The sequence below is a fragment of the Chenopodium album genome, chromosome 23 (genome assembly GCF_948465745.1).
Source record: "Chenopodium album chromosome 23, dcCheAlbu1.1, whole genome shotgun sequence".
Taxonomy (NCBI): domain Eukaryota; kingdom Viridiplantae; phylum Streptophyta; class Magnoliopsida; order Caryophyllales; family Amaranthaceae; genus Chenopodium; species Chenopodium album.
Window position 1 is genome coordinate 15,860,685 of NC_137856.1, and position 72,089 is coordinate 15,932,773.

Below are 72,089 nucleotides of genomic sequence, written 5' to 3' on the forward strand. Positions count from 1 at the left end.
CTTGCATCACACATAATCTCGAATGGAAGATTCCAATCGGGAGCACATATGATGGGTGCCGATATCAAAGCCTGCTTAATCCTGTCAAAAGCCTCAAGACACTCGTCAGTAAAAACAAAAGGGGCATCCTTAAGCAAAAGCTGAGTTAGTGGTTTAGCAATTTTTGAAAAATCTTTGATAAAACGGCGATAAAACCCCGCATGACCCAAGAAACTCCTAACTCCCTCAACATTAACTGGGGGAGGTAATTGCTCAATCACTGAAATCTTAGCTTTGTCCACCTGTATGCCCTTATCAGATACAATATGACCCAGGACTACCCCCTCCGTCACCATAAAATGACATTTCTCCCAATTTAAAACCAAATTGCATTCTTCACATCTTTTCAGGATTTTAGCAAGGTTAATTAGACATGCATCAAATGAAGAACCATAAACACTAAAATCATCCATAAAGACTTCCATGATAGACTCTATGAACTCAGAAAAGATACTCATCATGCAACGTTGAAATGTAGCAGGTGCATTACATAAACCAAAAGGCATTCTACGATATGCAAAAGTGCCATAAGGGCATGTAAATGTAGTCTTTTCCTGGTCGTCAGGGTGGATCGGGATTTGGAAAAATCCCGAATACCCATCCAAATAGCAAAAGAACTTATGATTTGCTAACCTCTCAAGAATTTGATCAATAAAGGGGAGAGGGAAGTGGTCCTTTTTAGTGGCGATATTTAATCTACGATAGTCAATGCACATACGCCACCCTGTAACAGTTCTAGTGGGAATTAATTCATTTTTATCATTTTTAACAACAGTCATCCCACCCTTCTTAGGAACCACCTGTACAGGACTTACCCATTTAGAGTCAGAAATAGGATAGATGATACCTGCATCAAGTAACTTCATAACCTCCTTCTTGACTACCTCTTGCATATTGGGATTCAACCTCCTCTGGGGTTGAACGCAGGGCTTGTAATTGTCCTCTAAGTGTATCCTGTGCATACAAAAATCAGGGCTTATACCCTTGAGATCATCAATACTGTACCCTATTGCCCTTTTGTGGGTTCGGAGAACCTCTAGAAGTTGGGAAGTTTGTGGGTCATCCAGTGCAGTACTAATGATCACAGGGTACAATTCCTGCTCATCAAGGAAAACATATTTTAAATGGGAAGGGAGAGGTTTTAGTTCAGGTTTCTTCACCTCCGCAGGTTTTGATTCCTGAACCAAATTTACTACCTTCACACAATCATTAGGATCGAATTCCTCGGTGGCAAGAGCTCTTTCTATATCATCCACCTCCTTGCTCCATACGCTCATGTCACCTGCAGACAAATTTCCACAAAGAATTTCCTCTAAGGGGTCCCTTGCAAGAACCTGTGGTAAGCTTTCCTCACAAATACCATCCATTACATCAAGCACATCAATTAGATAACAATTTTCTTCAAGCATTGGACCTTTCAAAACTGTCCCTAAATTAAACGTGATATTATCGTCGCCTACAGAAAGGGTTAGTTTACCATTTTTGACATCAATAATGGCTCCTGCAGTATGGAGAAAAGGTCTACCTAATATAATGGGAATTTATGTGTCCTCAGCCATGTCTAGAACAACAAAATCAACGGGGATAAAAAATTTACCGACTCTAACAGGTACATCCTCTAAAATACCTAAGGGGTATTTAACAGAACGGTCTGCCATTTGCAATGTTATATTAGTAACTTTTAAATCACCCATATTTAATTTAGCACAAACAGACGATGGCATTACACTAACAGAAGCACCTAGATCACATAATGCTTTATCAATGAAGACATTTCCATTATGACAGGGGATAGAAAAACTACCGGGATCCTTTAATTTAGGAGGGGATTTATTCTGTAAAAGTGCACTACATTCCTCAGTGAATGCTACAGTTTCTACCTCATTAAAGGCCCTTTTTCTAGTTAGTATGTCTTTCATAAATTTAGCATAAGCAGGAACCTGAGTAATAAGTTCTGTGAAAGGAACTGTTACCTGCAAATTTTTGACAACCTCCAAAAACTTACCAAACTGTTTATCCAACTTAGTCTTCAAGTGACGGTTGGGAAAAGGTAGCTTGATAACTGGTGGTACTTCCCTACTCTTCTCCTGGGGTGCATCCTTCCCTGGGGTTGTACCCTGCAATGAATCATCAAAAATATTAGCATCAGGAATTTTACCCTGCAGCCCTGCAGGGGAAATTGGTACAACGGAATCAGGATTAGCAATGTCAGATAATTCAGGTTCATCCTCTTTGGGCATTTGGGGCCCATCGTAGTGTGAACCACTCCTTAGGGTGATTGCATTTGCATGATCCGTAGGTTGCATTCCCTGCGCTGGTAAAGCTCCCTGCTGACGAGATTGAAGGGTAGAGGATAATTGGGCAATTTGGGTGTCCATGACTTTATTATGGGCTATAATAGAGTCAATCTGTTGGTCTCTACTCTCCATATGTTTTTGCATATTAGTCAGCATTGCCCTAATTTCTGATAAAGCAGGGTCAGAAGACGTAGTAGGGGGCTGTGATGGGGGTTTCTGATTAGCATGAGGATGGTAATATTTCTGTTGTGGAGGGGGTGCTTGTTGTGGTTGTTGTGGAGGTGGCGGATTTTGAACATTAGTGCTACGGTAAGATAGGTAGGGATGGTTCCGGTAGCCAGGATTGTAGGAATTGGAGTATGGGTTATTTTGCTTGTAAGTTTGGAAAGCATTAACTTGCTCCATTGAACTCCTGCAATCTTGTTCATAATGACCTACACTTCCACAATTTTCACAAAAAGCATCGTTAGCATTATTAGCAACAGCAGAAACATTAGCAACAGAATTAGAATTGTTAGTGGTAAGATTATCTAGTTTCTGACAAATAGAAGTAAGTTGGGCTTGCAATAGAGTGACTGAATCAAAATGATGCTTGCCCTTGTTAGCAAAACCTCTAGCATTCCCATATTGGGAATTATGGATTGCCATATCTTCAATAACCTGACCTGCATCATCAACATTTAAATTCATAAATCTACCGCTAGCTGCGGAATCTAAAATTGTCCTAGATGCATTTCCTAATCCATTGTAAAAAGCTTGAATCAGTTGCCACTTCGCCAAATTGTGGTGGGGGCACTCCCTCTGCAGATCTTTGAATCTTTCCCAAGCTTCATATAATGCTTCATCTGTCTCCTGGGCAAAGTTCTGGATGGCGCTTCTTAATAAAGCTGTTTTCTCTGCAGGGTAATATTTGTTATAAAAATTCAACGCAAGAGTCTCCCAGTTAGTAATACCAAGTGCAGCTCTATTCAAACCATTAAACCATAATTTAGCTTTTCCACATAAAGAAAAGGGAAAAAGAATCTCCCTGATTTGATCCTGCGTTACCCCATTCTGCCTAATAGTATTGCAGTATTGACAGAAATCTGCAATGTGAAGATTAGGATCTTCACCCTTTGCTCCACTGAATTGCTTTCTTTCTATCATCGTTATGAACTGGGGCTTGATCTCGAACTGGACTCCCTCGAGATCGGGCGTAGGAGAAAGATGCGGAAAATCTGTCAGCGATGGTTGCGAATAATCGCTAAGCTTACGAGGTGGAGGTGGTGTACCCATCTCTAGTTCTGAATCAGAAGAATGCTCCGAATCACTAGAATTAGGTAATGGATTTCCAGGAATATTACTACTCCCGGAACCTGCTAGGATCTGCCTGTAAAGATTCTTTTGTCTATGAAACGAGCGTTCGATCTCAGGATCGAATGGAATGTAACCTGATCTGGAACACCTGGGCATAAACAAAGAACTAAAAAGACAGATATTAGTACTAACTCAAAGAACTAATGTCCTTTGAGGCAAAAGAGAAAAATAATCTAAACTATAAAAACAATTAGAAATAAAAATAAAACTGTTTCCCCGACAAAGTCCTTTGGCCCGCCCGGCCAGGCGCGCCTCCGGGCGGAAGAGCTGACCCTTGGGCGGGGCTTTTTGGGCCTCGAAATCTCCAACTCTTGGGCCTCCGAACTTGGATCTTCATAACCGAGCCCTTAATCACCGATTTGATCCCTCCAATCGGCCTTGGGCTATCGAACTGGGTCGCGGTCTTCCAATACTTGTAGATGCTCCTCGAAAAGCTCGGGAAAATGCTCCAAGCACACAAATTCCTACAAAACTCAAGCGAAACTACCAAAGCACTGGAAAACACAAATTAGTAATAAAAGTGGCTCGTAGGAGCCAAAAACACTACTAATTACGACCAAGGGACGGGGATAAATATATATATATAATGAACACATCAGTTAATGACACTAGTGAACGGTGATGACGTTTTATATATACATAGAGTAGTATGGTTGCTAGAATGAACTTGAAAGAAAGAAGAAGATAAGATCAAGATTTGCTAAATTGATAATCATGGGGTTTTGAGTGACCAATTATATGGAAAGGCAACATTAGACTTTGTATTATAAAGCTCTTAACCGTGAGGAGAATAGAGAAGCAAGAGGTGGGTTTTGTTTTCTAGTTGAATGAAGCAAAGTTTATCCTTTGCTCTTTTGTTTCTTAACGGTGAAGGATCAATAGCTTACAAGAAAAGATTATAAAAGTTTTTTAAGTGATAAGATTATCACAAGAATTAGGCAACTAATGGTAAAGGAAACAGTGAGAAATGAAATTATCAATTCTTTTCTTAGTGGTGAAAAAGGGATGAAGTTAGGTGGTGGATTTTGTCTCTTATGATAAGTAAGGGCATTTTGGTCATTTTATTTTCTCGGGTAAAAATACATATTTTGATACAAATCTTTAAACATTTTACTGACCGGAAATAAGCTGTAAAATAATAATTTACTTTCCTTAAAATTAGCTTCTGAAATAATATAATATTAAAATAAAATTCAAGATTAAAACATTCGTTCTTGTTAAAATAGAGACAAAACTTTAATTAAGCTAATAAAATAAATATTAGCGTATAATAAATCAGGTTTTAAAATCTCGGGTATTACAATTTGTGTTGCAACTGAGTGAGGATTTCACTCCATTTTTTTAGCCTGTTTTTTCAACTGCACCCAAGCAACATTTGTGTTGCAACTGAGTGAGGATTTCACTCCATTTTTTTAGCCAGTTTTTCAACTGCACCCAAGCCAACATTTGTGTTGCAACCGAGTGAGGATTTCACTCCATTTTTTTAGCCAGTTTTTCAATTACACCCAAGCCAACATTTGTGTTGCAACTGAGTGAGGATTTCACTCCATTTTTTTAGCCAGTTTTTCAACTGCACCCAAGCCAACATTTGTGTTGCAATTGAGTGAGAATTTCACTCTATTTTTTAGCCTGTTTTTCAACAGCACCCAAGCCAACATTTGTATTGCAATTGAGTGAGAATTTCACTTTATTTTTCAGCCAGTTTTTCAACTGCACTCAAGCCAATGTTTAAATGAAAATCAGTAGGGATTTTCCTCCTTTTTTTGGAACGTACGTACATCAAAATTTTGTGTCTTTTCTCAAACATTGATTATCGTTTTATTTAAACTCAATCAATGTGGGACAATCTGTAGACACCAAATTTTGATCCCACCTTTTTAATTATCACTAATATTTTTTTTTTACTAAAATTGTTTTTTTTTTTTGCAAATAATAATTATTATTTTGCTAATTACTTTATAAACTTAATAATGTTTGTTTTTATTACATAAAACGAAAGAAACGAGTAATAATAATGTTTTTTTTATTAATAATTTCCAAAATGCATGTTACAATTTGTACTTCTAAATTACTAAATTACGAGTTTAGACGAGGGATACGTATGTATAATTTTGTATAATTGTGTATGTTTGTTACGTTTCAGATGAATAATTTTTTTTCAGCGATTATAGCGGATCATGTTTTTCTTTGATTTTTGCTTTTGTGAATTTCATCCACCAAATTGCCTGCCATGAAGATTCTTCCGTTTCTTTTTTGGTTTGGCATTTACTTTGTTTTGTTTTTTTTCTTTTGTTTTTTATTACTTATTTTGTTTTATTTTATTTTATTTTATTTTATTTTCTTTTTTCCTTCTCTGATTTGTTTACTCAATCTAGTTTATTTCTTCTTCAATTTTGATAAGTAATTGTCAATAGTGAGTAAACGTTACCTTTTTTTTATCCCCTGCGGTAAATGTGGTGTCCAATAAATTTCAGTTTGGATTAATTGTGTCAATATTTATCCGACGCTAATTGGGATAGCAGGATTCCATACGCGTCATGTATTGTATTTTACTATGCAAGCACTATTTGACACTATGCAAACACTATTTGACACTATTTCAAATAGTAATTTCTGTTATGAAAACTTTATTTTGCCGACATATATTTGGCTCCAATTTTATTTGTTTTCCTGTTGTTTTGATCTAGTTTTGTATCTTTTGTCTTGTTTTTTATGACTATGGTAAATATAAGTTTGCGTTTTAGTAGAGTAAAGTAAGATAAGAATTCAATTTTTTTTTAAGGTCATTCGGTTAAGAGAATATATTTTACTCTTGACCACCTTAAATTTACGTTGTATAACTTAGTATTGTATGATGTATTTTCACGTTGACCTTGTCAATCTTATGATTTTATATGATCCACTTTTTTTAGTAAGGGTTATTATTTGAAATGCTCGTCTCGTATGTATAAGGTTTTGTCGTATGTTCATATATTCTTGGGTAAATTTGTATGTACTATCTAATAAGGGTAGGGGTTATTTCTCTTTTACTTTTTTTTTTTTTACTAACTTTGAGATATTTTGTCTAACCCTTTTAATATTGTAACCTAACGTCTTCGTATATCTTTTAGAGCTGAATCTCAGAGCTAACTTTTTTTTTAATAATTGTTGTTTTAACACCTTGGTAAGTATAATAGTGACTAATTAAATTTAGACGCTCTTTTATTATATACCATGTAAGTATTATTATTTTTTTTTTTTGAGTTATGACACGACTTGGTCATACATATTTTATATATATATATACCATGCCATTTTAGAACCTTTTTATTATGTGAATATTAGAGTTGATTTTATTACGGTTTTCTTTATTTTATCAGTTTTAGCGTTGTAAAACAGATTAGCAAGTTTGTTACATGTAAAACAAGAGAATTTAATATCAAGATTCTTATTATTACCAAGATCTTGATATTTACCAAAGTAATCCTTGAATTTTAACTTATTTACTTTTTTTTATTTACAAATTAACCCCTTTATTTACCTATAAATACCCCCCTAATTCTCAAATTTTTAACACACCAAAAAATTCTTACAACTCTTCTCTCTAAAAATTCTCTCTAAAAATTCTTCTCTAATCTTAATTTTAGTTAAAATCTCTCTAATTTAGCTTTATTATTAAGTTATTAGCTTATTAAAAAAGGCATCTTATAATTAAGTTGCTATTTTTATTTAAGTATTATTATTATCTTTAATTCCTATAAATAAAAAACACAAAAATGTTTAGTTCAAATATTGTTGTTATTATTATCTTTGTTAAAAATATTAGTTTAATTGCTTAAGTATTCCTATTCTATCTTAAAACCCAAAAAAAAAGGAATATTTCTTAAGTTTAGCTTTATTTTTCAAGTTTACTTTCTAATCAAAAAAAAAAAAAAAAAAAAGTTCATTAGCTTCATTTTGCTTTAGTTTCTTTAGTATATCAAAACTCAAAAAAAATTACTTAGACTCTTTAATTTAATTTTAACTAAGGAGTGATCATATTTTCATCCTTGATAAACCAAAGAGGTTATCCAAAAAATTTCTACATCTAGCTCAAGGTATTATCTTCAATCTTTTCTTAATTTCCTTAATTATTACTATTATGCTAACTAACATGTTTGTTTCCATGTGATGTTACCAATAGGGGTAATGATGATATTAGGTGCTAAATTAGCCCTAAATCTTTCATTACTCCACATTAGAAAGCCAAGCCTATTGGTGAGGTGATAGGTTATTAAAAGAGGGGGTAATTGCATTTTGCATTGCATCTTTTTCTAATTCATTTTAAATATGAAAGATTAATACATTCATATGTCTGCTTAAAGCATATTTTTAAGGATGATTTATTTCTTAAAGTGAGTTTAAAGACCTAATGAATTAAGAGTTTATGTAGAGGTTATTCAAGAGTAGTGAGTTACTTACCACGTCCCAAAGATGACTTATGAAAGAACCTTTACGACTTGAATCAGTTCCAGTTCTTTAGCTCAAGTGATAGAACTTTTCAAGAGCTTTCCAACCATATCTCACAATAATTTTTTCGATTTTTCTATGATTTTTAATGATTTTTTTAGTTTAAATTATCAAAAAATTGAAATATGCACGTTTTTCTCTTAATTGCTTCTTAAAATTTTTATTAATAGTGGTATGAATCCTATATTACACTATATTATATTTATACTTCTTAACTTATGAAGTTTTAAAAAAAATGTCCTTAATCTTCTTTTAAAAATGATTTTAGAAATAAGAGTTTTAACAAGCCTTAATTCTAAATGATATTTTAAGAAACTTTAATCTTATTTTAAAGATGACTTCAGAAATAAGAGTCTTTAATTCTAAATGTTGTTGTTTTAAAATCTTTAATCTTATTATAAGATGACTTTTGAAATAAATGGTGTCTTAAGGATTTTAATTTTCTTTTAAGACTTTAGAAAATAAAAGTTTTAACAAATTTTATTTTTTTTTATAATTTTGTGAACCTTCTTATTTCAAACCCTTTTGTGAACAAGAATGAATCATAACTTTGATTGTTTGTTTTTAATAAGTCATAACAGTTAATATGAGGTTATGGCTTCATTTCCAAACATGAGATTAAGATTAATTATTTAGTCATATAAGGTTGTAACAATTATCCATCTCCATGAAAATAAGCTTACATCCCATTATAATTACCCGATGAATTAATTGACAATCGGATATGATTAAATAGTTTATTGTTCCCTTTTATTTGGAAGTAAAGCCTAGACAGGTGTCGTGTTTTACTTGGCCAATTCCATTAAGCCTAAACACATAACCTTTAAAACCTTACAAAAAATTAACCTTGAGTGAATTTAAACCCAAAGTAAGACTATATAGTGAACCCTTACAGTTTCGCTCCAAAAATATTTTGACCCACTTAAAAGTCGCCAATTGGGAAGCATTTGTTGAATTGTCTTATTCAAAAGACATTTTTGGTGATCACTTATCGGGGTGATTTTCCTCAACCAAGGTGGTTCATTTTATTTTTATGAGTGAATCCGTCAAAGATCACTAAAATCCCACTTACAAAAATGACATTTATGTCAACAACCCAAATTAAAAACCCAATGGAATTGGTTATTTGAAACATGGCATCTGTTCGAACTACGAAGGTTTTGATCCGTGAGTGAATTCAAAATCTCACTATGATCGGTACGTAGTGCAACTTTGGTGCTCAAACCTACCTTGTATTAATTATTTTTTTTGGTTGATATGTCTTAAAACTTTTTTTTTAACAACGCAATAGTAAGAGCCCGTTCCTTAGAACGGAAGAGAAGACGAGTTCCAGACGTTCGATTCTCTTAACCTAAACCCCGAACCCTGTGCCTTTTTTTTATGGAGTTAGCTGTTGATTTTATTTATTTATTTAATTTTAATTCTTAAAATTGACTGTTTTAAAATCCGTCCTTATTCGGATAAAAATAAGGTGGCGACTCTAATTCTTGTTTATAAGTCTTATCAGACACCTAAGTGGAACCTTTATAGACTAATATTTGTCCACTAAAAAAACCAGGTACCACACCAGGCGGCAATATTTTTGGCCTACCCTTGAGGCAGATGCCAAAGAGTTTGTGAATAAATGTGATAAATGCCAAAGGTTTGGCAAGCTAATACATCGCCCGGCTAATGATCTGACGACAATCCACAGCCTAGTCCCGTTTGCTAAGTGGGGCATGGACATTTTGGGTCCTTATACGCCTGCTCCAGGCGAAAAACGCTATATCTTGGTGGCTGTGGATTATTTCACCAAATGGGTGGAGGCGGAGGCAGTTAAGAATATCAAGACAAAGGATGTCATCTCTTTCATCTGGAAGAACATCATCACCTGGTTTGGGGTACCTATGTCTATGGTATTTGACCATGGCCCTCAGTTTGAGACCCCTCAGCTCAAGACTTGGTTAGGAGATCAAGGTATCTCAAGTTAATTTGCCTCAGTCGGCCGTCCTCAAGCAAATGGTCAGGTTGAGGCATTCAACAAACTCATCTCTGACGGCATCAAAAAGAAAATTGAAAGAACCGGTGGTTTATGGGCTGAAGAGTTAATTCATGTCCTATGGGCCATCCGGACAACTGCCAAGGGGTCAACCGGAGAAACCCCATTTCTCATGGTATACGGAGCTGAAGCCGTTTTGCCCATTGAACACTATGAGCCTATGCTCAGAGTGATGCTCTACGATGAAGAGGCAAATTGGGAGGCCATGCGGCTGTCATTGGACTCCCTCCCGGAACGCAGGGGCAATGCTGCCCTGCGACATGAGATATACCGTCTGAGAATGACGAGAGCCTACAACAAAAGAGTGCACAAACGTCCTTTGAAAGTAGACGATTTTGTGTTACGGAAAATGGAGGCAACCGGTAGGGCCAATGAGCTTGGAAAGCTAACTCCTAATTGGGAAGGCCCCTACCGGATTTATGAAGAAGTTAAGGATGTGAAATGCTATTTCTTAAAACCCCAAACGATAGACGTCTGCCTAGACCTTGAAATAGAGATAACTTAAAACCCCAAACGATAGACGTCTGCCTAGAACTTGGGATAGAGATAACTTAAAACCCCAAAATACATACCGCCTGAAAACCCCAAACGATAGACGTCTGCCTAGAACTTGGAATGTAGATAACTTAAAATGGTACTATTTCTGAGTATTGTAAAGTTTTTTGTAACAAGAAGTGTTAATGAGAAATGCTTTTGTTTCATTTATTGTCTTTTTATTTCCGTCTGGGTTTACCCATACTAGCATTGTAAAGTTTAGTTACAAAATTACTTTGTGAATAACTTGAGGCCAATGGCCAGATAAAAAACTAAGTTTGACACTTAGTATTCAAAATCAAAAGTCCATAGTGACAAGAGGCCAATGGCCGGATCCTTAAGCTAAGCACAAAACCGCCTAGTGGCTATACATCCGGTCTCCAACTAGACCAGAGGCCAAAGGCCAGATGGTTGTCTTTTTTACAAATTCGTCTATCTTGTTATGATGTAGGCGTCCGGCGACACCCCTCCGGGTGCAATCGTCGCAGAGAACAACCACCTTGCTCGTTCTATATACCCACGCAGGCGGAAAAGATTAAACGGCTAAATTAGCCAACTCATAGCTGTCGGACTGAACTTTTTCTTCTAAGTAATTTTTGGTCGTGAAAACTCCGGATTTTCTCAAGCATCAGTCGGAGTACCATCATAAGCTCTTACTTAGGAAAATTTTATTTTCGAGTTGCGCACTCCCCTTATTAGGGCAAAACTTTTTTGCGTAATGGCTATAAAAGAATACCCAGGCGGTTTGATATTGACTGGGGCAGAGGTTGTATGCCTGTCATTTGACCGGCTGTGTACTTGGTTTGGGGCAATCACTATTGTGATTGATTGTCTTACAAACATCCCATACTCTTTTAAGTATGAGAAGTTTCCAAGACAATCAATCCTTTTTCAGATTAAACCAACCACACAGCCGTCCAGGGGCAAGGACAGCCGGATTGGTACCTATTGCATACTTTTCATAAGGCAGGCAAGATCACAAGTATATATATTGAGTATATATGCAAAATTAAAAAACTGAAAAACTTGAAAAATAGTGCAAGTGTAAGAAAAACCGTCTGAGTCGGAATACTTCATAAATTAAACTGGCTCAAGGCCAGGCATGATTGTTAGCCGGATCCACATTCGGTATACAGAAAAACAAAAAAAATTACACAAGTACTCGGCACACAGGCCGGAAAAGAAAATGATTGGCATACTACCGCAGAAATGGAGGAGAGCTACTCTTAGGGCTGGTCCGGCTGGGCCTGGGATGCAAAAGGAACTTCCTCCGGAACCACAGCCTCTTCAGGCTGGCTGTCCATGGTGCCCAATTCCTTCATTATCTCATCAAGGTCCGGCTCCTCAGTGTCCGAGACCTCAGCGCCATTTTCCGCTGCCTAGGGCTTGAACCGAGGCGGAGCAGGATCCCCAAGGACCTTGGCATCATACGCCGCAGTGGCGTAGTCATACCTCAGCTTGTAGACATCAAAGTCTACCTCAGGGTAGAGAAGCCCTTAGGCCATCTGGAGGCGGATCTCATTATCCCGCTCATTCTCCTAGATGAGCCGCTCCTGCTCAGCCTTGAGCTTTTCTTGGTGCTGATTTTTCAAGCTGACAATCTCGGCAACCATCCGGGATTTATCCTGCATGAGTTCAGCATTCTCCTTGTCTGCTCCCTCCAAGGCCTTAAGGTATGAGTTGGCATTTTGTAGCTGGAGCTCCAGTTCGTTGATCCGGTTATGGGCCGCATCATTAGCAGTCGTTAAACTCTTGACCAGCTCCTCCTGTTTCAACTCCAGTGCTTTAATCTCAAGATCAAACATATTATATGCATATTTAGCAGAGTTGAGATTTTGTTGAGCCCTTCTCTTGGCATCAGTTACCTCTTCCTGCTTCTTCCGGAATGGCACTCGGAGCCCATCTACCCGGACCATAACATGTGCAAGGTCATCCGGGAAATTAAACACTTAGCAACAAAAAAAAATGAAATGAATTGAAATAAAAAGATAAGGGGCAAGTTCTACTTACCTCCGCCAGCTGCCCCAGAATCTGGCTGAAGTCGACCTCGTGGTGGTTGGGCACGGAGATCTTCTCCGTCTGGGTGAGAGTCCTCACCATTCTTTTGTCGAACCCCGCCAAGTCCGGGGGCTCAAAAGTAGCATCTGCACCATAAGAAGGACTCGGTGAAAGACTAGCAACATATTTGGCATTCATTCTTTGCCGGCTACTCACGGAACCCCCAAAAGGGTCGGTCATAGTCTTGACGCACATAAAATCAAGCGGCCAAGGAATCTCTATCTTACCTTTAGAGTCGGCCCTCGCCGGCTCCTCTCCTCCGACTGCAGCACCGCCTGCAGCCATGGGTGGCTCGCCACCCTCCGATGCTTCAGTAGCATCCGGCTTTCTCTTACTTGACTTCTCTGAGTTTTCACTCAGAGTCGCCATAACCTTAGGGCCTTTTCCCCCGGTTGTTGGGTGGTCTTTGGCATCAGAGTCGGAGACCGTTGAGCTTGCTTTCTTCCCGGCTTTGGCAGCCGGCTTTTGAAGTTGCTCATCCCCTGGTCTTTTTAAGACCTTTGTCATTGAGAGGGGGAGGATGCCAGTTGAAGCCTGCAAAAATGCAAGTAAAACATTAGTTATCCGGTTTCGGAAAGACTTGAAAAAATTCAAGAGAAGTTGAAGTTTATCTTACCCCGCCTTTCTTGGCCTCCTTGGCCTCAATAGAAGCCTTCTTGGCCAGAACATTCTCCTTGCGGAGCTGAGCTGCTGACTTAGCCGGCGTCTTGGCTTGGTCAACCATTTTCCTTGCTTCCGCTGCAAAAAAATATGAAAAGTGTTAGAACGAGAAAAAGTTCAAGGCATGAAAGTATTAGAATTGCAGGCGGAAGACCACCGGGTGGGTGAGTGTATCTACCCTGTGGAAACATAGGACTCAACCCGCACGCGGACAAGAATCTCTCGTCCGCAAAGAAATCCGAATGGGGGATCTTGTTTTTTGGAACAACTATATGAGACCCATCCCCCAAGGGCTCAGTTGTTGTCTTGAAGAACTCCGGCTCTATTATTTGCTCCCGGGCTTTGGTAGTGAGAGCTGGGCGTACACACTTCTGGCCCACCAAAGCCGGCACCTTATTGGAGCGCCAGAGAATCTTGTTCATTCTCAAATGAGGGGAGGAGACTAGATACCACTTGTCTTTCCAACCTCCCCACTTGGACACCTTGTCCAACGTCATTAAGTATTCTAGGAGCGTTGAAATAGTGTACCACGCCCCGTATCCGCCTGGGGCACTCTTGAGGTAGTGCATATGGGCGAATGCAGTGAAACTAGGCTCAATGTCCTGGAGCTCGCAGGCGGCAATGTAGCTCAGGATATTGACCCAGGAGTTGGGTGTCAACTGCCACACCTCCAAGTCGTACCCCTTCAGAATTTTCCGGATGCCGCGGTGGAGGGGGAAGCAGAGGCCGGCTTCTATCACCGCCTCAAAGCAGACAAAGTAATTGTCCGCATTGTCAATGTCGTCCCCCCAAGCTAGTACAGCATCAGGCGGAGGGACGATAATATCCCAATCTTCCCCGAATGGGTGTTGTTGTTTGAAGGCCTCAAAGCCACTTTTCAGAAGAGCGATGTCTCCTGGCTTCATCCGGGTTTTCGTAGGATCCAGATTTATTTCCTTCTTTGCGGTTTGGCGATAAGCCTCAGCAAGGTCCTCTTTATCAGGGCCGGATTCCTCTGACTCTTCAGCAGCCTTCTCGCCTGAGTTATTTGGTTGATCTGGAAAGGAGGCGGTCTCCTCACCGTCTCCCCTTGAATCGTTACTGCTGGAGGTAGACGGGGTGTCCTAATCTGAGTTACTTTGATCAGCCGCCTCGTAATCCTCCTCCCTCACAACTTCATTTGCGGGCACTTCCCTAGTGCGCCACCTGCTGGGCTTGGTAGCCGTTTGTTTGGTTCTAGCCATTGTGTCCTGCACAGACACAGAGAGGGAAGAAGCTGGAGATGAGCAAAGCACTCCAGAAACTCCAGACAAGGCACCCCCGGTTCTAGACTCAGCCGTCCCTGGTGACCGGCTGAGCGTCCTGGGCAGTGCCGTGTGTGCAAATGGAGAGTTCATTTTAGTTTTGAAAATCAATGTATACAGCCGGAAACGAGTGTATACAGGCTAAAGAAAAAGAAAAAGAAGAAAACTTAAAGAAGGAAACGGATAGTTACCTTACATTGAGTTCTGAAAATCTAAAAACGGCAAAATAACCGATGACCGGGTGACTTCGAAAGAGCACACAGAAATCTTGAACTTGCTTAAACGCAACCGGGATCAGAGCACCTCTCTCTAGAAAACTCTTTTTCTCTCTCTAAAAAGTCAAGGAATGTAAAAATGAAGAGGAGAGGGGGGGGGTAAATCCCTATTTATAGGGGGTGAAACGGTGGAAATCCCCGTCACCTCCGTCAAAATTAGCCGTTTTTACAGTTCTCCTCTCACGGGCTGACACGTGTCACAGGCGCCACGTGGCCTGCCACGTGCCACCTGTGAGGGGCAAATGTTTAGGGTATTTTTACCATAGACAAGTGGACCAATGAGGAGGTGCCACGTGTCAGAGACTAGCAGGTCACCCTTGACCAATCTCCACCTGACACGTGGCCTCTCCAGATATTCTCGTAGAATTGCGGCCTTCAAGGGCCCAATTCCCCAAAATCCGCTACTTGGCGGCGCAGCCCATCAGTCCTAGGTCAGAATGACCTATGGAGGGGCACTTTTCCCAATGACCCTATAAATAGGGAGATATTCCCCAAATTGGGGGACATTCAGAAATTTATTATCATTTATTACATCCTGTTTTCTCTCTCATCAGAGAACTCCTGAGCTTGGAATCCAAGCAGATCCCCACCTAAATTTCCGCACTTTTTATTCTCCTTCAAGTTACTAATTGAGCATTGGAGGCGGAGCACCACCGAACCGGTGTCTTCGTTGATTTTGCAGGTACAGAGCCCGTAGGACCAGTTTTCGAGTTGTAACTCTCCCGGGGGACAAAAACACCCAAAACAGATTCCATATTCCTACCTAGATGCTTCCACGTAACGGAGACACCATCATTAATTCATTATACTATTCAATATTAAATCTCAAAGACGCAAACTCTATCGAGTCTCCTCGTTGAAATTACTTATAACCCCATGCTTACTCGATTAGCCCTATAATTCTGCCCAGATAATACAAACAAACAGTATTACAGTAAGGGCAATCTCGTCAAGTCAAATAAAGAAACGAACGACGAAAGGGTAAGGGTTCTTCTGCATATATATTCTTTTTGTTCATTCACGACTTCAAAACTTTATCCAGAATTTTTTTTAATTACATGGAGAAAACGTCATTCCTCCTCTCAAAATAAATAACTACTCGTAATAAACAAAGAGTAAAGTTGTCGGCAATTCATTGTGAAAGAGAAATTATTTCATCCATGTTAAAAATTTTGAATTCGAGGAAATTGATGTTTGATGTAAGTATTTTTTGGCCCTAATTTTGTTAAATGATTGCTTTTTGATTACTTGATTGAATTTGAAGAATTATTGTTGATGATGTGCGCAGATTATGGGGCGAAGTAGATTGTTAAGGATGTTGCTGTTCTTTTGTTTATTTGGTGTTTCTTTTGGCAGAGGTAATTCTCAATTTAGCTTTGGATTTCAACACTTTAATTCACATTTTTAAGCTCTTGTTTCTTAATCTTTTTTTGTTTTAAAGAAAATTTTATGTGATGTATATTTATTTGTTTGGAATTCAACTATTTGCTTTGTTATTAATTATATGAATTTTTGAATGTTTAACATATTTGGACCTATTGATCTGATGAAGTTTCCTTTTGTTCATAGTGCTCAACCTTAAACACGGTGATAAATTCTCTGTCTACAATCACACGCTTGCCAAAATTTTGGTGGAGTACAACGCGGCAGTAAGTATTCTACTACCTCCGTTTTTATTAGATGCATCACTTTTAAATTTAGGGACCCTTACGCAATTTTTGGAGATGAAATAGATAGAGAGAAATAAAGAGAGTGAACCCATGTGATATGAGAGATAGAGTGAATTTATTAACCAACAAGGAAAATGACGCATCTAAATATAGAAATTGATATATCTTAAAAAAACGGAGAAAGTATTTTATGACACACCTCTATGGGCTCTACCTGTAAATAAGGTTATTTTGATGAAAATTAAATCTCTTTGCTATTTGTCTCTTGGCGCTATTGAAAAAGATAGAATGGTAGTAGTTGATTAATAATGCTATTATGCCAATTAAAGAAACTAGTTTGAAGGGTATCTAAGTCAGTGTAGAGTTTACCTGTGTTTTCTGATAGTGTTGCCAAAGTTTAAATATCAGCCCGGGGTTTGAATTAGGCTTAGTGCATTCAAACTAGAAATGCAATCTGTGGGGTATCTTTTCACTCCAAAACTCCAGCATGAATAGATCAATGGATGCTATTTTTGTTTCATTATTGTAGATTGTTGTAGGTAATTTTTGGAGCAAGGCTTTCGTATATTTGCCCCTAGAAGCAGGTGCGCTAGCTGTACTTGTACTTGGTTACGTTTGACTTTTAAGTGAAATATGGTTAATTTTTTCCCTTGATAGAAATGGAATTAAGTTAAATTAATGGAATGTGTAAAATAGTTAAGAAAGTGAGGTATAGGTTGTCCAAGAGAGAAAAAGATTTTACAACCTCATAACTTTTTAATTGTACCGCTTTGGTAGTTTGGTCTACATATGATTTTTTTTTAATTAAATGGTTGGAGAGGGGAGGGGTTCTTAATTTCTTATGGTGTCACTTCTGCAAATTTTCATTTTTGTTTTATAACATGGAGAAAATAAGACATCAAAATCTTTTGTTTTTAAGAACAGGTAATTGGCAATATATGTACGGTTTTTGTGACTATGTTGTGTTAATTTGTTGACTACTTTGACCTTATTACCTCTCTTGATGCTTTGGTTTTAATATGTTTGATTGTATATATATATATATGTATATATATATATATACATATATATATATATACATATATATATATATATACATATATATATATATATACATATATATATATATATATATATATATATATATATATATATATATATATATATATATATATATATATACATATGCTTTTTTGGTAGTGGTCATGCTTTACTTGCAATATGTTTTTATTAGTAGTATTGAAATTAATAAATTGGGTCTTGTGATGGAGTTGACATTGAGCTGACTTTGTAATGCTGTTGAGGTAGCATTTTATGGCTAATCTGTAGATGGATTCTAATATTCTGTTGTTCACAGGTGTACGAGTCAGACTTGACTGAGCTATTTACCTGGACTTGCTCAAGATGTAATGGAATGACAAAGGTTCTTGACTTACTATTATTATATTTCTGTTTACATGTTTTTTTTTTTTTTTTTTCAGATTATCTCTAGTGGGCATTATGTTTAGGTATGTATATTTCTTAATTAGAAATCGTTTCCTGTTAATAGGGATTTGAAATCATAGAGCTTATTGTTGATGTCCAGCATTGCTTGCAGGTGCGTAGTCGCATCTTTATCTATCCTATATGCTTCACAGAATTTTTATCTGTTCCTAACTTCTCTCTAATATCATTATTCTGTCTAATGCAGGCATATGTTGGGGTTGCTAAGGATCTGAATGCTATTATTGTTGCATTTAGAGGAACCCAGGAACACAGGTTACATGTTTTTTTTCAGAACTTTTTCTTTTTGAAATTGATACTTTTAAGGTTGGTTATTAGTCGTATTACGTAGAAAGTTATAATGTCTAGCTAAATGGTTGGTTATAATAAAGCTTTACATTTTTGCAATATTATATAGAAACTAACATATCTTAATACAAAAATCTCTTTGGAAAAATGTATATAAGAATTCTATCATATGCTTCCCACAAGTTCAGGCTAGTCCCCAGCCTTTGAAATTAGGTTTAGACAAACCTGAGATTGCCCAAGTTATGCAAACTTAGTATAGCTTGTTACTGGCTGTTAGACATTAAACAAGGCTTGTGACAGTTTGATGGTGCATAGTTAGGTAAGTAATGTTGGCTATTCCACAAGGTTACATTTTTTTAGTGATCGTGGTGGTTCCAAGGTCCAACATCATCCTGTTCTAAGCTCCCTCTTTCTTTGATTAGGAACTCTGATTTTCAAAAATACCTGCTCTGTGGGCAGCAATATCTCTCTGATGTAGCTATGAATCTTTCGTGTTAAAGGCTGTCCACAGTTTTGCTGATACCACATAATAACTTCCACCCTGCCTTGTTCTGTCAGAATATCAAGACATTTTGATGCTCAAAATAACTTGGGCAATATGAGTTTGCCAAACAACTAGCTACCTAATAGTTCTCTATTGCAGTTTTTTGCTGTTATCACTCAGCTGAATATCATGAATGGATCTAGGTTAAACCTAATAGAATCTTGATAGCTGCATCTTTCCAACCTGTGATGAGAACCAGGGGGTCTCTCTCCTGTGTCAAAAAGGTGTGTGTTTATCATTAGTGTTAACTTATCAACCACGTCATGAAATCATGATTTACGAAATAGTGTTAAAGGCAAACCTACTAGAATTAGCCTTAATCATATGTTTGTAGATCAATTTTGTTATTGTACCTTTGGGTGGCACCTTTCCTAGCATAGTATTGACGTTTATAGTGTAGGACATATCAAAGATAGCTTCAATTGCTTACAAGTTCCTATTAAATGTCACTAGAACTAGAAAGTTTGATGCCATTGAGATACAACTTTTTGTAGTTGGAACTGCCAATTCGTGAAATTTATGCTTGTGACTTTTGTCAACGCTCCTCAATGTTATTCCACTTTTACAAATAATCCAAATAGCCTTTCTCTGTCTGGCCTGTGAATAAAAACTGATGCATTCAGTGCCTGATCGGTTTGACCTGTTCCTGATAAATGTGACAAATGTTTCATTTGCTGCTGATTTATTAGTTTCTTGCATAGATCAAATTTTAGTTGATTTGCGACATAGTTAATTTGTAATGCAGGTCTGCAAAAAATTACATACCAGTTACTTAGACTTATTGGGAGTACACTTCATTACGTAAGATACTAATGTAATTTTTCAATCTGCCTGATATCAATGCTGATCTCATAGTCTCACTTCATATTCGGACGATCCGAGTCTATTGTTTTGATGATTTTCTGATTTGCTTAGATCTTTAGGCAGCTTTTTGTCCTTTGTTTGACAAATTTCATGGTGTCATGAGAGCTTAATTTCCTCTGTTCAGCTTCTGAAACAGGTGAAACCAGTTACATTATTTGTGATGGATAATAAACTTTCAAAATCACATTAAGCACCTGATCTGCTACATTTTTCTGCTCCTTTAATGCCTCCCACTTACAGATTGTCTTGGGTGCCTTATCATGGTTGTATTATGTCTGATTGTCTAGAATTCTTTGCTTTCACATGCTACTTGCTTGACATTTAACCTCTTTTTACAGCATCCAGAATTGGGTTGAAGATCTGTATTGGAAACAGCTTGATTTAAATTATCCTGACAAGCCCGATGCAATGGTAGGTGTCCTATCATTCAGTGGTCAGACTGGTCACTATCAGAAAGCTTTTTGTTGGCCATATGACCACCAGGTCAGCATGGGACAATGAAAGACTCAACATCTCTCCTTTCTGATTAAATCTTGCAGGTTCACCATGGATTCTATAATGCCTACCATAACACCACACTTCGCCCTGGAGTTGTTGATGCTGTTAAACGAACGAAACAAATGTTTGGAGAACTGGACCTTATTGTAATTGGGCATTCAATGGGTGGGGCTATGGCTGCCATTTGTGCACTTGACCTCACGGTAATCATTGTTAGATACTTAATTTTTTATTTTATTTTATCTTCAAGTTTTTTTTTCTGCTGTTGCAGGGGTAATAGCTTTAGTTATGTGTGTGTTTTATGTTGTTTGCTTGACAAGGAATCCTAAGAACCATATACTATGGTATACTATAGTTCAATGTCTTTTTGGCCGTGTGATCTTGGAAAAGTCTGTTTCTTTGGTTTAAGTCGCCATCTATTTTTAGCGATGATTACTTTCTCTATACCTTGTTAATTTTCACAATTGTGTTTTACATAAATATTAAGGCTACAAGAAATAGGGGTAAGGCATGTGAGAATTTTGTACTACCTTCGTTTCTTATTATTTGCAACAAAAGTGTATTATTTGTGAGGTAGTATATCTAAAATGGATTAGTGGAGCACTTGGCTCTCTTGGGAGAAAGACGATAAATATCCTTCTTCCTGTGAAAGGGTTTGCTCTCTGATGAAGAGCTTTATGCACACGAGGGCATTTTTCAAAATGAAATAGGTGTTTATTAACCCTTGAAGGAAATTTAAAAATTTATATGGGAGCATTAAGGAAGTGTGGGAAATATCAATGGATGGAGGAATTAATTATTTCTTTTAGGTCTATATTCAAGTGTGAGCAAACAGTGCTGCGAAAATTATTCGACGTTTTCATTTCTCAATTTATTTAGAAAATTTGTGAAAAAAACCACCTTCTCGAGTGGATTTGTCGGAAACCACCATGTAAAAAAATATTGCCATGGTAAAAATGCAAGTATTTCTTCCTTCCTCTGTTTTTGTTCCTGTGATTTGTGGAGAAATTTTGTTTTGAGTTAAACACGGGTGCTAGTCTGAGTTTTGAATGAGTTGCGTGGTTCGTTTGGAGGCGAGAGAATATGAAAGAGGGGGTGGGAGGGGTGGGGGGGAGGGACGGTGAAAAGTGATGTATATACATTATTATATATGGTTTAATTGGAGAGGAGAGTTAGAGGAGTGTATGTCAGATAAGAGACGAGTAGCAATGGAAAGGAAGGAAATTAAGATAAGGAGAAGAGCAGAGAGTCTCGTAGGATGAACAAGAATGTTTTCGAACAAGTTCTTACCCTGCAAGAATGAAGATGAGCAGAGGATTTGATGAGTAAATGTCAGATATGTTACATTGGAGAATTTAACGATGTAGAGAAGAATAGTTGTAGTGCAGAGAGAATGGAAAATGAAGGGAATAGAGGAGAAAAAAAATGAAGAGAAATGGGAGGTAAGTGGGTCCCGCGCATCTCGGAAAGTGGAGTCCAACGTCAAATCTAGCCTATGGTTTGATTTGACAAAAAGAATTCACAAATAGGTTTCTTTTTACCAATATTATTTATGTAAGGTAATTTATGACAAAAACGGAAAAACCCACTTTTAAGACGTGGTTCCTCCCAAATCTGCCTTTTACTTACTGCTGAATTTTCTTCTTCTGGGATATTCTAATCCAGTTTTTTAACATAATTATCTTTGTAAATTCCTGCACTGTATTTTTTATATAATATTTTGCCTTTTATTGTATTATGGACTAATCATGGATTTTTGGGACTTAAGGCTTTGTTGTTGTGTTTATCATGAGAGCTTATTCGAACTGTCATACCTATGTACCCAGTTATGTTATCTTCCTTTAAGTTTACATGTACTCCCTCTATTCCATAATATAGTGCCTATATTCCTTTTTGGGTGTACCAAATTGTTGTGTTTGTTTCCTATGTTTTTTCAAAATCTTTTACATATGTATAACCTTCTTCATTTTTTTACCTCTTGTCATATCCCCAAATTTTCATGTCATTAAAATGCTAGAGATTAGTATGAAAATAGTAAGATTACAAGCAAGAAAGAGGTAGAAAATCGCAGCCAAGGGGATATTTGTTATTACTAAACAGAGTATTCAGCAATACAACGCCTTCAATTCGAGAGGAAGGAACTCTCCCACACAAAAAACTTCCCAATAAATTTTCTGATGCCTTCCCCTTAACCCCAAACACCTATTAATACCCAAATAAAGAGAGAATCAAAATAACAAACTCATAACAAACTTTCCTATAGATTACTATTTTACCCTCTTTCCCCATTTTAACAAACTTCCAACTCGGCATTCTCTGATTAATTCTCGAGCCTTCTAGAATAGGTGAAGTGTATATCGGGTTTGGGCTGATTTCTTTCAATACCCGCTGCCCAAACTTTCACCTTGTCCTCAAGGTGGTAGTAGTTGGCTCTTGATTCCCGGCCTTGGTTACAATAACCACTGTCCCTGGAATCAGCCCAAAGCGAGAATGAACTGTAGTGAGAACAACCTAATGGCAAGAGGTAGTGTTTCCTTCAATAACTTAAATATAGTAGAAAAGTTCAGCAACTTGTCATGGTAGAAATTCTGTCTTTGGGTGCTGTAATTGGTGTTAGCATTGAAGTTTGAAGTAATCAAGAGGATTTTGTTTCAAAAAAAAAAAAAAAAAGTAATCAAGAGGATTGAAAGATAGGTTGGTTTAAAAACTTGAGTTAGGTTGACATACATTGGAAAGGGTGGATTTGTGAGTAGGGTGGAGAAATTTGGGTTAAAAAATTGGACAAAAGGATTGGGCTTAGTTGCTTTAAAGAAGGAAATGATATTGTAAAGGGTGCTAGGTGGTAGACTGGATTGTGGGGTAGAGATGTTAGGCCTTAAAACATGGGGAAGGATATTGGGCCATATTGTAGTGGGCCTAAGTAAAGTCCTGATTTGTATAAATGATACTTTACTTCAACCCATTTGCAAGCTAAGAAGACATTACGTGGGCCAATTAATCTTGCATAAGCAAAGCAAACATAATTTTCTTCTTTTGCCACATCACCAGCTCTCCAATTTACGTTTCTACCCTTACTAGCACCTTCTTCTATCTTTCTCTCCAAGCTAGAGCATGAATCATCAAGGCTTCCATTAATTTTTCTTTCTGTGTTCTTCTGGAAACCACCGTGAAACCACCTCCCTTGAAGCTTCCCACCATCAGTTTCACCGCTGGTAAAAAAACACAGTCCACCTCCGACAATTATCCCACTATTGGTAATACCACTAGAAAAATCACCATCCCGTCCTACAATCATCAAGGGGGAATAATTGATCGTACCAGCAATTCCACCATGACCAACGTTGCTTTTATCACTGTCGGTCTCATACCCTTTGCCACCGCCTTCTCTTGCGACCCAACAGCCCGGGCAACCTCCAGACCCACTTACTCCAGATCCGCCCCACATGAAGACACCTTCTCTATCAGGCCACCATCAGCGGTTGTTTTACCTCCCTGCTCAACTTTTCCAGCGAAAACTCCCTCAAAATCGCTGTGAACACCACCCGCAAGCCCACAATATCCACCACCCAGATTGCCGACCATTTCACCTTGACCTCCACTTGGAAACCCATCCTTGAAATCGCCAAGCCTTCCCCATATCCAAGTTTCCTTGCAAAACCGATGTCAAAATTTTTAGGGCCACCACATTCCCCGCTAGCTCCTCCATGAGATTCTCCACCAGATTTTTTCACCATCGCGCCACCTGCTAATGATGGAGCAAAAGTTTTGCTCAAATCTGGAAATCTCCGGTTATACTTTCTCCTCCACCATTAAATCTGCTTGGTTATCTTCTTTCTCAAGCTCATCTTCCATTTCCTTCAACTGCAATTTCATGGAAGAAAAAATCGGAGAAAAAGCATCATCAAAATGTTTTTCTAGATTTCGTTGAAGGTTATCAACAATTCTCTTCGTGGATACCTCCATCTTTTCAAAGAATTGTTGTGATACCACCTTTATTTTTTGTTCAAGTGATTGTGACAAAATTGGAGCTCCGGCGACCTCCATTATCATTTTTTATTTTTTTTTCTTCCCAAAAAAAAAAAAGGAATCTCAGTGGCTTAATCTACCAGGACAGAACTGCTCTGATACCAATTTGCTAAAGATTAGTGTGAAAACAGTAAGATTACAAGCAAGAAAGAGGTACAAAATAGCAGCCTAGGGGATATTTGTATTACTAAACAGAGTATTCAGCAATACAATGCCTTCAATTCGAGAGGAAGGAACTCTCCCACACGACAACTTCCCAATAAATTTTCTGATGCCTTCCCCTTAACCCCAAACACCTATTAATCTAACAGCTAAGAGAGAATCAAAATAACAAACTCGTAAAAACTTTCTTATAGATTACTATTTTACCCTCTTTCCCCAAAACTGATTTTTAACAAACTTCCAAATCAGCATTCTGATTAATTCTTGAGCCTTCTAGAATAGGTGAAACGTATATCGGGTAGGGCTGATTTCTTGCAGAAAACTCATTAGTTACTTTTATTTTATTTTTTTTAATTTATTTTTTATTTTTTGTTTTTTATTTTTTTATTTTTTATTTTTACTCTTTCTCGTATAAATTGACCTATATTCAAAACTTCATTAATTGTCGTTATTTACTTTTTACCTTTCCAATAAATAGTGCCCCTATTTTGAGGATGAAAAATGGACACTATTATGGGAACTATTGTGGTTGTGTGTGGACGCAAGGTGAAACTTTCTCCATATGGTATAATAAAGCATTTTGCTGACTTGTTTTTGTGTTTCTAGCTGTATTTTAGTTTGCTATCAGGCTTTTTGTTGTTGACCTTGTCCCCTATCCCCCATTTCTACTTTGTTTTTCTGTACTTTGTGTCTCATCATATATTGAAAAATCATGTATATTCAGGTACATCACGGAATTAAAAATGTTCACGTTACAACCTTTGGGCAACCACGGATTGGAAATGCAGCTTTTGCTTCTTACTACAGCCAATTTGTCCCAAACACTATTCGTGTCACTCATGAGCATGATATGGTGCCTCATTTGCCGCCGTATTATCCTTATTTCCGTCAGAAGTCATATCATCATTTTCCTAGAGAGGTATGATGTATTTTTATTTCTTGAAGTTCTCCTGGTGCAGGCATGTATGCTCAACCCCTTCCATGATTCATTTAGTTTGGACATTTTGCATTGTTATCTGATGGAAGGAACAGTGTTTTGATATCGCAGTGATTTACTAATTTCTTTGGAATGTATTATTTTTACTTGTGGTGTAACATATTCTGTGAGATCAGGGATGCCATTATAGTTAACGCACGTTTCTTGACTTGGAAATTCATAGAGATCTGTAATGGAGGTGTTCACTAATATTACCCTGTATACCTCATTAGGCTTTGCTTAATTAAATGATCCTATCTGTTCTAACACTAAACCTGTAGCTAGGTTATAACTAGTTATTGAGTGGTCCTGACATTCCTGTTGTCATGGGGTTGTTGGATTGCTATATATGTCCACTGTCTTTGAACTAGTAGGTTATTAAGCTAGCTTTGGTGCGAAGCTTCATTTAGTACCTTTTCAATGGAGAATTCTAGGAGGTCTTAGTCATTTCTGTTGTCAGCCACACTAAGGCTCTAAGTAAATGCAACTTGCTCTCGACTCTGTGGGTTAACTATAATTATCTTCAATACTGCTGACAATTGGTTTATCACAAGCATGAACAAAACCTCTAGCCGCGAAATAATGTCTTTATTGTTTCTCTTGCTCTTTTCTTGTCAATTGCAAAAATTATTATTTCCTCAAATTTCAGGTATGGCTGTATAATATTGGATTTGGAAGTTTAGTCTACACTGTTGAGAAGATCTGTGATCTTTCTGGTGAAGATCCATCTTGTAGCAGGTAAGTAGCGTAACATTGTTGGTGTATTTTAATTATTGGTTGGAAACTATGTCGAATGTGAAAAACGAATCCCCTAGGAAGATTCCTGTATATGTTCTGAACATATGTAGTTTAAGATATATCCACTGTACTGAAAATTAGTCCCAGATGGTTGAGCTGAAAAAGAGTAGTTGTTTCACCTATCGTAACTGCGAATTGGTACTCTTTTTCAACAGGAACTTCCTTAATTATTCCACTTTTCTATCCTATTTAGAGTAGGATTCAAGCTTATTCATCAATCATCACTCAATAAAGAGAATATAAGACAAAGACAGCTTTGGTAGCATCGCAATGCACCCAACGTGTTCCTATTCTACTCATTAAGTAAAGCCAAAAAGTGATTTGTAGAAATGGAAAAAATATTCCTGTCTAGAGTTTTGGACTTGATTCCTTTTCCTTCAATGATAGTTAAACTCAAAGCTAATCTAAGGACCATTCTGGAAGCAAGCTTCAAATAATTTACACTTTATAGCTTTTTCCTTGCTTTAGTAACTATTTTGTTCTAAGCTAATGTGGTAAAGAGTTGTTTTCTCTTGAAAGTGTTGATACTAATAAGCTAGAATTAGTTAAGAAAGTATTTAATCCACACCAGGATCCAAGCTAATAGATGAAAGATCCCTGTGTTGAATAACATTCCCCGTCACAAATTATCTTCCTAGTCGGTCATAGTAAGGAATTTTGTAGGGTGGGGTAAAAATATAAGAGAGAGAGTTTGTCAAAGTTTCCACATCACATAATTAGAGTGGGAAAATTTTCCTTTTTTAAGTAGCTTGAAGATTTTTTATGGACATCCTAAAAAGTAATACAAAAAGATTATTCGTGGGGGACAAATGGAGCAGTATAAGTTTATTTATTTTCATCGATTGATCCATTGAAGCAAGTTCCGTGAAGCACATGTATGAAAATTTATGATCATATTTACATACTAATAGCTGGGCAGTTTGCTATTCTAGGAGAAATAAATGTCGTAGATTCAGGTGGCAACTTGCATGCATGGCTATCTCATTATCCCGTAGATTTTGTTTAGAAAAAACTAAAATCATCGAGGCTTTTGTAGGGTTTACTTTTTATCTTTCTTTTGGTGCTAATTTGGTAGTCTGTACGTAACACTTAACTTGTATTAAGAATTTGGCTTCTTTTTATGTACCCTTTTTTTTTAAATTTTTTTTTTTATTATTATTTTATGGGAATTTTCATTGGTAGCCATAATGAATTGCACATTCTTAATGGTGACAAACTTTTTACAAATTCTCCAAAATAGCATTACTATTGTTAAGTTTCCCAAACATGACAATTTCTTTGTATTTAATTAAACAATAATTAAACCAAGGGGCCGTTTGGTTGACATGGGGTAAAGGAATAGAATGAACAAAGGGAAAGAAGGAGAATGGAATGAAAATCCCTCAAATTTTCAACGTAGTTTGTTTTAAAAAACAAAGGGAATGAAACCACTAGTCCCACCACCACACTACCACCACACAACAACCTATCTATTCATTTCTTACTTTTTCCAACCACCATCAAGCCACCTCACCTTGCACCGCACCTCCCCCACCACTGTCGCGCTTCACCGCCGCTCTCCAGATCCTCGCCGCCCCTCCCCTCCTCCCGCAAAACCACCAGCCAAATAACCTACCAGCCCACATTGCACCTTCAACTACCCAAACTCCACCACCGCAGCTACCCCAACACTCGCCTCCTCTCCCCCTTCACTCGTCGCCCTTCTGCCCCGCCCCTCGCCTCTGTTCGCCGTGACCGCACAACTAATTTAGATTAAGTAATTTCGATTTAGATAAACCCTAGAATCATTCTCTCTCCCCGTGAAATTGACGGCTGCTCCCCCACCACCCTTGAAACCCTAGCGTCTAAGGTATCGATAGTGGTGGGAACGCCGGCCGATGGTTTTACGGGGAGATAGAAGTTGTTTCTAGGTATTTGCAGGGTTGGGAAGGTTTTTCGGGGGTGAGGAGAGTGGCGGCAAGGAGGTGCGGCGAAGGGCGGGGGGGACGACCAACGGTGAGGGGGCTGGTTTTCAGTGGTTTCGGTAAGAAGTAGGGTGGTGGTAAGGTGTTGTTAGGGTGGTTAGAGAATGGGAATGAAATACCTAGGGGGGGGGGGAATGGAGTTGGAAGGATTTGGGGGAATGGAGAGGGGAAAAAGAATGGGGAAAAAGGCCTAACAAACACTAACAAAGGGAATGAAAGAAGTTGATTCCGATTTTCTTTGATAATTACCCCCAACCAAACGGCCCCTAATAATTAACAAAAAAAACCAGCGACCCTGCCTCCACCGTACTCCCAACTTCAGCCAACCCCTGCCGGCGCGTATTACCCCTAAAAATAGCGCGCTGGCACTAGCGACACCTCACCTCGACGGCTCGACCCCATATCATGCTACAACCACCATTTCACCGTTACAACCACCAATTCGCTAACAACAAACAGCAGCCTGCAACCTCCCTTCACGCCAGCCGACGCCGAAACCGCCTCCTCGGCTCCGGTGAACATGATTCGCCCCATCCCTAGCCGTCTCTACTCCGTTCCTTCCCCTTATTCCACCAATCGAAACAATTAAACCCCCAAATAAAAATTCTAGGGTTTCGATTTTTTGCCGATCGTACTTTGAACTTCATACAACGAGGAATTCTCTGATTCACAGGAGAATCGGAAGATAGATGAAGATCTTTGAAGGATTTTTGCGATGAAATTGAATGTTGCAATGAATTTGGTGGAGAGGGGAGATTAGGGTTTGGGTTTACAAATTAGGGATGAATGAGGAGCAAATAGAGTGGTGGTTCAAGGGTGGGGGGATCGAGGTAAGGTGTTGCCGGCACCGACGCGTGGTTTTAGGGGTCATACGCCCGGTGGTTGGGGTGGGAGCAGGGTGGCGGGGCGGGGAAAGGGTGGCCGGGTATCTTTGTTATTTTTTTTAATATTAAAGCTAATTAGTTTCTAATTGTAAAAATATTGTTATATATGGGAAATTTATAAAAAGTAATGCTATTTAAGAGTATTTGCCAAATTTTTTGTTATCACTTAGAATGTGCAAAATTACATAGCTACCGTTGAGAATTTCCCTTATTTTATTATATTCCCTCCATCCCTTTTTTTCCCCCATTGCTAATATTTAAGTCAAACTTTAAAAACTTTGACATAAATTGTTGTTAATTTATAAGACATAATATAGTCATGTGGGATTATGCTGGCTTCATCTCATTGTATATTTTATTAATACTCGTATCAAATTTATAAATTTTACGCGTTTTGAAAATCATGAAAAGTAAATGGGGTAAATAAAATAGGGTGGAGGATTGGAGGGAATACTGTTCATTTATTTGCAACAAATGTCTTGGCTTATTCTCCTAGGCAAAATCTTTTATGGGGTGATTAATAAAGTTAGGGGCATGTGATTAAGAAAAGTGGGAGAAAGAAAATGGATACCAACTTTTAAGTTAGAGGCATGTGAATATGTGATTGTGAAAAGTAGGGGAGAGAAAGTGGGTGACCAAATTTTAGGTAGGGGCATGTGAGTAATAAAGTAGGAGAGAAAATTTTAAGCGGAGATATTTTACCCAAAAATGAAAGAAAAAAGTTGTTGCAAATAATATGTAACATCCATTTTTTGAATGTGTTGCACATAATATGAAAGGGATGTAGTATAATTAATTTATATAAGAGACCCCTTTACTTTTTGCAAAATCAGCTTTAAATGTTTTAGATCCTTGGCTATATTAAACATGCCATCCAATATTTTCTTCATCCGGCTTCTTAGGCAACCTCTATGTCCACATGTCCGAAAGCTCCCAGTTCATTCTTCAGTAGGTCTGTAGGTTATTATCAATTTTCTACGTAGATGATTGTTTATGAGAGGTGATATATAATGATGCTCTCTTGGAACAATTCTTTAATTCCTCCTCTAGTTTACTGCTTCATGTGGAGATCAACATTAATATGGTAACGTCATCTAAATTCTAATCCTCAATAACCTCCACCTTCCTTACTGGTGCGTTCTCTATTGACGTCTTACATGCTTTGACCATGTTAGCTGATTTCCTTGTCTTTTCCTCATTATTAGAAACTCCAAACTTTCCTTGAGGCTTTGTATGTGCATGACTATTTCAACATGCGCATTTGAACTACAGCCATCTTGTTACTAACTTTTTAACTGCCCAACATTTTAAACCATATAACCCAGGGTTAATATATTTTTATCTTTGAACTTGGAAGCATTCAATGGTCACAGTTTGAAGCTTGCATTATACGATGGATTTTCAATAAAAAATATATCAATATTAAGCTGCCTCTTTTGTCACTTTCTCAATGAAACTAAAAGTGATCTACCTATTCTGTGAATTCTTCTCTTTTACTCAAAAAAATTAAGCAACTCTATTTGCTAAGTATAATTCTTCTCTGTTACCCAATTTGCCGAATTACATTTATGAGAAATTATCTGCGTAAAGCTTGGTTGTACCTTCTTGACCTTTTGTTGGAACTTGGAACGCATATTCCATCTGTACTTTACCAGAAACTATGCAATATTGAACTTGATCCACGGTCTTTTTATCATACAACATTTGTACTTTGTGCTTGTTATATTGCATCTCATTTTGCTTTTCTGGGCATTTCAGGTCAGTTATGGGGAATAGTGTATTGGATCACCTGGTCTATTACGGTATCAATTTAGCGGCCGAGACATGGAATTCCTGCAGAATTGTGTCTGGCCCCCATCTTCTGAGGTACACAACTACAGATCACGCTGGAAATATTATCCTGTCCAAGCGACCTGGGTCTACTGTTTACCTTAGAGATGGAGTGTCAGGCAATGGGGCTAGTGTTTTATAATAGTTCCGGGTTTTAGGTCTCCTTGTAGGAATTTGGGTTGTAATTATTCTCTTGGCCCCTTTATCTTCTTAGCTTTGGAAGAGAGGGGAGGAGGAGGGGAACCAATTCCTGCCGAAAGCTGCAGTGGAATTGTATATATGCAGTATTGTATATAGTGTATTGTATAAATAATGCTCGATAATTGTAAATTCAAATTCGTGCTACTTAAATGGATGAATTATTTGCACATTTCAGGTTCCTATATTCAAGATGTATTTACAGTATATCACAATAGCATATGTTAATATGAATCTAAATCAATTTCTTGCATTGTGTCATTATTTGAATGTTTAGGTGTAAATATATTAGGAAAATTTTCAAAAATGCCTTTAATAAGGCTTGTAGAGTAAAAAAGCAACTAGCATTTTTTTTTTTTTGGGTAATTTCTTATCTGAATATAAACTTATTTATTTTTGGTCAAAGAAGGCTTAACCCTACTCTCAAATGTTGACCACCTATATTCTAGCATTGAATAAAGCGAGCGTGCAAACATTTTGAAACACTTAGTTAGGGCTAGCAAACATATCAGGTAGGGTTTGTGTTTGGGTTAGTTTGGGTTTTGGTTGGAAACCCTAACTTGAACATGTCCTATTTAACTTTTCTAGTCAGAAAATTCTATTGGGAATGAAAGCTATAAAACAAGGAGAATATGTAACTATAACACTAACCTAAGAGTGCCATCATTAATTAGGCTCCAAATTTGTCCTTCAGAGGTCTCTTACCTCCTATCTTATTCTCCTTGAAACATTTTCAAAAGAATGATGGCGTTGGTGATTACTCAAACATTTTGAAGCAAACTAAAATTTGACATATAACATAGGTTTTTAAAACTTATCATTTTAGAACCTTCCTAGCAAAATTGGGGATATAGTTTTATAAATTATCTTTTAACCTTTTTGAGAACATTTCTCAATTCTATTTTATTCTAGGAGATAATATATGTATAGAACTAGAATACAGAGGAAGGTCCATTGAAATCTTATGCTTTCATTTCTTACTAATAAATGCAAAATTTGACGATGCTTATCCAAAATTAAATTTCATAGGTAACTTTAACATTTTACTCGATTAAATGTCCCATTTGAATTAAGTGATTCCAAGATTCCTTCTTTATGTATTTCTTATACAGACTTTATCTATATTCTTAATCACTATATTTTTTAGCTAGGTAAACTTTTTACAAATTACAACATTTGTAACTCTTGATTGAATAATTAATTCTTTTATATTTAATTATTACCTTTTGCTGTAAAATCCTAAACTTTGCTTTAGATCCTAAACTTTGCTTTAGATGATCTCGTAGAGTAAACCAAACAAGTGCGTAAAATCGCAATTTACCCCAAAATTCTTAAGTTTAATGGTGACATCTTGCTTTGGCATGATCCATTTGTTTGGTTTTACGATGATTTGGTCATCGTGTAAAAACTAAAACCTATCCCGAACCCATGTATCAAATAAATACAATTGACATGTAAAACACATATAAGAAAAGATGATATACCTTTGCGCGTGGTTGACAACGATCGTGAGCAAGAACCCCAATCGTGGCTCCTCTAACGTCGTTCACCTGACATGTCCAACCTTGGTCGTAACATGTTAGCTTAGAACGTCACAACTTGACCAAAGAATCAGACTCAAATTCTCATGGAAAATCCTCAAAATGACTTGGGTATATATAGAGGAGGCAAACCATCTAAAATGCCAAACCCTTCCTATTTAATTTTATTCCAAAATAAATTAAATACCTAAATCAAATAAGCAAACAACTCTTGTCACACTCTTAGCAAGCTAAGGTACGAGGACAACAAGCTCTCCTTGAAGAGCAAGCATTCCCAAACTACTTAAACTTAGGCAGCTAGTTGGCCGGCCTTGCCTTGGGAAGCAAGGTGCATTGGTGGCAACCTAGCTCCCAAGGCTGGGCATGCCAACATCGTAAGCCCAACTTACTTTGCTGGTGTTCGCTGGCGAGGCTTTGTACACTATGTCAAGGCTGCTGGCCTTGCTAGTGAGGCGTAGCAAGGCCAGCTAGCATGCCAACCAGTGCTGCTAGCTAGCATGGCCTGTCAATGCACCAACTGCCCGTAACAAGGCAAACAACATTGCGATGGGCTCTAGTGTATGGCTTTAGGCTACGCCTTGTGGTCCGGTCCTTGCCCCCACATGCGTGGTAAGACCTCGTGCTAAGCTTTTGAGTCTAGTACACGTGTTGTTTGACTTATTTTTCGTGTTTTTAATTTTTAGAATTAACTAAATGTTTGATGCTCAATTTCGACACTCTAAGCTCGAATTTTGATGTTTTAGTCTAAAATATATTTATCGACTTATTTATGCCTTCAGGCTAAATCCGTCGCTTTGGTTGATTATGTGCTTGGGTATTACTCATTGGGTATAGTGAAGAGCAAGCTATGAGATTAATTAAGGTTCTGTGTAGTGGTACCACCTACCGTGACACGATATATCTTTGCTAGCACGGGTGTTTTGGGGTTTTTTGTGTCCCTTGGGAAAACTACAACTCGCATTCTAGATCCAAGCCGCCTATACATGCAAAATAACAGAAGCTCCGGATGTTTGGAGTTCCGCCTCCGACGGTCAAGTTAGTACGGGCTCATAGTGAAAAAGATGCGAAAAATAAATATCTTCTCGGATTTCGAGATCAGGTGTCACTTTGTTTTCGAGAGTGATGGGTGATATAATGATTGGAACGTGTCCCAATAAATGGGGTAATCTCCCTATTTATAGGGTCCTAGGAATGTGTGCCCTGTCCTAGGGATCATGGACTGCGCCATTTTGCAGCTACCTCGGGATTTTGGCCTTAAAGGACGCCAATACCCGAGGGCTTGTTTGTTGACAAGTAGTGTATGTCCCTGGATGGTCCACTTGGAGACCTTATTAGGTGACACGTGTCGCGCTCTTATTGGGCCATATGACGAGGTAGAAATACCTAAATCATTTTCCCCTCACGTGCCACGTGACGCTTGTGACAAGTGTAAGTCATGCATTGGTCCGAAATTTTACTTTTTACCATGGGTTAAAATAAGGGTTTCACGGTGAAAAAATCTTGGAGAAAATCTTTGAATTTTGAGAATTTGTGCTATTCTGTGAAAGCATCTGCCGTTCGTGACTTAGCCCGCTTGTTCAACAGATGTCCAAGCCTCTTTAAGCGGCTCTCGTACCTTCACTCGTTAGGTAACCGCCTGTTTCCCTTTCTTTTTGTTTTAATTTTGTCTCTTCTTTTTTTTCTTTTGAAATGGTTTCCCAAATGCGCACTGCACGACCTAGGTTAGCGACCATCCGGTCACCGGAGACGACTGAATCTAGAACTAGGAGTGCTGACTGCTCTCTTGGACACTCCTTTACGACCTTCTCCGAATCCGGCCGTACCTGTGTCTTTGCAGGACACTATGACCAGAAGAACACTACTAGAAAACACCTATTTCCGACGGAATCCTTCCGACGGCAAGTTTGAAATTTACGACGGAAATGTGTGCCTCGTAATATTTCGTCGGAAAATAGATCTTCCGACGGAAAATCCCTCGCAAAATTTCCGACGGATTTAAATTTCCTCGCAAAAGATAAATTGAGACGGAAATTTCCGTCGGAAATTGGTTTCCAACGGAAATTTCCGTCGCAATTTAAATTTTCCGAGGAAATTAAATTCCGTCGGAAAATATTTAACACAAAGCAACTGTTCTCGTTCCTTAGCAACAAAACAGAAGAGAAGAGAGAGAAAGAAAAGGGAAGAGAAGAGAGAGAAAGAAAGGGGAAGAGAAGGGAGAAAGAGGAAGACCGCCCGCCACGCCGGAATTTCTCCCGTTCAACCGCCGTGGTCGGTGCGCACCTCAGGTAAGTGCCGCAATTTGGTTTTTGTTTTAATTTTTTTTTAAATTTTTTTTAAAATTTTTTAAAAATTTTTTTTTTTTAATTTTCGAAGAACCCTAACCCTAACTAATGACCAGCCACCACCACCGCCACCGCCCTGAGGCGCCGGACGTTCTCCCGTTCATCCACCGTCGGTGCGCACCTCAGGTAAGTGCCGCACTTTGGTTTTTTTTTTTTAATTAATCTGTCGGAAAGTTGCGACGGAATTATATTCCTCGCGAACATTTCCCTTTTGCGACGGAAAATTCCGTCGTAAGGTACACCCTTTCCGACGGATTTTTTCGTCGCAAAAAATAATCAACGACGGAAAAAGTTCGTCGTAGATTTACGACGGACCATGAGCAAAAGTCAATTTTTTTTCCAAGGCCACTAATTCCGTCGGAAAATTGCTGATTTCCTACGAACGTATTTCCGACGAGCCTTTACGACGAATTTCCGTCGGAATGTTTATTTGCGACGGATTTTAGCCCTTCATCGACGGAAAATTTCCGTCGGAAACAAGGTGTTTTCTAGTAGTGGAAAGAGAACAAGTAGGACGTAAAATCCAGATGGTTCCTGGTACCATTCGGAGAGCTCAACATTTTATTCAGAGGGCTCCATTAGGGCGCCTGTAAGTGAGGTCTCGGACCATCCTCCACGTTCTCCGAGTACCTCTAGCTCTTTAATTTTGGAGGAGTCTGAGGATGAGTTACAACATGTCTCCGAGCCGATTGATCTGGCTTCGGATGAGGAGATGGAGGAGGACACTGCTGGCCCTAGCCATCGGACCCCAATTCGGACTTAAGGTCCGAGAGCTCCGATGGAGATTTTGAGTCGTCTACTTCTAAGAGCGCTTCCATAGATTCGGAGGAAGTGCACTCTAAGCTAGACACAGCAAGAGAGTCCATGTCAGTTGATAGGAGTGAGGGTTGGGCCGAGCCGTCTGCCTCGTCAATAATATGCTGCTTATTTCTTGCATGTTCCTAAGGGCAGGCTGAAGGCCATGACCGACAACTTTGGGGAGTTCCTCTTTAAGCATGTCATGGGACATGAATTTCTCCTCATCGTCCTAGATGCTGAGGATACAATGGTCTGGCCAGGGAAAGCCAGTTATGATGACGAATGCTTTGGCTGCTATGAGGTGGCCATTCAAGTTGGTTTTCGTTTCTCTCACCATCTGGCCGTGGAGAGGATTCTCAATGGATACCAACTGGGTATCTGGCAACTAGCCCCCAACTCTTGGGTTCACATCATGGGCTAAGTTGCCGCCTGTGAGATGCTGGAGGTAGATCCTAGCTTTGAGGCATTCGCCCACATGCACTACTTCAACAAGGCCCCTCAATCAAGCGGAATCGGATGGTTCACCCTTACAAGCCATAAGGGATACATGATGGTTGTTGGGACAGAGTCCAAATAGAAGGACTGGATGAAGTTTTGTTGGAGTTTCATGAGTCTGACTTATCGCGGAAGAAAACCCGAGCCAAGACCACACTCACAATAAATATAATCAAAAAGCATAATAAACATAATTAATAAAAGAGATTAAGAGAAGAGGTAATTACCTACGTAGCGTGCTTTTCTCGCAATTCGAGTGGTAAAATTTAAAATAAGAATATGTCAAAGGATTAACCCTGATTTATCACTAAAATAATAGCGATCTCAAACATGTACTTAACTTATATAGGATTAATGTTATTACAGATTACTAATTTCAAGGGGCAATCCTTTGACATATTCCTATTTTAAATTTTACCAGCTAGGCTCTTAATCTCGCACTCGTGAGGACCTCCTACGATAATCCACCCGCAAGACTCACCGATCGACGTGGTCTATTCCCTAGAGGTTAGCTAGGCCCGACCAAAACTTACTCGTGTAATTATATGTGTTCAAAGGTTTTCTCAATGGAGATGCCTTTTTCAATACCTTACTTGTAATCCCCCGTATTTTTTAAATATTTTATAAATGAAAATTTATTTTATTTATAATATTTATTTGTTATTTTTCATAATTTAATTTCAAAAGTTTCAAATTATTAATCTGGGTCGAAAATTATTTGAACAAATTATTTTATGCACCTTTATTCTATAATTTATGTCCAATCACACAAGCCTAACCCATTTGTTTACTTAATCGACCCATTATTTTTATGAGGCCCAATCTTTCTTTTTACCCTACAATAATTCTCTCCTATAAATACCCCATGAATCTCCAAAAATTTCCCACACAAAAAGGTTAGTCTTATTTTCATCCTCTTTTGTTTCATTATTTTGCTTAATGTTAATTTAATTGTTTTGGGTTTTGATTTTAGTATAAAGATTATATTTTTAGTATCAAATTATATTTTAATGGTATCCAGAGCCTAACCGCTCGTGGGATTTACGCAGGGATCTTCATATCCCAGCGTGGTTTTTTTAAGGAATGAACTTGTTAATTGAGAGTTAGGATTAAAATTGACATAGGTTAAGCCGTTTCAAGAGTGTTTCTTTATGTGCTCGTGCTTGTTGTATGTGTTTCTTTTTATGTGACTAACTTTGTGTTTGAGGACAAACTCCTTTTTAAGGGAGATATAATGTAATACCCCTAATATTTCAATACTCTATCTATATATTTTATTAAGAAAAGTTTGGTTTAGTTTTTACTCTCTTTCAAATTTACAAGTTATTTTTTTTTCTGTTTTAAGTTTCGGGACGAAACTTGTTTTAAGGAGGGTAGATTGTAATACCTGAATTTTCCTAACTTTAAGTTTCGGCACGAAACTTGTTTTAAGGAGGGTAGATTGTAATACCCGAATATTTTACGATTTTATATAATATATTTTATGAAAAAAAATTATAGTTTATTTTTATTTATTAATTAACTTTCCTAATCTTATATATTTTTATTTTAGATTTTGGAAAGTTTAAAACCCTATTTTGTTTAGATATGACTCTATAATTTAAAACGTACATGAACTATGTTAAACCCTAATATTCTCTTTAGTTATTCTAATATTATTATTATTAAACAAAAAAGTAAAGCAGCCAAAATCCGGCGTTTTCTTGTTCGTGTGTGCGTGGGATTCTTCCACCAAATCCAAAATTGTTTCTTGAGTTTTGTTTCATTCACCAATCTCCATAGCTTGTTTATTGAATTGTAAATAAAAGCCCACGAGATGTATGAAGGCGAGGAATTGCGACGTCAGTCAATCTATTTCTTGCTTTGAATATAGTAGTTTGATAGTATTTCGTCGAAAGGTAATCAAACGATCTTTGGAGTTGTTTGTATAATTGTTTTATATAATTATTGTATGATTTGCTATTCATATGAATGATTCTTGTATATAATTATATGATTTGATCAAATTTAATATCTTGTTACTATTGTTGTATGGTGATTGTGTTATTATGTTAGGGTTTAATGTTGTTGCTTTAGGGAGTATTATTATTGAGGTTTAGGGAAACTAATGAAGAGTATTATTTTTGGGTTGAGATTTAATAAATTTTGGGTACTAGCATTGTCCTATAAGAGTTGAGATATACTATGATTGAACAGAGTTCGAATTGTTATATTATTTGGGTACATGTGCCATTGTTAAGATACTATCTAAGTTTGTCAATGATTATTTGATCAAAGTATGAGATCAAAAGGGAGAATATTATTATTTTGTTCTTGGTTTGAGGCTCGATGTTAAATACCTTAGTCCTTGGCATGTTGGTAAGAGGATGATAATCATGAGTTAAGAATGAGGTACAATCTTTACTATTTATTTTTCTATGGTCCCCTACAGTGGGAATTGACCCGTATGTGGTCTGGTTCAAGGTGTTTTCCGGTTATTGGGAGTATTCAAGCTTTTATACTTGTTGGTTTGTTATTCGAATTACCCTTGTCCAAGGCTAGGTATAAAACAAAGAGCGTGACACACTTATTGGTTATGAGTTAATTGAGTGAAGGGTTGTATTATATTATTCGAGGTTGAGTTGATAAAGGTTTTTTTTTCAAAGTACAATGTGTAATGTAGTTTCGAACTACATTATTTAATTGAGCTAGTAATATAGATTATTAAATTATTCTTTGTATTCTGATATGTGGTGATTACTCAGTTTTTTGCTGAGGTGTGTGTTATTTTGTTGTGCTACTTGTGTTTGCGGCCATGTCTTTTTCTTATGGTGGCCCTGTGACGATCTATTTTGGAATTTGTCCTTAATGGTGAGCAGTCAAGATTGTAACAGGTTGATCAAGTGATGATCGTAGCATCAGGAGCTCCAATGTTTCGATTAGTATGCTATAACGAGTTTATAAAGTTGTATAAATAGCTCACTTAGATTTATTGGGTTGTAATTATTGGGATTTTTGTAAGCCTTAACACTCGACAGGTTGTGAGTGTGGCGGTAATACCTCCGATTTAGGTGTATGCTTCCACAATTTTATTTAAAGGTTGTTAATTTTCCTTTAAATTCTTGATTATTATTAATTAGTAAATCGGGGGTGTTACATTACTCAAGTGATTTTTCCCATACTCCAACTTAGGTATTTATAGGGAAAAGCACGAGCAAGATTTTCTCTTCCATCAATGTGGGAGAATTGATTATTCCTTTTATTATTAAATAAAAAAAAAAAGAAAATAAACATCAACTAATAAATCAACAAGTGGCACATTTAGGTGAAGTGTTAAGTAAGGACCACATGGAGGGGAGGGGACCAAACTTGATCCCCAAGGAGCTCTCTAAGAGCCACCACCTACACACTTTAACCACCACTACCTAGCCGCCATGTGGCACCCTAAAAGGAGCACCAAGGCAGCCGGTTTGGACTGTTACCATGGCCCAGCTGCTGCGGCCTTGCAGCTACAGCCTCCGCCCAGCTAGCCGCTGGCCTACGACTTCCGGCGTTGGCTGTTGTTTTGGTTCGGCTGCCGTGGCTGTCATCTTGTTGGCCGTGGTGTGCTAGCATGCACCTCGGCTTTTACCAAATGCCCTTAGGCATCGGTTTTCCCAGGACATTTCAATCCTGGGTTATTTCGGTAAATTGTTAATTTATCAGTAATTTTGTCGTCTCGTCTTTTATGAATTCGACTGACTTCCGACACTCGGATTCGACGCTCCAAGTTCGAATTTCCGACGTCTATGTGTTAATTACTCGAGTGACTCATTAATTCTTTTCGAATTAATTTGTCGTGTCGGTTTGTTTATTGCTTGGGGTGAGACCCGAAGGGTTCACTTAAGATTAAGTTGTAATATTAATTATACATTAATATTATTGATCGGAAGCGGCCTCCACCTAGGCATTCCGATCACTTGACTTCACTGAATAATTTGCTTTTTAATAATTCCGAACCCTCTATCAGAATAATACAGTTGTTCGAAGGACACTATTCCTTTCAATTTTACATAGTCTCCTCCCCCGACCGACTGCGCAACAAAAAATAGAAACGGTGGAAATAGAACCCTTCCCTCCTAGTTGGAAGGGATGCTCTGCCGCCTGTCCCAAGGAGGGCGAAGGAGCAAACTTTGGGTCGAGGCCTATTCAAAGTGGCTGTACGATGCAATGAGAGAACGGGGGAGAAGAAGGTCACCCCATAAAGCTATATTTAATACTAAAAGGCCAAGAGGTAACTGGCCTATTGTTTTCTAATACTTTGATGATTTTGAACTTTACTTGTTTGTTTCTAATGATTGTTTTCTTGTGCAGACAAAGTAATGGACAAGCTCTCGGCCTCAAAGAAGCCGGCTACCTACTCAGCAGCATACAACCGTTCGTCTCTTCTGGGAAAACGGGAGAACGAGGAGCTTGATTCAAGCAAAACACCCAAGGTAAGACCTTTGAACTTGACTTGAATAGAGATTCTTATTTCCGCCCGCTTTCTAAATATGTTTACCTTACAAGGCCCCTCAATCAAGCGGAATCGGATGGTTCACCCTTACAAGCCATAAGGGATACATGATGGTTGTTGGGACAGAGTCCAAATAGAAGGACTGGATGAAGTTTTGTTGGAGTTTCATGAGTCTGACTTATCGCGGAAGAAAACCCGAGCCAAGACCACACTCACAATAAATATAATCAAAAAGCATAATAAACATAATTAATAAAAGAGATTAAGAGAAGAGGTAATTACCTACGTAGCGTGCTTTTCTCGCAATTCGAGTGGTAAAATTTAAAATAAGAATATGTCAAAGGATTAACCCTGATTTATCACTAAAATAATAGCGATCTCAAACATGTACTTAACTTATATAGGATTAATGTTATTACAGATTACTAATTTCAAGGGGCAATCCTTTGACATATTCCTATTTTAAATTTTACCAGCTAGGCTCTTAATCTCGCACTCGTGAGGACCTCCTACGATAATCCACCCGCAAGACTCACCGATCGACGTGGTCTATTCCCTAGAGGTTAGCTAGGCCCGACCAAAACTTACTCGTGTAATTATATGTGTTCAAAGGTTTTCTCAATGGAGATGCCTTTTTCAATACCTTACTTGTAATCCCCCGTATTTTTTAAATATTTTATAAATGAAAATTTATTTTATTTATAATATTTATTTGTTATTTTTCATAATTTAATTTCAAAAGTTTCAAATTATTAATCTGGGTCGAAAATTATTTGAACAAATTATTTTATGCACCTTTATTCTATAATTTATGTCCAATCACACAAGCCTAACCCATTTGTTTACTTAATCGACCCATTATTTTTATGAGGCCCAATCTTTCTTTTTACCCTACAATAATTCTCTCCTATAAATACCCCATGAATCTCCAAAAATTTCCCACACAAAAAGGTTAGTCTTATTTTCATCCTCTTTTGTTTCATTATTTTGCTTAATGTTAATTTAATTGTTTTGGGTTTTGATTTTAGTATAAAGATTATATTTTTAGTATCAAATTATATTTTAATGGTATCCAGAGCCTAACCGCTCGTGGGATTTACGCAGGGATCTTCATATCCCAGCGTGGTTTTTTTAAGGAATGAACTTGTTAATTGAGAGTTAGGATTAAAATTGACATAGGTTAAGCCGTTTCAAGAGTGTTTCTTTATGTGCTCGTGCTTGTTGTATGTGTTTCTTTTTATGTGACTAACTTTGTGTTTGAGGACGAACTCCTTTTTAAGGGGGATAGAATGTAATACCCCTAATATTTCAATACTCTATCTATATATTTTATTAAGAAAAGTTTGGTTTAGTTTTTACTCTCTTTCAAATTTACAAGTTATTTTTTTTTCTGTTTTAAGTTTCGGGACGAAACTTGTTTTAAGGAGGGTAGATTGTAATACCTGAATTTTCCTAACTTTAAGTTTCGGCACGAAACTTGTTTTAAGGAGGGTAGATTGTAATACCCGAATATTTTACGATTTTATATAATATATTTTATGAAAAAAAATTATAGTTTATTTTTATTTATTATTTAACTTTCCTAATCTTATATATTTTTATTTTAGATTTTGGAAAGTTTAAAACCCTATTTTGTTTAGATATGACTCTATAATTTAAAACGTACATGAACTATGTTAAACCCTAATATTCTCTTTAGTTATTCTAATATTATTATTATTAAACAAAAAAGTAAAGCAGCCAAAATCCGGCGTTTTCTTGTTCGTGTGTGCGTGGGATTCTTCCACCAAATCCAAAATTGTTTCTTGAGTTTTGTTTCATTCACCAATCTCCATAGCTTGTTTATTGAATTGTAAACAAAAGCCCACGAGATGTATGAAGGCGAGGAATTGCAACGTCAGTCAATCTATTTCTTGCTTTGAATATAGTAGTTTGATAGTATTTCGTCGAAAGGTAATCAAACGATCTTTGGAGTTGTTTGTATAATTGTTTTATATAATTATTGTATGATTTGCTATTCATATGAATGATTCTTGTATATAATTATATGATTTGATCAAATTTAATATCTTGTTACTATTGTTGTATATGATTGATTGTGTTATTATGTTAGGGTTTAATGTTGTTGCTTTAGGGAGTATTATTATTGAGGTTTAGGGAAACTAATGAAGAGTATTATTTTTGGGTTGAGATTTAATAAATTTTGGGTACTAGCATTGTCCTATAAGAGTTGAGATATACTATGATTGAACAGAGTTCGAATTGTTATATTATTTGGGTACATGTGCCATTGTTAAGATACTATCTAAGTTTGTCAATGATTATTTGATCAAAGTATGAGATCAAAAGGGAGAATATTATTATTTTGTTCTTGGTTTGAGGCTCGATGTTAAATACCTTAGTCCTTGGCATGTTGGTAAGAGGATGATAATCATGAGTTAAGAATGAGGTACAATCTTTACTATTTATTTTTCTATGGTCCCCTACAGTGGGAATTGACCCGTATGTGGTCTGGTTCAAGGTGTTTTCCGGTTATTGGGAGTATTCAAGCTTTTATACTTGTTGGTTTGTTATTCGAATTACCCTTGTCCAAGGCTAGGTATAAAACAAAGAGCGTGACACACTTATTGGTTATGAGTTAATTGAGTGAAGGGTTGTATTATATTATTCGAGGTTGAGTTGATAAAGGTTTTTTTTTCAAAGTACAATGTGTAATGTAGTTTCGAACTACATTATTTAATTGAGCTAGTAATATAGATTATTAAATTATTCTTTGTATTCTGATATGTGGTGATTACTCAGTTTTTTGCTGAGGTGTGTGTTATTTTGTTGTGCTACTTGTGTTTGCGGCCATGTCTTTTTCTTATGGTGGCCCTGTGACGATCTATTTTGGAATTTGTCCTTAATGGTGAGCAGTCAAGATTGTAACAGGTTGATCAAGTGATGATCGTAGCATCAGGAGCTCCAATGTTTCGATTAGTATGCTATAACGAGTTTATAAAGTTGTATAAATAGCTCACTTAGATTTATTGGGTTGTAATTATTGGGATTTTTGTAAGCCTTAACACTCGACAGGTTGTGAGTGTGGCGGTAATACCTCCGATTTAGGTGTATGCTTCCACAATTTTATTTAAAGGTTGTTAATTTTCCTTTAAATTCTTGATTATTATTAATTAGTAAATCGGGGGTGTTACATTACTCAAGTGATTTTTCCCATACTCCAACTTAGGTATTTATAGGGAAAAGCACGAGCAAGATTTTCTCTTCCATCAATGTGGGAGAATTGATTATTCCTTTTATTATTAAATAAAAAAAAAAGAAAATAAACATCAACTAATAAATCAACAAGTGGCACATTTAGGTGAAGTGTTAAGTAAGGACCACATGGAGGGGAGGGGACCAAACTTGATCCCCAAGGAGCTCTCTAAGAGCCACCACCTACACACTTTAACCACCACTACCTAGCCGCCATGTGGCACCCTAAAAGGAGCACCAAGGCAGCCGGTTTGGACTGTTACCATGGCCCAGCTGCTGCGGCCTTGCAGCTACAGCCTCCGCCCAGCTAGCCGCTGGCCTACGACTTCCGGCGTTGGCTGCTGTTTTGGTTCGGCTGCCGTGGCTGTCATCTTGTTGGCCGTGGTGTGCTAGCATGCACCTCGGCTTTTACCAAATGCCCTTAGGCATCGGTTTTCCCAGGACATTTCAATCCTGGGTTATTTCGGTAAATTGTTAATTTATCAGTAATTTTGTCGTCTCGTCTTTTATGAATTCGACTCGACTTCCGACACTCGGATTCGACGCTCCAAGTTCGAATTTCCGACGTCTATGTGTTAATTACTCGAGTGACTCATTAATTCTTTTTGAATTAATTTGTCGTGTCGGTTTGTTTATTGCTTGGGGTGAGACCCGAAGGGTTCACTTAAGATTAAGTTGTAATATTAATTATACATTAATATTATTGATCGGAAGCGGCCTCCACCTAGGCATTCCGATCACTTGACTTCACTGAATAATTTGCTTTTTAATAATTCCGAACCCTCTATCAGAATAATACAGTTGTTCGAAGGACACTATTCCTTTCAATTTTACATAGTCTCCTCCCCCGACCGACTGCGCAACAAAAAATAGAAACGGTGGAAATAGAACCCTTCCCTCCTAGTTGGAAGGGATGCTCTGCCGCCTGTCCCAAGGAGGGCGAAGGAGCAAACTTTGGGTCGAGGCCTATTCAAAGTGGCTGTTCGATGCAATGAGAGAACGGGGGAGAAGAAGGTCACCCCATAAAGCTATATTTAATACTGAAAGGCCAAGAGGTAACTGGCCTATTGTTTTCTAATACTTTGATGATTTTGAACTTTACTTGTTTGTTTCTAATGATTGTTTTCTTGTGCAGACAAAGTAATGGACAAGCTCTCAGCCTCAAAGAAGCCGGCTACCTACTCAGCAGCATACAATCGTTCGTCTCTTCTGGGAAAACGGGAGAACGAGGAGCTTGATTCAAGCAAAACACCCAAGGTAAGACCTTTGAACTTGACTTGAATAGAGATTCTTATTTCCGCCCACTTTCTAAATATGTTTACTTTGTGTAGGGAGGATTGTCCAAAGCTTCCCCCTCAACAAAGCCGGACTCGGGACTTTAAAAGAAGACGGGTGGCAATTTTTCTAGCAAGTCTAGTTAGCACATCGCCCATAAGCCTGAAAAGAAGGCAACTAACGACTCCCACCCTAACCCCAACTATGCCGGAAGCCCAAGGGGGGTGTCGAAGAGTGGCAAGTCACTCAATAATGCTGCCGGCTCAATAGTGGGTGAGCAAAGTTCCTCTTGAGTAAGAGGCGAAAGGTATAACCGCTTTTCATCCTTTACCCTATCCTTGTAGAGAATGTCTCAGCATCTAGCACCTAGAGGCGAAAATGGCTGTAGCAGGGGCAGCGTGGTCATTTCTTAGTTAGCAAGGGTAAAGCAGTAATTGGCCTATTTGCACAGGTATCACGTGAGGGAAGGCCGTTTTTCAACCTCCCTTTCTCTATCATTAACTTCCTTTTCTCATTAACTTCCCTCTTTACCTTCTGTAGGGAATATTTCAAGCATTATGATCCCAAACTTGAACCCCACTATGATCATACACTAAAGTATGGTGACATTCCAAAGGGAAAGAAAAGAGAGCAAAAGAGCCGCCAACAAGTTTTAGGAACTTGTAAACCCAAAAGACAATCCAAAAGGACCATCAACTCCATAAGGTCTTGAACCAAACAGGGTCCGGGGATGAGGGTACGAATCCAATCTACAAAAGAAAGGACCCGCCCTATAAAATAGGCCTCTACTTTGTTCTGCTCGTACTCATGTGCGCTTTTTGACAAGGGAATAAGCGCATCGTCAATTGTCTATCCCTAGATCAAATATAATTCATACACCTAAACAAACCTAATACAAGTATAAGGCAAGCATAGGGGTCGAACCACAAGGAGACATGCATAAACACCACATTCACTACTTAATAGTTAAGCTACCTCGGAACGAGAAGTGTGAATAGCTAAGAGATTAAACTAGAGATTAAGAATGATTAAAAATCAATATAACTAAGCACCAAGGGAAGTAGGTAGATGTAGTTGCCAATTGATCATGCAATAACAAGGAAGCAAAGCAATGGTAAACTAAGCATGCAAGAATATCGAATTAAAGCTCAATCTAACTGCCTTCCAGGGTCAATCAATTTCTCCTAACATAGCCTCCATGTTTCCACACTAGAACCATATATTAGAAGGTGCAATCAAAGAACTATCGATAACAATGAACCTTAACTAAGTCAACTTCCGTTTCTTGTTAGCAAAGATTCACCTTTAATCAACTAACAATGTGCACTTGCAAGAAGATTAAAGAATATCAAACATACAAAGACTTTAATCACCATTAACAAAACCCCAACATCATAAGCATGAATCAATCAACAACTACACCATCCCCACACCCTTGGCTAGGTGACTACTCACAAATCATATTGAAAACAATATCAATCATCAAATCAATAAGCATCAACATGATCAATAAGCAATGAAGGAAAAATCAAAATAAGCAAATAAAACTAAATACAAAAGTAAAGAAAGAGAGTAAGAGATTGCTCATTAATTGAAGATGAAGATTTACAAAGATTCAATATCCAAGTTCATCAATGGAAATCCACACTTTCTCTCTCTACTAATGAAGTTTCTCTCACTAGATTAGGGCTAAAATGTACATGATAAACTCATTAAAAACCTAGGGGTCTTTATATGCCCCTCACATTACTCTAAAGATGGATTAAAATGCACGGAAATACCCACGAGAGCGGCCGCTCCATCGAGGGTGAGCGGACGCTCTAGAGGGTATTAATCAAAACAACCGCCTTATTGGAGCGGGCGCTCTCCCAGACAGGAGCGAGCGCTCCAGCGCTCCAGGTGTGGAGCGGGCGCTATTCTCTGGTGGAGCGGACGCTCCTTAAGTCTGGAAAACAGGGGATTAGATGAGAAAATGGAGCGGGCGCTCCTCTCTGGTGAGTGGCCGCTCCTCTTGAAAGCTCCGGACTCTTCTCCAAATCCATGCTCCTCTCTTCCGCTATTCCAATGCACTCAAAAAGGTTGACTAAGCCTCGAGGAGAATCACACGAGCACTCCATTCAACCTACTCAAACACTCATACACAAACATAAGTATAGAAAAGAGGGAAAGCGAGAAAGCAAGGCCAAAAACAAAGGAAAAAGGAGGGGAAAACACAAAAAGGAACAAGGCAAAGCAAACTAAAACAAAGTGCTTGAAAAGGCTCAAACAAGTGCCAAGTGATTGGAAAAATCCTTAAAGAAAAGGATAAAAGAGTGGTATAAATACCACTCATCAAAATCCCCCACACTTGCCTCTTGCTTGTCCTCAAGCTAGAAGAATCAAAACAACGAGCAAACACAACAAACATAACATGACAAGGCTTATGAAAATCAATAAAGTACCACGGTGATAAATGCTCAATTCGGGCTCAAATATAATGACATTGATCAAAGAATACCTACCTTTCTCAATTCGAGAGGGAAAACACGCTTTAAGATGCTCAAGGTTGAAAGAGACAAAACTAAGCTAAGCATAGAGAACTAATGATTTCATTCTCCACCCTAGCCCCATCCAAGACGGTCCACGTTCTCTCCGCTAGCTTCAATTCATCCCCTAATTGGCTCCTCATGATTCCGCGAGGGAACCGGAAAAAAAAATAATTCTATGTGGAACAATGAGGCTATCCCGACATCTCAACTATGCGTACTCTCTCCATAGGGTTGAAATCCATCTTCCTCCACCGTTTCCTTGACCACGCCCCTCAAAAGTCCAAGGGTCTTAGTTAGGGTTGTAATGTCATGGCTAAAGGTTAAGGTAGGGAATCAATTTGAAAACTTTGGTGGAAACTCCTAAGTGAAGCATAAGAGTGGCCATCTCTCAATAACAACATAGGAATCTAACCTAAGTTTCAAATCACAACCTTCAATACAAATTACATGACAATACTACTCTCTTTTTGCAAGATTTTCATTCAACTCAATTTTTCCTTCTCAATTTCTTTTCTTTCTTTCCTCAAGGTTTTCATAGATTACAACTTCCATGCCAAACCTTTTGCACACTTTTTCATGAATAGACTTTCAAGACCCCATTCGAACCAAATTGCACAACTTCTTTGCTTAAAATCAAGACTCTCAAACCCGAACCTCACAAGCCGATGCTTCACTAACTACAAGGGTTGGTAGAACATAGGCCGCTAGGTTTGTAATGTGGTTTGACCAAGAAAGGGGAAATAAGGCTCAACATGGCTAGCAAGAAGGTACATGTAAAATAAAATAAAAAAAATTTGTAACAAAACACAAGGAAAACAAAGAAAAATGAGAAGAGATGCCCTCTTCCTCCTCTAGAGTTATATGATCACGGTCTTGGGAGCTAGATACCAACACAAGGATTAAGACACGCATAGTTAAGGATCCAAAATGCCGCTCAACAAAAGTGATGGAGGCTTGAACAATAAACGCTCACATGGGATATGAAAGTAAGCAATTACCAACCAAGGGAATCCTATTCACTACGGAGAGCAACACCATCTTACCACTTTCCCGTGAACTAGGGGTTCAAACGTCCTCAAGAGTTCTAAACCGGGCTACCTTAGCTTAAAATGTGTCTAGTTCAACCCTAAGCACTCTCAAACCGTGAAGACCCTCTTCAACTAGGAAGGTAAGCATTCAAAAATATGTCATAACAAAAGCATATAGGTCCACATTTCCAAATGATGAGTGACATTTTTGGCACTCATTTGGTTCCTTTTTGGATGATTTTTATTTCATTTTATCTCTCTTTTCTTTAGTTTTCCTTTGTTTTATTCTTGTTTTCCTCATTTTATGCTTTTTGTAGTTTATTTCTCTTTTTCATGTCTTTTTCTAGTTTACTTGTTATTTTTCTCTTTTACTTGCTTTTTATCTTTTGCTTGTAGGTGGTAATTGATTGTCCAAGAATTCCCGAGCCTCCTCTCTACGAGTTTTCATTGCTTTTATGCCTCAAGAAGGTGCAAGAAGTTCCAAGTCAAAGGCGGATCCAAGGGGCAAGCTTCAAGGCTTTGTTTATGCCTTATTCATGGCTTTTATTCTTCAAGAAATTCAAGAAAGTTTCTGCCCACTTTGTCCTCCATCATCATCACCCTGATGCGTGCACCACTTGAGCTAGGACGAAGAGAAGAAGGGGAGGAAACCCAGCTATGTGCGGGCGCACAAAGGGAGTGTGCGGCCGCACATTGGTCGTGTGCGGCCGCACACCAGGTGCGTGCGGGCGCACATGCCTGGGTGTGTCCCGTGCGCGCCATTCTCCCTCCTCCGAGCGCCCGCACTTACGAGGGTCTATTTTTGGGCGTCATTACCGACCTCCTCTTTGTGTATATAGTTATTTCTACCTATTTTTAGAGAAAAAAGTTTTAGATTGAATTTGATAGTTAGTTTTTTTGGGAGAATTTTAGAGAGAGAAACTCAAGAACTAGAGAGAGAAATTCATGATCTTTGGTGTTTGTTCAAGAATTTATCATTGTATTTGATCTTTTGATCAAAGTTTTGTAAGGATCTTCTTCTTAATCTCAATTCAAGTTTGATTTTAGTTGATTTCATTAGTTTTTCATGTTGTTGATGATTGATTTGGTTATTGATTGAATTTTGATTGATTTTGATTGATTGTTGGTTTAATCTTTGAATTCAAGCATGTTGATGATGAATTTGATGAATGTTGTAGTTTTGATCTCCATTTCTATGGCTAGTGAGTAGTTCCCTAGCTAGGGAGATGGTGAAGCATGTATGAATGATGGAATAGTGTAATTTGGGGATAATTGATGGAGTTGATGATATGATTAAATTGGTTGATTTTTCATGTGCATGTGTGTGATTAATTGAGGTTTGGCCATCTTTGATTAATACACTAGATTGCATTGTAAGCTTGCTATGATACGGACCATTGATTAGTAGACTTGCAATTTCACGATTGAGGTGCTTTGTGACGTTCCCTAGTTAGTGTTTAGCGTAGTTGACGCTAGTTAGACCTCTAGGTGAACCACCTTAGTATGCTCTTTTGGATACATGATGATTTTCCTTCATATCGATTGACTTAGTCGGTTTGACCTCCCAAATTACCGATTCCATTATGATTGCATGTGGATCCATTGCCCTAGTGTCTTACATTGATTTAATACAAGTTTGCATACCTAGTTTAGACCTAGTTCTACCTCAAACCCCTTTTGATTCCGAAATATCTTGATCTAGACTTCGTGCACTTGATATCCATTCCCTTGGGTTCGACCTTGACTTGCCACTACGCTATATAGGGGTTAGTTAAGCTATAAATATTGTTTGATAGGGTGGGGTGGTAGCCCAACGACCTACCATTCTCCGCCACGTCACCAACTGAACGAGCAAATTCTCAATTTTCAAAAATTTTCTGTTGTCATGATTATGAATGTCACAAAAAGGAAAAAAGAAAAGCAACACACAAAGGAAAAAGGAAGAAATCAAAACGGTTCATAACTGAGGCATGTAAATCACATAAATCCCAATCGACATACAATGATCGTTGAATACAACATCAACGATCCCAAGTTTCTTAGAACCAAATCAAACAACCTCGAACCATTCAACTTCTTCCTAATCTAAACTAAACTATGCAACCATTCAAATATTTAAAGAGTTGTAAAGGGGAATTTGTCACCCAAATATGCTTAGAAAACGCAAGTCCACTATCAATGAAGCTCCATTGCTTGGAAAAATTTGGGGAATGCGCCAATAAGCCCTACAAAATGTCAAAATCCAACACAACTCGGCAAATATTCGGTTAGTAGCAAGAGAAATATAAAATGAAATGAAATGAAAGCAAAATAAAGAAAAAAAAACAACTAAAGAAAAAGAACAAAGAAAAGAAGAAAAGGTTTGGATTAAAGGGGAATTTGGATTTTTGAAATTGGGAGCAAAAACAACACAAGGTTATCATCAAATCATCAAAATTTTTTAGAGAACATAGAAGGTGAGCATCAACCAACATCGAGTAAAAAAAAGGGCATGCAAGAGACACCTATTGGCCATGAATATGCCGCATAGAACAGCCCTTAAATGAAAGAATGAATAAGCACCCCCCCACACTTGAACGAAAAACCGTCCTCAGTTTGATCAAAAATGGGAAATAGGTGGGAGGAAGGGCTAAACTCGGCCCGAGGGCCCTAGTCCTCCATGTGAGAACTAGAGCCCTCTCCATATGGACGCCACTCGTAGTCGACGTCGATAGGAGGGCCATGGGGGTCCCAACCACCGGTGTAACCCGGTGGAAAACCACGGTTCCGGTACAACTCTTGTTGGTAGTCCGGAAGAGGGTCATAGGGAGGGGGCATCTCAAGAGGCTCGGATGTGTACATGGGGTAGTTGGGGTCCCCACGGTAATAACACCCCCCCGGTGCCTTGTAATCATACCCCTCAGAGGTAGGGTAGTTCACACGGGGGGCCCCTTGAGATGAAGGCCCGGACCAATAGGGCCAAACCGGTCGACGGGGAGTCCCGTCAGCATGCGGTTCCTCGTGACTAGGAACCGGCCCCTGTTGGGGCGGAAAATACGGGTAGTTCACCGGTGGGTCAAAATGCCCTTGGTTTACATGCCAATCATAAATGTTGGCGTTGTAAACCGAGTTCCTATCGGCGACTTCCGTCAACCGGTTTACTTGCATGGACAAATTTTGAAAAGCGGACTCGATGTTAAATGAGGAAGAAGAAGAAGAAGCCATACCTCCCCCACTAAAGGGGGGGACGTTCACTTGTTGAGACTCTTCCCCATAGTGGAAGGATTGATGCTCGAAATGTTGCTGAAAACCTTGTTGTTGTTGTTGAAATTGTTGTTGTTCTTGGAATTGTTGTTGTTCTTGTTGGTCAAAGTGCTGCTCTTGCTGCCGCCTTTGCCTTGGGGCCCGGGGAGCTCTCTCCCTCAACGACAAGCTACCCTCCTCAAGGTTAGATCGGGGAACGCGCCATTGATTTTCATCTTCTGGCGGGTTGGTGATGTAGTCGTTCGGGAGGAGGCACCAAGAAGAATTGGGGACCATCCAAACCCGCTCATCTCCTCCCACGCGAGTAGGCACCTCACGAATCATCCCGACTGTCTTGAGGGCCCCTAGGTTCAGGTAGGGCTGCTCATCGACTGGGGTAAGCTTGGCTAGCTCCGCTCCATAGCCTAACTTGTAGGCTATCCATGTAATCATCCCCCCCAACTGAATATCACCAGTGAGGGAGACACCAAGTTGCGTCTCATGGAAGCGGTCTGTGAGGAGGCCCCCGAGATTCATCCCATGGTCGTAGTTGATGTACCCGTCGGTGGCCAACCACAGTAGAACGAGCTCTTCTTGGTTGATTTTCCCGAGCTCTTGGCGGGAAAATAAGGCATACACCATTAGCCTATGAAAGTACCGGAGGGCCGGATGTATGATTTCCGACGCCTTTGCCGATCTTGATTTGAATTTGGTGTTGCCTTGGGTGATGGTGCCCCACCACTCTTGCTCGTCGTAGCCTTGCCACATCCTCTCATTATCATAAGCTCTGTGCACTGGGCTCTCGGGATCCCACCCGAACATCCGGTTGAGCTCGCTCATTGTCACCTTCCATGGGTTGTTGAACATACGGAAGTTAAGCTCAAGTTCTTTCACCCCTCGCCTCTCGATGGATTGAAGGTTGAATAAAGAGAGGAATTCGAGAGTGAGCTCCCGGTAGGTGAATGGTGCCTTGGGCTCAGCCTCCGGGTTGTGGGTGAATTTTGATGGCACCTTGATATCGAGGAAGGTTTGCCACCCGAAGGACTCGGCCATGTCCTGGACATCGGCATCGATGCCCAAGGCTTGACAACATTCCTTGTCATAAAAACGGGTGGACCGAACGGCCCGCTTGGAGAGCTCATTATAACACTTTTCTTGATAAGGTGAAGCAAACTTCACCTTATAGGGTTGAGGAGGTGCATTGGGCACCGCCGCGGAGCTAGATGCGGCTTGAGAGGATGACCCCTTTTGTGATTTTCGGGAGGAAGACCCTGGCAACAAATCTCTTAATCGGCGAGACATGATTGATGTTAGGAGCTTGCAACAACAAGGACTACAAAGGATAGGTACCTACAAACAACCAAGAATCCAACTTCAAACACTCATCTCATGAACATAAATCATCCACAATCAAGACAACTAGCCAAAAAAAGGGCATTAAATAGTGAAATGGAAACCACTCAACGAACAAAGATTAGGAAAAATTAGGACATATGAGGGGGTTCAATCATCACTTCAAAACATTTATACGTTCAAAACAAGGTGATGGAAGCATTAACACTATCTAAATGCTTGATTTAGCATGTTGAATTAGGAGTAGTCATCCAAATAACAAAATCCTCAATAAAACAATTCATCTTGGCAAAAATCATACGATTACCAATATCATATCAAATTAAACAATACTAGCATGAATAGTTGTAGTTTAGCTTGAATTAAACATCATGAACAAGTATTATGCTAGCATGAGCGAACATTAACCCATCATACAAGTATGAAAATTTGCAAACGAAACCAACTACAAACTTCATCCAAACAACATTATAGCCCAAACATGACAATTCCAAATACATACTACTCAATTTCAACCCATTCAATCACCATAAACTAGTAGTACATGAATGAACAAGTAGTCATGAAATTTAAATAAATTCGAGTCTTCAATACACAAATTAAGAAACAAAATGGATAATGATACTTACAAAATCAACAATTAAGTGAAGTAGAGTAAGAAATTCATAACAAATTGCTTCAAAGAAACTCAAAGAACAAAGACCCAAAACGGATGAATTTCGCCGATCTCGTGACCAAAAGATGAAGAGTTGAATTTAAGGTGAAATGTGGAGTGAAATGTGCGAATTTGATTGTGTGTGAGGGTGATTTTTAGTGAGAAAATGTGAGGAATGAGTGAAGAGGATTTCTTAGGGTTTGAGGAGAATGAGAAATTAAGGGAAAATGAAGAGGAAAGGGGGAAAAATCGAGCCTTAAGCTCTATTTTTTTTCCGGAAAAGCAGTAGGAGCGGGCGCTCCTCACTGATAGGAGCGGACGCTCCCTAAGGTTGGAGCGGACGCTCCATAGGCCTGAATTTGGCTCTGAATTGGGTCAAATAGTGCGGACGCTCCACATTGTGGAGCGGGCGCTCCACATATATGGAGCAGGCGCTCCTCTCTAATGGAGCGGGCGCTCCACTTGTCTTAAACTTAGCTGAACTGCAAGAATGGTGCGGACGCTCCACAGGGGAGGAGCGGGCGCACCATTCAACTTGTTTTGCCTTCTAATTCCTTGGAATATGAACTCCTTTCCTTCACTTAGCCGTATTTTCTACTCCATTCCTACCCTAAAACATCAAACAACAACAATCCAAGTAACCAAATATCCAAATTAATCCAAATCCACAAATCAAAAGACTAAAGAAAATAACGAGAAACTCGGTTTGCCTCCCGGAAGCGCTTTTGGTTAGCGTCGTTAGCTCGACGTTCCTCGAGTTGATCAAGGAGGGTTGTATTGACGATGCACATCACTTAGAGTAACTGAAACTGGTTCATCACTTGGGGATCCTTCAAAATAAGGCTTGAGGCGGTGGCCGTTGACTTTGAAAGGGGAGTGGCCCTCTTGGGAAATTTCATATGCTCCATACGGGAATACCTCCTTAACAATGTATGACCCACTCCATCTTGATCGGAGCTTGCCCGGGAAGAGCTTCAACCTCGAGTTAAAAAGGAGCACCTTTTGCCCTTTGGCAAAATCTTTCTTGATGATTTGAGCGTCATGCCACGCTTTTGATCTTGCCTTATACATACTTGCATATAGGCACTCAACCTCAACTCCTCTAGCTCGTGCAACTCTAAAAGCCTTTGCTCCCCCGCACTATGGAGATCCAAGTTGATTTGCTTGATCTCCCAATGAGCACGATGCTCCATCTCCACGGGCAAATGACAATTCTTCCCATATACAAGCTTGTAAGGGGTGGTCCCAATTGGCGTCTTGAAAGCGGTTCTTTAAGCCCATAGAGAATCGATGAGCTTAGAGGACCAATCCTTCCTCGTTCTGGCAACTGTCTTCTCCAAGATCACTTTGAGCTCTCTATTTGTGACCTCCGCTTGACCACTTGTTTGGGGGTGATAAGCAAGCCCCCGCTTGTGAGGTACCCCATATTTCTCAAGTGGTCGCACGAAGGTGTGGTGTTTGAAATGTGACCCCCCATCACTAATAATCGCCCTCGGAACGCCGAATCTTGGGAAGATCACTTTCTTGAAGAGGTTAACCACCACTTTTGAGTCATTTGTTGGAGAAGCTACAGCCTCCGCCCATTTGGACACGTAGTCAACGACAACCAAAATATATTTGTTCCCATTTGAGGAGATAAAAGGGCCCATGAAATCTATCTCCCACACATCGAAAACTTCAAGCTCAAGGATGGGGTTTTGTGGCATTTCATCCCTTCTCGAAATATTCCCCACCCTTTGACATCTATCGCAGGTCTTGACAAATATCCAAGAGTACTTGAATAAGGAAGGCCAAAAGAGCATTGATTGGAGAACTTTTGAGGCGGTTTTCTGAGCACTCATATGCCCACCACAAGGAGAGGAGTGGCACATATGGAGAACACTTTGAAAGTCATCGTCGGGGACGCATCTCCTCAACCATCAACCCCTCTCTTCAACAAAATCAGTTCATCCCAAATATATCTCTTTGCCTCGTGCTTGAGCTTTCGACGTTGTTGTGAAGTGAAATCCGGAGGTATGGCACCACAAGCCAAGTAATTCACAATATCCGCATACCATGGAGCCGAATTCACCTCAAGAGCATATAGCACATCATCCCTTAGAGCATCCTCTATTGGCAAACCATCATCCTTGAACCTTGCACCGCCCAACCTTGAAAGGTGATCCGCTACAACATTCTCGGCTCCCTTTTTGTCTCTCATTTCATAATCAAAGTCTTGGAGAACTAAAACCCATCTCAACAACCTTGGTTTAGCTTCCTTCTTCCCTATCAAATATTTGAGAGCCGAATGGTCGGTGTACACAATTGTCCTAGAACCAATGAGGTAGGTTCTAAACTTCTCAAATGAGTGAATAACCGATAAGAATTCCTTCTCGGTGGTTGTGTAATTTCGTTGAGCATCATTGAGAGTTTTGGACAAATAATGTATGACATGAAGCTTCCCATCCTTCCGTTGCCCGAGAACCGAACCAATAGCCTCGTCGCTTGCATCGCGCATGAGCTCAAATGGAAGAGACCAATCCGGACCTTGGACAATAGAGGCGGTGCAAAGGGCCTCTTTCAACCTACAAAAAGATTCTTGACAAGCATCATCAAATATAAACTCTTTATCTTGTTGCAATAGGGATGTGAGAGGCTTTCCAATCAAAGAAAAGTCTTTTATAAAACGCTGATAGAACCCGACATGGCCAAGAAAAGACCTCACTTCCCTCACGTTGGTGGGGGGAGGAAGTTTCTCAATGACCTCTACCTTGGCTCTATCAACCTCAATGCCGGCATGGGAAATTTTGTGCCCAAGAACAATCCCACTTTCTACCATAAAAAGGCACTTTTCCCAATTTAACACGAGGTTAGCCCTCTCACATCTTTCTAAGCAACGAGATAAATTAGATAGACAATCTTCATAGGTGGCTCCTCCAACGGAGAAGTCATCCATAAAGACCTCTATCTCATCCTCAATCATATCACTGAAAATAGACATCATGCAACGTTGGAATGTTGCCGGAGCATTACAAAGCCCAAAAGGCATCCTACGATACGTATAAGTACCGTAGGGACAAGTGAAAGTCGTCTTCTCTTGATCCTTGGGGTCAATCGGGATTTGGAAAAATCCCGAATAACCATCACGAAAACAATAGAAGGAAAATGCTTTGTAAGCCTCTCCAACATTTGATCAATGAACGGTAATGGAAAATGATCTTTGCTTGTACTTGTGTTGAGTTGGTTACAAGCCTAGTGGGGACTAGTTGATCATGATCATTTTTCACTACCGTCATTCCCCCTTTCTTAGGCACAACTTGCACGGGAGATACCCAATCACTATGAGCAATTGGGTATATAATTCCCGCATCAAGAAGCTTAGCCACTTTCTTCCGCACAACCTCTTGCATAGAATGGTTAAGCTTCCTTTGCCTTTGCCTAACGGGTTTGGCATCTCCCTCTAGATCAATTTTGTGCATGCATAAAGAAGGATTTATACCTTTGATGTCATCAATGGTATAACCTAAAGCTTTCTTGTGTTTTTTCAAAACATTGATCAAGAGGGAGGTTTGCTCCTCCGATAGGTTGGAATTAACAATTACGGGGAAAGACTCATTAGAACCAAGAAATTCATACCTCAAGCCCAAAGGTAGAGGTTTCAAGTCTACCTTTGGTGCTCCCTTACCATTGGTGCTCTCCTCTCTTTCCTCAACTTGAAAGAGGTCATGGGTGTAAAAAGCCTCCTCCTCCATGCTCTCATCCATGCACTCGCTCTTGCTTTCCTCTAGCAAATCCTCATAGAATTGAATGTCGTCCTTGTGAGCACCTAGCTTAGAATCATTCAACAATGCACTTTCTAGGGGATCGTTAGAAGCATGAAAATGGGAACGAGAAAATTCACTAAGCATGGTATCTAGAACATCTACTCTAAAGTATTCACCACTTGAGGAAGGTTGTTGCATGACATTATTCAAATCAAACTCAATTGAATCATTGTCTATTTTCAAAGATATTTTGCCCTCCTTTACATTAATTATGGCCCTAGAGGTGGCTAAAAATGGCCTACCCAAGATAATAGGAATCCTTTCATCCTCATCCATCTCTAGCACATAAAAATCCACGGGGAATGTGAACTTTCCTACCCTAAGGGGAATGTCCTCAACCTTACCCATGGGAAATTTAATGGACCAATCCGCTAGTTGGAGAGTAATGTTAGTGGGGGAAAGGGTTCCTACACTAAGCTTTTGGTAGACGGAGTAGGGCATGAGGCTCACACTTGCTCCTAAATCACACAAAGCTTTGTCAAACTCAATGCCATTAATAGAACAAGGGATGGAAAAACTACCCGGATCCTTCAACTTGGCGGGAAGTTTGTTGGAAAGGATTGCACTACAATTGGCGGTCAAGCTCACCGTTTCACACTCCCTTCTCCCACTCAATAGATCTTTCAAAAACTTAGAGTAATGGGGCATTTGTTTCATAGCATCTACAAAAGGAAGGGAAACATGCAAATTCTTGATCACATCCAGAAACTTCCCAAATTGAGCATCAAGCTTAGCTCTCACAAATCTTTGGGGAAAAGGTAGCCTCTCCTCTCTAGGTTGGAGATTTAGGGGCAAGGGGGTGGTCTCTTTTTCCTTTTGCACCTCAACATCCTTCTCCCTCTCAACATTAGAAGGTTCCTTGGTTCTCTCATCCCCCCTCTCTAACTCTACTTCATTTCGAGGTTCCTCCTCAACTAAGGGGTCATTCCCTACTACCTTTCCACTCCTTGTTGTCACGGCATACAAAGGTTTTGGGTTGACTCCTTGACTAGGGATAGAGGAAGAAGAAGAAGAAGAGGAATTGGAAGCAAGTTGGGCAATTTGGGTTTCAAGCATTTTCATATGAGCATTGGCTCGCTTTTTATCCTCCTCATTTCTCTTCTTTTCCTCCTCATGCATTTTCATGATGGCATCTAGCCTAGCCATCACGGGATCATTAGGAGGGGCCTCAATTTGAAGAGGTTGTTGAGGTGGAGGAAGTTGGGCTTGATGGAAACCCGGAGGCCTATTGGTTTGGGCATAGTTAGAAACATTTTGGCCCCTATTGCCTCCGGTGCCTTGGTTGGGAACATTGCTTTGTCGATTGTTTCCCATGTTACCTTGATCACCAAAATTTTGATTTTGATGGTCATGGTATCGGGAGTTGGGTTGTTGGTTTTGGTAGCCATACCCCCTTTGGTTAGAGTAGCCTCTTCCATTGAAATTGGAAGGGCCTCCCCCACCATGGTATTGGTTACCATAACCACCACCACTTTGGTTCCAACCACGGTTTCCACCTTGATTCCAATTCCCCATTTGATTGGAGTTTGGCCTCAAGTTCCCTACATTTTCCATTCTAGGACCAAAATTCATTGCATTGACATCTTCTACATTATCATCATGTTCATAGGGAGGGGGTTGAACTTCACAAGCATACACACAATGGGAGGTATCATGATCATAGGTTTCACAGTTTGAGCAAAACATGCATCCTTGAGGCATTTTATTATAAGAAGAGGGGGAAGAAGTGGCCATACCATTGCCTCCCTTGGTTGAAAGGGAGGTATAACCATGAGGGTTGGACCTTTCATCATTTCGTCTATTTGCTTGGCCATCTTGGAGATTTGGGAAGAAAGGTTGTTGATTGCGTTGGCTTGCTCCAATGCATAGACACCTTTGCTAGAAGTGGCCTCCCTTTCTCCTTCGTACCAATCATCATAATGCTTTGCGGCCTCCTCTATGATGCATTCCACTTCATCCTCTCCCTTGTTCATGATTGGATCGCCGGCGGCGGCATCTAGGCTTGTTCTCCCTTGAGGTGAGAGACCTCCATAGAAAGTGTGGATGAGTTGATACTTGGGTATCCCATGATGTGGGCATTGACGTTGAAGCTCTTTGTACCGGTCCCATGCCGCACTTAGAGTCTCACCACTCTTTTGGCGAAAACCTTGAATTAAAGATCGAGCCTCGGCGGTCTTCCTAGCTATGGTTATAAAATCTCCTCAAGAAAACCGTAGTCACTTGATCCCAAGTTGTGAGAGAATTAGGGGGAACCTCCTTCTCTAGCCATTCTAGACCTCTCCCAATTAAAGAAAATGGAAACATCTTGAGGCGGATATACTCTTGAGTCACTCCGTTGGCTTTGATCGTGTCACAATACTTCTCAAATTCTTTCAAATGCTCATGAGGGCTCTCAAATTTTCCACCCGAGAATTGTTTCCTCTCTATTAAAGCAATCAAATTGGGCTTGATTTCGAAATTGTTGGCTTGAGTGGTAGGGGTTAGGATCCCACTTTGGGCTCTAAAGGCTTCGGGAGCCCCAAGACAACTCAAAGGTGTATTCTCTCCCATTTTAGAACCTTCTTCACTTTCGGACTTAAAGATTGAAAAGGGGTTGATTTCCGGACTTGATGGCGAATTAGGGCTATCTAAGTCTTCACTTGAGGGTGAAGATGGTGGAGTATCTTCCAATTCTCTTACTCCTTCTTTCGTTGGGGTGTGAGAATTTCTACTCCTCGCTCTCGCTTCTCTTCGAAGTAAGGACAAAGATCTTTCTAGCTCCGGATCAATGGGAATCAAAGACCTTGAGCGAGTTCGTCCTCTGTTCATACAACAAAGCTAAGGAGAACGTAAGCACTGACAAGTAACAAGTAGTAACAAATACTAACAAACAAGAAATGAGATAGTCTCAAATAAAGTAATGAAAAAGCAATGGGAATCAATGGCAACGGCGCCAATTTGACAAGGGAATAAACGCGTCGTCAATTGTCTATCCCTAGATCAAATATAATTTATACACCTAAACAAACCTAATACAAGTATAAGGCAAGCATAGGGGTCGAACCACAAGGAGACATGCATAAACACCACATTCACTACTTAATACTTAAGCTACCTCGGAACGAGAAGTGTGAATAGCTATGAAATTAAACTAGAGATTAAGAATGATTAAAAATCAATATAACTAAGCACCAAGGGAAGTAGGTAGATGTAGTTGCCAAATGATCATGCAATAACACGGAAGCAAAGCAATGGTTAACTAAGCATGCAAGAATATCGAATTAAAGCTCAATCTAACCGCCTTCCGGGGTCAATCAATTTCTCCTAACATAGCCTCCATGTTTCCACACTAGAACCATATATTAGAAGGTGCAATCAAAGAACTGTCGATAACAATGAATCTTAACTAATTCAACTTCCGTTTCTTGTTAGCAAAGTTTCACCTTTAATCAACTAACAATGTGCACTTGCAAGAAGATTAAAGAATATCAAACATACAAAGACTTTAATCACCATTAACAAAACCCCAACATCATAAGCATGAATCAATCAACAACTACACCATCCCCACACCCTTGGCTAGGTGACTACTCACAAATCATCAAATCAATAAGCATCAACATGATCAATAAGCAATGAAGGAAAAATCAAAATAAGCAAATAAAACTAAATACAAAAGTAAAGAGAGAGAGTAAGAGATTGCTCATTAATTGAAGATGAAGATTTACAAAGATTCAATATCCAAGTTCATCAATGGAAATCCACACTTTCTCTCTCTACTAATGAAGTTTCTCTCACTAGATTAGGGCTAAAATGTACATGATAAACTCATTACAAACCTAGGGGTCTTTATATGCCCTTCACATTACTCTAAAGATGGATTAAAATGCACGGAAATACCCACGAGAGCGGCCGCTCCATCGAGGGTGAGTGGACGCTCTAGAGGGTATTAATCTAAACAGCCGCCTTACTGGAGCGGGCGCTCTTCCAGACAGGAGCGGGCGCTCCAGGTGTGGAGCGGGCGCTCCTCTCTGGTGGAGCGGACGCTCCTTAAGTCTGGAAAACAGGGGATCAGATGAGAAAATGGAGCGGGCGCTCCTCTCTGGTGAGCGGCCGCTCCTCTTGAAAGCTCCGGACTCTTCTCCAAATCCATGCTCCTCTTTTCCGCTATTCCAATGCACTCAAAAAGGTTGACTAAGCATCGAGCAGAATCACACGAGCACTCCATTCAACCTACTCAAACACTCATACACAAACATAAGTATAGAAAAGAGGGAAAGCGACAAAGCAAGGCCAAAAACAAAGGAAAAAGGAAGGGAAAACACAAAAAGGAACAAGACAAAGCAAACTAAAATAAAGTGCTTGAAAAGGCTCAAACAAGTGCCAAGTGAAGGGAAAAATCCTTAAAGAAAAGGATAAAAGAGTGGTATAAATACCACTCATCACTTTTCGAATAACATACAAACATTATATTGAACCTAACCTGTTTATCTATGTTGGTTGAACATTAATGCATAAATAATACTATTATTGGCGATCACTTGAGTTAAAATCACATTAGCCTAAACCGAGTTATTAATTATCTTATTAAGCGTGATTTCAAGTACAAATTCCCTTTAACAAGCATAAAAAGTGTGATCAAGCAATAACAATAAAATATAAAATCAAACAACATAAATAATAAAGTAATAATGATAATGATGATAATAGCATGATAAGGCATAATAAAGCTTGATAATAATAGCAAGATCCTAGGCATGATACTAACAAGATTAATAACAAATCCTAGCATGTCACTAAACAATAAAGATCAAAGCTTTAAACCTAACATGGTACTAACATGATAACAGATATTAGAAAAGAGCAAAGGCACCCTAAACATGACACTAGAAAGCATAAAATAACATCCTAAGATGATACTAGGAATCATAAAACAATAATAAGCATGCTTTCTACATTGTTAATAAAATAAGGAGTAAGCTAATCTACTTACTTTGAAGCCTCATACCTCTTTCTAATAACAAAATACACAAGTTAGTAAACTTCAATGAAAATAATAAAGAATAATTAAATAATTAAATTAGAATCAAATGAAATAAAGTTTATGACTAGTTTTGGACCAAACCCTCAGAAATTATCAAACCTTGCACGTCTAGGGCGAAGGCAACTTCGAACTTGGCTAAGAGACTCTAAGTCTTGTGAATGCGGAATATTGTATGTAAAAAGGTTGGTTTAGAAATAGGGAGAGAAAGAATAAGCTATATTGCTTAGAGAGAGAATAGAGAGAATTGATGATGAGAGTTGATGAAAGTTGATTGTAGATGAGAATTGATAGTTGATGAATAAAAATAAAGGTTTGGGACCCTATTTATAAGAAAACAGTACTAAAAATCATAGAATTTGATAAGGAATAAAACTCCACTCTGTCGCTAACAAACCGACCTTGTTGCCAGGAATTTATCTTGTCGCCAAGCGACAGAGTCTGTCGCGAGGCGACAAACGTGTCGTTTGGCGACAGAGACAGTTTTTGCGGATTTTGCTTTTATCATATCTTTTTATCTAGAAGTCCAAATAAGTCATATAATATGTTTTTGGAAAGCTCTTGAAGTCTAATTTTCAATGCAATTAGAATAAAGTTAAAATATTTTTTAGATAAAAAGATATAGACAAAATAGTGAAAGGGTGCCAGTTTTGGATAGAGTTTCGTATATCTTTAATATCTTTTTCGTTATAGCTCAGAATTAAGATTATAATATATCATTGGAAAGATAATTTCAAGTTCTATCCAACCGTATAAAATTTGGATAAAAAACTATGAGGCACAAAAATAATATCTGACTATCATTGAACATGTTTAAATCCGAATAGAATTAGGAAAGTTTTAAAAAGGAAAGTTTATATTCAAATCAAATTCTATGATCTTATTTTTTCAAAAAAAGAATAATTAAGATGTTTTGGAAACTTATAGAAGATTCTAATAAATCCTAATTAGTTTAGGAATAGGATTAAACCTTTGGACCCTCCACATGATCATTGGGTCGTAGGTAAAATCCGGTTTGGGCCCAGTTTAGTATTTTGGCCATAACTTCCTCAATATTCATCGGAATTGGGCTTATAATATATCATTGGAAAGGACTTTTCAAGCCTCACCTAACTACACCATTATTGGACCCTTATCATGGACCAAAGTAAACTGGATTGGACGTTTTTATAAAATAGAGGGGTTTTCGAAAACAGAAAGAATGATTTTAATAAAAACTAACCGCAACACTTGAGTTTTCACACTTTCACCTCATTCGATTATGGTTCGATGCAAAAGGTATTCATCACTGGGTTTGGTTTTGGCGAGACACAAATGGGTGTCTACACCTTCCCCATAAAGAATTTAAAATAAATTACTTCCCTCTCTCCCTGTCACTCAATTTCGCGTTCTTCTCGCTTCGCTTCTAGGTCTCTGGTCGTTTGTGATTGTTCGTTGTTTGGTGGTTGTTGCTCTGGCATTGACATCGTTCTCCAGCTAATATAGGTAAGAAATTTGGGGAACCCTAGAATTTTGAAAACGTGTACTGTTTGTTTGTTTTGGGTGGCGAAATTTTATTATTTGGATGCATTGTACTAAATGTATTCCTAATTTGGGTTATTCTATTGTAGATGATGTCTTAGTTTGGAGTTATTTCTTCGAATACAAGGAAAATTAAGAGTAATTATGTCTAATTTTCCCATTATATAAATTTATGTTGTACAAATTAGAAAAAAAAGCCGCGTTTATGATGTGCAGAACACCATGAAATTCGTTTCACTAATTTTGGTTGTGTGGTGTCCTAAATATTGTAATTCAAGTTTCTTGTTGAAGTAAATGAGTGAAACAATGTTCAATTGATGTGTAGAAAATCATAAAATTTATTTTGACTAGGTTTTTTTTTTGCTTCTAAAAGTTCAATTGATGTGAATAGCATATTGTTGGTTCAAAGTCGAATGATGTTGGTATTTGAACTCTTAAGTAGTTGTGCAGTTGTTAATTTGTAAAATACTGGTAAGATTATGTGCAGGTCCATTTTGGGTGGATAGTTGAAATTCTAATTATGTGAAAGATTGTTGGTTCATAGTGGACTTATGTGAAATTCAGATTGTTGGTTTAAAGTGGACTTATGTTGGCATTTGAGATTTGAATTACAAAACTAACGACAAACTATGAAATTGAGTGGAAATAAACCTGTTGTTATTATTGGATTTAATATAAACTGTTAATATGTAGAGGGACAAATGGGATGAAAAAGGGGTGGTGCTTCTTCTCGTCTAGTGGTTGGTAGTAGGGCAAAGTTGGGGGTGAGTGACCGTGTTTTGTGTTTATAGTTGGGGGAATTAACTTGTATACCTACTTACTATGTTTTTTTGTTGTAGCACACGATGAAGGAAATTACACAAGTTCTTTAGGAAGGAGTGGATAAAAGCCAGAAAGCGGTTGTGATGGGAAGGAGAACGGTAGGTCGTTGGGCTACCACCCCACCCAATCAAACAAAATTTGTAACTTAACAAACCCCTATTTAGTGTAGTGGTAAGTCAAGGTCGAACCCAAAGGAATGGAGTGAAAGGAATGGTGTCCTTCGAACAAGTGTACTATTCCGTTAGCGGGTTCAGAATTATTAGAAAGCTAATATATTCAGTAAGGTCAAGTGATCGGAATGCCTGGGTGGAGGCCGCTTCCGATCAGTAATATTAATGGATAATTAATGTTACAGCTTAATCTTGACTGAACCCTTCGGGTCACACCCAAGCATTCAACAAACCGAAACGACGAATTAATTCGGAAGGAATTAATGAGTCGACCGAGTAATATTTATTTAGACGTCGGAAATTCGAGCTTAGAGCGTCGAAACCGAGCGTCGAAAGTCGAGTCGAAAAATAGTGAAAGACGAGACGAGAAATAGTAATAAATCAACAAAAGACCAAAATACCCCTAGCATCGGAATGCCCAAGCAAACCGAGTGCTAAGGGCGTATAGCCTAGCATGGTGGCTAGCATGCGCACCAAGCCGAGCCTAGGCTGGCTGGTGCGTGCTAGCGCACTCATGCTAGCATCGCAAGGCTAGGCGCTGCCTAGTGCGTGCTAGCATGCTAGGCGCAGCCTTGTGCGCGCAATGGCTAGCAATCCATGCCGCAACAAGCTGCTGGAGCTAGCACGCTAGGCGCGCCAGCTCGCCACAGCTAGCAGCAGCATGGCTAGGCCATTGCTTGCTGCCTAGCAGCGCTGGCCAAGGCACAAGGCCAGCAGCAGCAGCCCGCACAAGCATGTTGGGCGTGCTGGCCAGCAGCGGCTGGCAGCCCGCATGCGAGTGCTGGGCTTGCTAGGCGTGGCTGCCACGGACAGCAGCACATGGCAGCCCACCTTGGCTGCCTTGGTGCCCAAGGGTGGGTGCCATGTGGCTTGTGGTCCTTGAGTGTGTGGGGAGTGAGGTGGCCGGTTATGGGAAAGGGAGTGGGGAGCAAGTTTGGTCCCCCCCTTCTCCAAGTGGTCCTCACCTAACCACTCACATGAGCTTGCCACTTGTTGATTTATTACTAGCTTGATTATTGATTTTATTTTAGCTTTAAAATAAAATGGAAAAATCATACTATCCCACATTGATGGGAGAGTAAATGATACTCCCATCATTTGCTATAAATACCCAAGTATGGGCATTGGGAAAGATGCTTGAGTAAGAGTTGGAAAAGGCATCACAATTAGTGAAAACCTTTGAACTCAATATAATTACTCGGGTTTTGTTGGTCGGGTCTTGGTAACCCCAAGACATTGGACCTGGTCGGTTTTGTTGGTGCGGGTGGACTTCGTTGGAGGTCTCCGTGCGAGCGGGACTTGAAGCTTTCAAGTAAGAGCTCATTTGGAGCGAAGCACGCGTCAAAGGTAATTAGCTTATCTTAATCTTGTGATTAATTTAATTATGTTTATGGTTTTATTTATTGCGAGTGCGGTCTTGGTTTTGGGTTTGTTTCCGCGGTGAGTCGGACTCACCAAACCTCAACAGCAGTATCGGAGCCTCGCTCGTTTATTTTAAAATCATAATTTTTTTTCAAGGTGTCTTTATGGCTTATTTTTTTTCTGGTTTTAAGTTGCTAATTAGATTAGTAACTCGTTTTTCAAATTTTACCTCGTATTAGAGCTATCTTCAGCTCCCGAACCCAGATTTCGACCCAAAAATAGTGAATTTTGGGTGGAAAAGGTGTTCTGGAAATGGTTTTACCCCTCTAGGACTCGGTTTTTAGCCAGAAAACGACCAGAAATGCATTTTTCGAGGGATTTTTCGTTTTGACGAAAAATTTTAAGTCTTTCTAACCTTGAAAATTGATTGCATGTTTATGGTGGTTATGTAAATGGTTCTTTCCTTATTTTATATGCAATTTTAGACCACTTTAAGCATGCTTACTTGGTAGTAATTGGTGCTTGAAAGTTTGGTTTTATTTTTCACATAATTGCAAATTAATTGCATTAAGTGTGAAATAGTTGTTCTTTGTTGCTTCCAAGTATTAAAGATTCAATCTTTACTTATGATAAGTGATTGAAACTTTGAGTTACTAAATTCCATGAATTTTGGTTAAACTTTGTTGATTTAATCATTTTTTAGTTGATTGGAATCATAAAGTTTAAAACTTGTGATAGAAATTGGTTTATCTTCATATTGGAAGATATAATTTTTCATGGAGTCACAAGTATTAAAGTTGGAATCTTTATTGAACTTATGTTCATTTTTCCAACTCCCTTTTATTTTGTCAAAATCTCAAGATTAATTAACAGTGATTAAATTAATAGTGAGAATTGCCCTAATTTATTTTGTTACACCAAGTTAAACCAATTTTATTAAAGAATGATTCTTGGAAATAAATTTGGTTAATTGCTTTGAATGAATTATTTAAGTTGGACTTGTTATTTTTTCATTTTTCCTCAAAATTGATTCTAAAATTAATTTAGAATTGATTTATAATGTCACACACAAAATTCGATAATTTTCGAAGCATTAGCACGCAACACGAGGCCTAAAAGCCCCGAGCTAGCTCTCGGCCAGCTGGGCTGCTCACGCAACCCATATGTGGCTGCCGAGGCTGCTGGGTGCTTCGTTCTTAGGTGCGTGGTGTTGTGCGTCTGTGTGTGCGAGGAAGGGCATGGGCTGCTGCTCGCTGCCAGCAACATAGCGCACCAGCCAGCAGCAGGCAGCAGCATGGCGCAGCAGCAGCATAGTGCTGTGCACGCTGTGCGTGCTGCTACGCTTGGCTCGGCTGGGCGTGGCGTGTGCGAGCACAAGCAGCCCATGGGCATGCTTGGTGTTGCGGGGGTGCGAATGGGTATGTTACGAGCTTGTTGTTCGGTACGTACGATCCCATAATTGGCACAATAACCCCGGGTTATTAAGGCGATGCTATTTTAAAGTTAATTTTAGCGTTGCTTAATATGTAAATAAGGGTAATTTTGGGTTCCAAGTCTTAGTGCTAGGCACTTAGACATTTTGGAATACGTAATTTTGCTTAGATTGTCGTTTTAATTATTTTAATTATTTTGTTTATTTAATTAAAATTTTGGAGGCTAGGCCTCGGGTTTTTGAGCGACATTTGCAAAATTAATTTTGACAAATATTTGGGTTCACCGACTTAATTAATTGGATTAGTTAAGATTGGATGCGGAATTTAGTGGGAGCGTCTCTTAGTTATTACCATAACCGGTTAAAACAACTTTGACTAGTTTAATTAGGTGTGTTAATTGGATTAACCACCTAGATTAATTACTAGTTCTCGCGCGGTTTTATGCATTGTTACTTGTTTGATCGTTGTAATATGCATGGGCCATTCACAGATAGTGAATGGATGAATGGAATGTAAAATTCTCTCACAGGTTTTATGAAATGGCAACTAGTGGGGCCCGATTAGGATAGAAAATACGGACTGTGATCCGTGATGTATTTTTGTAAATCTAAATACGGTCTGCGAACCGTTGAGTATTTTTGTACCTTAATATTTAGATTAGTCCTAATCGTAGATATTAGCAATTATATTATTTGGTCAAGTCTTGAAGACGGGGTTCTTAGAAGACGAAGCCATGAAGTTGCAAATGAAGACCATTTGAAGACTTGAAGATCTCAAGGGGTCATGCTAGTTGCCAAATGCATCTCTATTTATGTTTTCGATATATATTTATGTTTATATATTTGAATTATATGTTAGATGCATGGTTAGGATTTCGAATGTTGAGATGATTAATTAAGTTCACTTAAATCAACCAACATAGAAACCCTAGGTCCCTTAAAATTGAGTAAAACTTGCCATTCCAAAACACACTTACCAACCGAACGAGGGTAGTGGTGGGCTACGCCAAAGCGAGGCATCACTACTTCTCCAAGGAACGTAAGGCATACTGGGTATGCAAGTGGTTTTGGTTATACTCAACGATATGAGTGATGGAGTCCTAACATGTCGTGGCAAAGTGAATAAATTGTTTAGAGAGCATTGGATGCGACGATTTATTCAACCAAGAATGGCTTGGAGCCATTAGCAAAGCGTTGCTTACCTTAGGAGATTGAGTGTTAAGACAAGCCAAAGCATGCTTAACCACTCTTTGTTTCTTTGGATCTTGGAATCGACTTATTCTCACCAAAATTGGGGACAATCTTTAATGTGTGAATAAGACGTTTTAAATAAGTTTGATTAAAATGCATGATTTCAATCTTATTTAAGTATAATGAATGGTTTTTCATTTCAAAATTCTTTCAATTGTAGAATCATGTCTTCAACTAATGACAACGACCTTATGCTCCTGGAATTGCCCAAAAAGTTGCCAATTTCTCTGAACTTGGTAAACTTTAAGGAATGGGAAGAGGAACTCCGAAAGACCCTCCGAAATTGCTACCTAGAGCACATTCTGGACACTCAAATCCCGAGTTTCTACTCAAAGGGGATTATGAGTGATGAGGCACATGAGGAATGGAGTGAGGATTGCAAAAGAGTTTCCAGACTCATGGCAAACTCCATCCCGGTACAATGGAAGGGGAAGTTCTCCAACTATTTTCCGGACATGATGCTCAAAGCTCTAGAAGACGTAGTCAATTTGAGAGTCACCAAGAGTACCAGAGGCAACTATGATGGACTTGTGGAAGATGTGACTAGGTCACTCTCGAACATGAGGATCAAGCCACCGCAAGATGGATGTCTCACCAAAGAGAGACAAGAAGTATGGGCTAAGGTCTATAATGCAAGACTTAGACCCGGGATGCCACTTCAAGCTCATGTGCTCAACATGACAAGGCTATTCACCCATCTGGAGCTAATTGGCAAACCAGTGGAAGATGAGCAAGCAGCTCTCATGCTACTAAGCTCACTCCACTCGGGGTATGTTGCATTAAAGATGCGACTTACGGCCAAGCGGAACAAACTTTCCTTGATGGAAGTTGTTCAAGAGCTCCAGAAAACCTATTCTTGCAAGAAGGCTAAGGTTGCCCTGAGACCAAAGAAGAAGGAGTTCAAGAACAAAGCTAAGATGCGCTGCTTCTATTGTAGTAGACCCGGACACTACAAAAGAGAATGTAGCATGTATCTAGCAGATGAGGCGAAAGGAAAAGTAACCTCGATCTCAGGTATCATCTTTACACTTGAACATAAGCAATTTATGAGGTATTAGATACCGGAAAATTGGCTCACTATATGCTCCTATTTCAGGAACAAAGTGAGCAGTGCTTTTCAAGTGGATATGAGTACAAGTGGAAGAAGAAGATAATCTTTCAAAGAAAGCTTGTAATCTCATATTTTGTCTAGATTTAAAACTTGTTTAGTTTTATCTACCATATTTTGATCTTGTGGCGTTGGACGTCATTGTAAACTTGATCACAAGACATATCATCTTGTTTATATTTATGGAATGACACGTTTGTGTCTTTGGACAAATTGTTTATAATGATACCAAAAGAGCTAAGACCATGGAGTCAAATCAGACTTACTTGTGGCATTGTTGTCTTGGCCACATTAACATCAAACGCATCAAGAAACTTCTACAAGAAGGTGTTCTTGACTCTTTCGATTTAGAATCGTTTGAGAATTGCGAAGGATGTCTATTAGGCAAGATGATTAAACAGCCATTCTCCAAGTTGGGAGAAAGGGCAAGTGACTTATTGGGTCTTATACATACCGATGTATGTGGACCAATGAGCTCAACCACAAGAAATGGACATCGATATTTCATCACTTTCACAGACGACTATAGTAGATATGGCTATGTCTACCTCATGTCGCACAAATCTGAATCATTTGAAAATTTCAAAGAATTTCAGAGTGAAGTTGAAAATTAGCTTGGCAAGAAAATCAAAGCCCTTCGATCGGATCGAGGTGGTGAATACTTGAGCCAAGAATTCGATGACCATCTGAAAGAAAAGGGTATACTTTCAGAATTGACACCTCCAGGAACTCCACAATGGAACGGAGTATCCGAAAGGAGAAATCGGACCTTGTTAGACATGGTACGATCAACAATGGGTCTTAGTGATCTTCCTATCTCTTTCTGGGGACACGCACTTCTAACTGCGGCACTAACACTGAACCGTGCTCCATCAAAAGCTGTAGAAAAGACTCCATATGAATTATTGACGAAGAAACCTCCTAGGTTATCTTTTCTAAAGATATGGGGATGCGAAGCATATGTCAAGAAATTGATCTCTGACAAACTTCATCCCAAATCTGACAAGGTTTACTTTGTGGGCTACCCAAAAGAAACCAAAGGGTATTACTTCTACAACAAATCGGAGAACAAAGTGTTTGTTGCTCGCGATGGTGTCTTTTTGGAGAAGGAGCACCTTTCCAAAATGACAAGTGGGAGGAAAATCGAACTCGACGAAGTTCGTAAGGATGAGCAACAAAATCATAATGACAATCAAAGTGCTCAAACAGCATCTGTTGACGCAGGTCAAAATGATCAAAATGTGCAAAGTCGAACCGACAATGCAAATGCTCAATCCATTACCCTACGTAGGTCTCTGAGGCCGAGATCTCAACCTGATAGATATCTTGGTTTAGTATTAACCGAGAATCAGGACATCCTGATTATGGATGGAGATGAACCAGCAACCTACAAGCAAGCGA

The 72,089-nt window shown here is 38.9% G+C and overlaps 1 protein-coding gene and 1 non-coding gene across 2 annotated transcripts; both read left to right on the top strand.

Moving 5' to 3' along the window:
- Positions 1-16,077: 16,077 nt before the first annotated feature.
- LOC145607666 (putative feruloyl esterase A) lies at positions 16,078-31,405 on the top strand. The gene is made up of 11 exons (XM_081663261.1): positions 16,078-16,227; positions 16,317-16,386; positions 16,598-16,677; positions 18,056-18,121; positions 18,248-18,295; positions 18,389-18,456; positions 20,236-20,308; positions 20,437-20,598; positions 25,308-25,502; positions 26,209-26,297; positions 30,964-31,405. Exons 1-11 carry the CDS (start codon positions 16,189-16,191, stop codon positions 31,175-31,177), a joined length of 1,104 nt encoding a protein of 367 aa, XP_081519387.1. The 5' UTR covers positions 16,078-16,188; the 3' UTR covers positions 31,178-31,405.
- Positions 31,406-60,063: 28,658 nt separating this feature from the next.
- Positions 60,064-60,169, top strand: LOC145609824 (small nucleolar RNA R71). Its single transcript, XR_014106108.1, has one exon. It is a non-coding gene; the product is annotated as a small nucleolar RNA R71 (small nucleolar RNA).
- The last annotated feature ends 11,920 nt before the right edge of the window (positions 60,170-72,089 follow it).

Bases quoted from the DNA above. Each gene is read 5' to 3' on its own strand.
- LOC145607666 (XM_081663261.1), top strand. From the start codon at position 16,189: ATGTTAAAAATTTTGAATTCGAGGAAATTGATGTTTGAT. The intron at 20,599-25,307 runs GTAATCATTGTT...ATGTATATTCAG, and splicing joins TTTGTGCACTTGACCTCACG to GTACATCACGGAATTAAAAA. The intron at 25,503-26,208 runs GTATGATGTATT...CTCAAATTTCAG, and splicing joins ATCATCATTTTCCTAGAGAG to GTATGGCTGTATAATATTGG.